Source organism: Scomber japonicus, chromosome 6 (assembly GCF_027409825.1).
Source record: "Scomber japonicus isolate fScoJap1 chromosome 6, fScoJap1.pri, whole genome shotgun sequence".
Classification (NCBI taxonomy): domain Eukaryota; kingdom Metazoa; phylum Chordata; class Actinopteri; order Scombriformes; family Scombridae; genus Scomber; species Scomber japonicus.
In genome coordinates this window covers 23,145,124-23,208,171 of record NC_070583.1, presented here as the reverse complement: position 1 = coordinate 23,208,171, position 63,048 = coordinate 23,145,124, and the positions used below count along the sequence as shown (strand labels likewise).

The 63,048-nt window shown below is 39.3% G+C and overlaps 5 protein-coding genes across 7 annotated transcripts; all 5 read left to right on the top strand.

Moving 5' to 3' along the window:
* Positions 1 to 2,362: 2,362 nt before the first annotated feature.
* LOC128360499 (bridge-like lipid transfer protein family member 2) lies at positions 2,363 to 18,537 on the top strand. The gene is made up of 39 exons (XM_053320939.1): positions 2,363 to 2,459; positions 2,645 to 2,771; positions 2,943 to 2,992; positions 3,088 to 3,229; positions 3,314 to 3,432; positions 3,546 to 3,606; positions 3,686 to 3,884; positions 4,735 to 4,858; positions 4,973 to 5,097; positions 5,194 to 5,261; positions 5,358 to 5,494; positions 5,695 to 5,813; positions 6,270 to 6,466; positions 6,751 to 7,045; positions 7,161 to 7,366; positions 7,485 to 8,535; positions 8,670 to 8,861; positions 9,061 to 9,263; positions 9,386 to 9,504; positions 9,603 to 9,826; positions 9,946 to 10,136; positions 10,319 to 10,418; positions 10,537 to 10,736; positions 10,831 to 11,128; positions 11,218 to 11,375; positions 11,550 to 11,756; positions 11,894 to 11,993; positions 12,256 to 12,438; positions 12,591 to 12,712; positions 12,835 to 12,990; positions 13,328 to 13,449; positions 13,538 to 13,718; positions 14,063 to 14,149; positions 14,711 to 14,821; positions 14,913 to 15,048; positions 15,879 to 16,003; positions 16,099 to 16,200; positions 16,464 to 16,598; positions 16,801 to 18,537. Exons 1-39 carry the CDS (start codon positions 2,389 to 2,391, stop codon positions 16,984 to 16,986), a joined length of 6,729 nt encoding a protein of 2,242 aa, XP_053176914.1. The 5' UTR covers positions 2,363 to 2,388; the 3' UTR covers positions 16,987 to 18,537.
* A 1,741-nt stretch (positions 18,538 to 20,278) lies between these two features.
* Positions 20,279 to 23,958, top strand: rskra (ribosomal protein S6 kinase related a). Its single transcript, XM_053320208.1, has 11 exons — positions 20,279 to 20,488; positions 20,588 to 20,671; positions 20,755 to 20,823; positions 21,367 to 21,436; positions 21,958 to 22,065; positions 22,189 to 22,229; positions 22,327 to 22,354; positions 22,878 to 22,967; positions 23,320 to 23,408; positions 23,479 to 23,589; positions 23,686 to 23,958. Exons 1-11 carry the CDS (start codon positions 20,279 to 20,281, stop codon positions 23,956 to 23,958), a joined length of 1,173 nt encoding a protein of 390 aa, XP_053176183.1.
* A 5,319-nt stretch (positions 23,959 to 29,277) lies between these two features.
* aldoca (aldolase C, fructose-bisphosphate, a) lies at positions 29,278 to 31,160 on the top strand. The gene is made up of 8 exons (XM_053320569.1): positions 29,278 to 29,389; positions 29,563 to 29,774; positions 29,865 to 29,919; positions 30,015 to 30,175; positions 30,261 to 30,344; positions 30,492 to 30,666; positions 30,759 to 30,958; positions 31,074 to 31,160. The coding sequence occupies exons 1-8, from the start codon at positions 29,278 to 29,280 to the stop codon at positions 31,158 to 31,160; spliced, it is 1,086 nt and encodes a 361-aa protein (XP_053176544.1).
* A 2,537-nt stretch (positions 31,161 to 33,697) lies between these two features.
* On the top strand, positions 33,698 to 38,064 carry srsf1a (serine and arginine rich splicing factor 1a). Of its 2 annotated transcripts, XR_008321511.1 has the most exons (5): positions 33,698 to 34,094; positions 34,788 to 34,966; positions 36,146 to 36,318; positions 36,488 to 37,282; positions 37,755 to 38,064. XR_008321511.1 is itself a non-coding variant. In XM_053321164.1 (4 exons), exons 1-4 carry the CDS (start codon positions 33,907 to 33,909, stop codon positions 36,683 to 36,685), a joined length of 738 nt encoding a protein of 245 aa, XP_053177139.1. In that variant the 5' UTR covers positions 33,698 to 33,906; the 3' UTR covers positions 36,686 to 38,064. The 2 variants fall into 2 exon arrangements, 1 of the variants encoding a protein (XP_053177139.1); XM_053321164.1 differs by having other exon boundaries at positions 36,488 to 38,064.
* Positions 38,065 to 38,828: 764 nt separating this feature from the next.
* Positions 38,829 to 42,728, top strand: dynll2a (dynein, light chain, LC8-type 2a). 2 transcript variants are annotated; one of them, XM_053320758.1, is made up of 3 exons: positions 38,829 to 38,950; positions 39,524 to 39,675; positions 40,807 to 42,728. In XM_053320758.1, the coding sequence occupies exons 2-3, from the start codon at positions 39,544 to 39,546 to the stop codon at positions 40,942 to 40,944; spliced, it is 270 nt and encodes an 89-aa protein (XP_053176733.1). In that variant the 5' UTR covers positions 38,829 to 38,950; positions 39,524 to 39,543; the 3' UTR covers positions 40,945 to 42,728. The 2 variants fall into 2 exon arrangements, with proteins under 2 accessions (XP_053176733.1, XP_053176732.1); XM_053320757.1 differs by having other exon boundaries at positions 39,521 to 39,675.
* Positions 42,729 to 63,048: the final 20,320 nt, after the last annotated feature.

Genomic DNA, 63,048 nt, shown 5'->3' with positions numbered 1-63,048 from the left:
CAGGATTATCGGACACTGTATGGGTAAATATGTCCTGTATGCAGTATATGGTGCTGGAGATGACATATTGGAAATTAAGTATACATTTGACGATGCTACTGCATGTTGCCTGACCATGGATATACATTTTCATGGATACTGAACATTGCATGAAGGTTGTAAATATCACTTCCTGCATCTACTATTTGGTGCTAGAAAACACACATTAAATGTACTGATGTAATGTTGATGTGAAGTTGCTGCATATCATAGGTAGACCACACCCTCCAAATGTCATGTTTCAAAGGAAATTTGCAAGTCTTGCTTCCTGTTGCCAGTAGGTGGCACTGTGACTAAAAGCTTTGCAGTTTAGCATCTTGAAGGTCTTTACATTTACTTACCAAGTATGGGGTGCCACTTGCTAGTAGGAGTTTGTAAAAGTACTGTGAATGACCAAAAAGGTGAGAAGGGTCTATCTGCAGTCTTGCAATATTAAACGACACACCCACTTCACCCCCAACCCTAACCATCTCACTGTTCATGCATAACCCTGGGTGTGTTGTGTTGATAATGCAAGTCTGTAACACAAACAGGTTTTTTTTAGCTATTTAAAAAAGACCCTAGAAAAGGCTTAGCCCCACTATCCATAAATCTCTAGTGATGCCTCTCTAGTGATGCCTCTGTCTGGTATAATCTTGCAATAATATCTACAGGACACACCCACTTTACTACAAAACAGACCCACTTAGATGGTTTAGGCATAAGCAGTGAGATGACTCAGATTTGGGATCATATCTACTAGGCACTAAAAATGGACACAGTACTCAAAATGGCCATCTTCCTGTTGGGGATAAATTATGGCTCTTGCCCACATCTCTGAACTTCTAACCCCTTACAGAACAAACAGATCCTTCAGATCCTCCCACCTTGGCATGCTGGCAGTGCCCCACTGATGGAAAAAAAAAGGCTGGGGACAGGGCCTTTTCTGTAGTGGCCCCTCAGCTGTGGAACAGCCTGCCAGAGGACATTAGACAGACTGAGTCTATTACTTGATACTTTTAAGCTGTATCTAAAGGCTCACTTTTATTTTAACTGTGTTTATGTTGTATTTATCTGATTTCTTTGGGTTTTAAATGTGTGCTTGAATTGTGTGTTGTTTATTTTGAATCCTATTATGCTTCTATGTGTGTATGTAGGCCTGCGTCTGCCTTTAAGAAGCACTTTGGTCTGTTTGCTTTTTAAAGTGCTATATAAATAAAATAAACTTGAAACTTAGGCCTATGTTTCCAACGGGCTTTTAAAACAAATCTGGAGGTGTGACAGGTGCCTGCCAAAATTTCGTTCATCTACCAAATTTAATCAAATTTAAAGGTGGGGGGCTTCCACTTTGAAAGTTCATAGTTCCAATTTGCCACACCCAAGGCCAACACCTACTATCAGGTACGTTCACCACTTCTGATACATGTACAAAGTTTCATGAGTTTTCAAGCATTCAAATCACCTCAAAATTGCGTTTGAGTTGTTTAACATAAAAATTGTAAATAATAATATTAATTTATGAAATACACGAACAGGGCCTTCGTGCCACTTAGTGCTCCGGTCCCAATTATATGAGCTTGAGCAGTATATTTGGCGGAGCTCCAGCTGTTCTCCTCACAGCTGGGTGAAATGAGCTGCCAGCTGAGCAGAGGAGCACTGTTTACTGGGAGCAGAGTTAGCCGTCAGGTGAAACTCCTGTCTGCAGCAGTATACCATGAAACTAACACCCAGTGTTGTGGGTATGACAGGGTAAGTGCGTTCCTATAAGTATTTGGAGCTAACACAGCTTAAAGACTCTTACAGTAGTTACTTTAATCGCGCGGAGTTGTAGTGTAGCAGCGATGCTAACAGAGCTAGCCATGGCCAGAGCCTCTCTATGGCTCTGGCCGTGGCGTTAGCATGCTACAACGCTAGCACAGATTTGCTCCTGATTTTCTGGGTGACGCGGCGGCAAGTTTAACTATTTCATGTGTGGTTAGTTTCGGGCTGACATCGACTGGATGTTTTGCCAGCTATGGCTACTCAATAAGGAGTAACTTGAGGTAAAAGGTTTGAGACATTGCAATGTGATAGTTTAGCTTCACGCTGTTTCATGTTGCATTTGTAACTACACTGTAGTTAAGTAGCAATGTTAGCAATGACGCTAGCTGGTACTGTTAGCTGAAAAAACACTACTAATGTTTATGAATCAGCATACTTAATGTTGCCTCAGCTAGTTACAGTGATATATGAAGTATTGGTTGTTGTTTCCTAGCAGGCAGACAGTAGCACCTGCAAGTAAGGTGTATCATCTCTTCCTCTTTGACAGCTGCTGATAGAGGAGCAGCCAGCTCCATGTCCACGATTTGGGTGTGAACAACTTGGGACACAATGTCTCTCTTGCTGATATCCTTCCTTCTGATTCTTCTGCTTGGGATTGTGTTGCTATGTATCATTTTCAGGTAAGAAATGTGTGGGTGTAGGACATGATAACAAAGTATAATTCTGTCTTGATTTAGTTTAACCTTAAACTGTGCATGCACTGCTCAATTCAGCCCAAATGTTTGTTAATCTTGATTTTTTTTTATTTTAGGAACAACTCTAGTGTAGGATCTAAGATGTCTGTGTTTTTCTTTTTCTTTTTTAGGTGGCTTATTTGCTCCCTGGCTGTGCGCGTCTTCCAGAGCGCACTGGGTGCCGAGCTAAAGATCAGATCAGTCGGGCTGTTTTCTGTCCAAGGAGTCAGTATCCAATTTCATCCCCAGCACACTCTGGTAAGACACACTGTGTTTACGTGACATTTATGCAGTGAGTTCAAGCAATACAGCATGGCAGGGGTACATCTTTGGCTCAGTAGTGGCCAAAACATGATTTATGTTGTTTGTCTGACGTATCAAAGATACTTTTCTTTGACTTAATTGTCCATTACGTTGTCTTTATTACAGGAAATTGACAGAATATGGATTTCAAGCAAACTTCTAAACCAGGATTTGCCGTAAGTTATTATATATTTTGGGATTTTGGTTGTTTTTAATCTCTCAGATGTGCTAAACCATAACGTATTAAAATAATTGCGTATGTGTGTTTTAGGCGATACCTGGCACTCTGTGTTGGGGAAACCAGAGTTAGGTTTGATTTACAAGCACCACTGAAACCTCTGGTGAAACAGAGCCATGGGAAGAAGTCAGGGAAGATTTCAGTCAGCCCCACAGCACTTCGCTTTCTGTCACAAGTATGCAGCCTCACAGTACATCATATCTAAATTCATTTAAGGTCATTCGTAGGCAGTATCTCACTTTCTATCTTGTTTCCTCAGCTACTGTCGTTCCACATCAGCTCGATCAATGTGATGGTACTGAACCTATCACTGTCAGAGTCTCTGTGGCACATGACTATCAAAGGCATCACCTTGTTACTTGACCACCAGAGTAAAAGGTAACTCTGTCTTTCTGTCCGCCACAGGTCTGACTGAACCATTAATTTAATTTGGATACATTGAAAAGAATTGTCATTCTGCACAGTTATTATTTTTATGAACTGTTTTGCAGGTTGGCATGGGACTTCTCAGTCGGACAGTTAAGCAGTAAAGTGCTAAAAAGCAGCCAGTTGGTGAGTTTTTGTTTGTTTGTTTTCACGAAAATGGAGGCTTGTGATTGAATATGTTTACCTGACGTGCTCTCCATTGTAGGACATATGTTTGGCTGAAGTGGCCTTGAGCCTGTTGCTGTCTGGGGATGTGAGCCTGCCAGAGATGAAGCCAGGTAGTCTGTCCCTGTGTGTGAGGACGCTTATAGCAGAGCTGCACGAGGGTCTGTTCCTCAGCCAAATCCTGGTGCCTGCATCCCCCAAAAGGAGAATACAAGATGCCTCTGGTGATCAAACACAAGGTATCATGTCTAAAATGTCAAAATTGTTATTAATAATTTAACAAACCAGGGATAACCACTCTCAGTCAGTGTCAGGGTGGTTACCAAGTACTGTTTGGCTATGGCTACTGATACAAGTTTATTCTAAAACACCTGGACGTCTGCAATTTTCTGTGATATTTTTAGTTGTCCTGCTGATCAGCAACAAAATGAGGACAAGGTTATATAATAGAGCTTTGTTGACCTCTCTAGGTGCTGAAAATGTCATTGTGCTTAATGACATTGTTTAATCTTTAATCTGAAAGGTCGAGAAAGTGTATTAAAGTTTTCTAAATTCTTGAATAAGAACCTAAATGTTAGTAAATCAGGTCATTTATTAAAAATATGTGCTGTTTATCTGTAGGTGTTTTGAGTCATTATAAGGTGAATGGAAGCAAATAAATGTGTTTGCAGTGGAGCACCAGCAGCATGTATGTGGTTTAGGTTTGCAGTTTTTCTAGTGTAAAAACACCCTAAGAACCGTGAGGGATATGGGGAAGTGACACAGTATTAACTTGCACACTCACATATTGTCATTCAAACAGTATTTTTAGATTATCAGAAACCTGAGCATGAAAGTAGTGTTTGCTACTCATTTTAACTTTTTTTGAAAAAAAACCTGCCTCATTTCTCATTCCCTCTTGATACACACTGATGAAAAGTTAGGTGGATTGATATGTTAAATCAAATCTTCATTTTAAGTTATTGTATAAACATAAATATTTTTTCTTAAAGACTCTTTAGCTGGTATTTCGGCAACTTTACATTTTATTAATACTATATATATTTTTATTGAAGTTAATTGAATAATGTCATTTACGTTTCCTTTCAGAGAGTGAAAACACTGAATTCATCCAGACTGAAGCTGTGGAACGGTTTCATCAACTAATTCCTCACAAGGTCAATGTGGAATTTGATAACACAAATGTAACCTTATCCATGCATAGCCAGAAGAGGTGAGTCAGCCTTTCACAGTCAGCTAAATACATTTTACATTCAGCTGCTTTGTTCTTTAGTGTTTGAATGATTGTTGCCAAAAACATTTTTTTATGTGTTTCCCAACTACACAGACACCTGAACTGGACTCTGAAGTCTTTAAAGCTCTGCTATGGACGTGGCAATGAGCAGCTTCACCTTAAAAGCTTCACTCCTGAGCTGAGCTTTCCCCAGAGTAGCCTGGAGCTCCTTTTAGAGGGTTAGTGGACAGCTGGGCAACAGGCGCAATGCAGAGAGAGAGCTGGATGGAGGAAAAAGCTTTAAATAACATGTTCTTGTTTTTTTTTATTGGCAGATGGACTTCTTCTCTCTCAAAGCAGGCAAAGAATGCTTTGTGTGAATACCCTGAAGACAGCTCTGCAGGTTAAGAAGCTGCTTGATATTCACAATGTCTGAACAAAGCTTCTTGAATCCATGACTAATATTTTACAGTGTTTTGACTTTTTCTCAAAACTTTAGGTCACATCAATGGACATCTCTGGGTCATTCACAGTGAACACTTGCATCATCCACTACCGTCACCAGGAGTTCTCCCATTGGCTAAATTTATTTCCATGGGAACAATTGATCCATAGGAAAGCAGCACACAGAAAAAGGCAAGTTGGGTTAGGGTTAATATACTTTAACACTTCAGTTGTGGGGAGTGTAACCTACTACTAATCTAACACCTTCTACTATTTTCTCTCTCTTACCCACATGTTTGTGTTTGTGTTTTTGCATCACTCATTCTGCATTCTGTTTGTGTTATTGTGTTGTGTAGTCCATTAGATTATTTGCCCATCCTCCTTTTCCTTAGACGCCTCCCTCACCTGGATGCCCCTGTGATGATTACCTCCTCTGTGTCCAACGTAAATGTGTCTGTTCAGCTGGGAGACACAACGCCTTTCGCTCTGGGCTTCCTCTCCGCCAGCGCAGGTACTACAGGCCTTTGACATGCTGCACACAAGCATATGTAATTGGAAGAAAGGCAGGCGGATGTCATGTGGTGTTATTGCTACGTTGCAAAATGAGGACTTTGTTGAGTTAAAGTGTAACTCCACCACTCCGTGTTGCAACAGCACTCAATGTAATTACTTGACATCATGTGCAAGTCTTTTATTATAGTTACAACAAAGTCTCTTTCAATAAATGGTAATAGGTTTTTATTCTGTAGTCAACTATAGAGTCAACCTTTTTCAAACATACCAGTCAAGATTAGATAACACATTTCCTTTGAGTGCCTTTTTAAAGCTTACACATTAACTTGTACTCCTTTTATCTATGTCAGCTTTTTATGGAAAACAACGTAAGTCCACTTTACTGCTGCAAATTTCAATGTGTGTCCTCAAAATAATTATTGTTTTCTTGACATTTACTCTTTTACACCTGTAGAACTGCAGCATCTTCTTGACTTTAAAGTTGACATTAAAGAGAGCCCAGAGTCCCAGAATGTGCACCAGCGTGCCTCACTGACCCTGGACAACTTCTGGTGGAGAGTGGGTCAGGGGTCTCACATCCAACAAGCACCCCACCCTCCTGGTAAACACGTGTGGGGAGAAGCATTAATTCTAGACTCCTTGAGTCTTCAGGTGAGAGCTCAAATTATTAGGGAACATTTAGAAACTCACTTTTTTAAGTAAAAGGACACTTTTGATTCATTTTTAATTTTTATTTAAAAAACATAATGGAGGATGGCCTTGTGCACACCCACATATAGTATAAATACACAACTAGTGTTTTTCCAACACTTATTTATAATCCTTAAACAGAGCTCGAACACAGTTTTCCTAACCACAAATTAGATCACACATTAACTAACGACAAGTTAAAAGAGTTTAATTGCATACTGGATTGATCACTCTCATTCCTGCAGGGGAGTTTGAACCGGTCCCACATGGAACTGAGTAACCAGTGTCCGAGCCTGACCGTGGAGTCCAGCCTGAAGGGACTTCAAGTGGAACTTTCAGAGACCTGTGCGCTGTGTCTGTCTCGCCTGCTGTCCCTCATCTGTGTTCCTCGTGACACAGGGCCACAACTGTCAGACGTAGCCTCACTGTCTCCCCCTAGTGACAATACTGTAGTCCTCCCCTCCTCACAGCTACCCCTGCTTTTTAAACTGGACTGTTGTCTAGAGGATGTTAATGTGTTCACTGTCTCTAATCTGGCAGGTAGGTTTAAAAAAAAAAAAAAAAAAAAAAAAATGTCAAACTTAAAAAAAAAGAGTGCTCCCCTCTTCCGTATGCCATATTTATTATGTAATTTATCTGCTTGTGTTTTCTTTAGGAGCTGTATCTTTGCGGATGGATACAGTCGGAGTCCTGAGCTCTGCAGAGAGCTCAAGAGTGTCTCTAGAGGGTGTTAGCTTGTCGGTGGTTAAGACACTCACAGAGAACATGGAAACATGTTGTCCTGCCTCCCAGACTCCCAACCCTGTCCTCAAACTCACCACAATAGCCTTTTATTACCACATCACCACCCATACCTTGCAGGTAATCAGATCTTGGTAAAGTTTATTTCTCTGGACTGAATGGATTAATGTGTCAGTACTGTAGCTGCATCACTATATTTTCAGGGTTTACACTGTACATACTTTGATTTCTCAATCAGGTTCAATGTGAAGAGGAGCTCACTGTTGAATGGACGCCACCAGATCATATGGTCTTATATCAGCATATGACCGAAGCTCAGGCTTGTTGGCTTATGCTTAAGGGAGACCAAGCAGAGGAACGTCCTGTCAAACCTACAGAAGGTGAAATCAGTTCCAGCCAGATTAGAGGGTTGTGTGTGCGTGTCGAGCTCAGTGGCACTCGTTTGACAGCCCATGTTAGCGAGAAGAACTACATTCTCCTGCACACAGAATCCCTATCAGTCTCCAAGCATGCTGGTTCCATGCACGTGCGCTCCCCCTCCTTGATCTTCAACTTTGACGGCAACAACATTGTCTCCTTTAAAAGCCTAGATGTGGAGACACAGGCAGAGCTGACTGAAATGCAGCTGCACAGAGACGACTTCCCCTTCCTCACCACTCCTCACAACCGTGTCTGGGTGCTCACTTGCCCAGTCATGGCTGTAGAGTTCCCCTACCAGTACAATTTCTCAAATACCTTCGACATGGCCATCAGTGTGCAGAAGTGGTTAAAGACGCTGCATCGCTCCCCAAGCCAGGCCACCACTGTCCAGCCTCTGCCTCCTGACTTCGTGTTCAAAATTAGCCAGTTCTCGTTTGTCTTCTTGGATGATGTCTTTGAAATCAAGCTGCGAGACAACTATGAGCTGATGAAGGATGAGAGCAAGGAAAGTGCAAAGCGCCTGCAGCTTCTGGATAAGAAGGTGGCAGATCTGCGCAAGCAGCATGGAGAACTTCTGCCTGCCAGAAAGATAGAAGAGCTGTACAGTTCTCTGGAGAAGAAGCACATTGAGATTTACATCCAACGCTCACGTCGACTCTACGCCAACACACCCATGAGGAAGTCTCTGCTGACCTGGACCGTGTCAGACCTGGAACTTGTAATCCTGGCGGACCAAGCTCTTCATGGGCCAGAAAGGGTGAGAGAGCAGCTGAGGGACATTGACGGGATCAGTCCCTTCCCCAGAGAGGGACTCTCTCTGGTGGTCCAGTGGTGCCGTGCTGTCAAATTTAAACTGGCTGCATTTTTGGGTAAGTTGCAGACAATTTACAGCATTAATCAGAGATTTTAGACAAGTTAAATATGCACTAAACTTTTTTTTTCTTTTTTCTTTTGTACATACATACAATAAATTCACCTCATTCCACTCTTTCTGTTGTGCCAGTGAGGATCCGGGACTACCCTCGCTACCTGTTTGAGATCCGTGACTGGAGACTTTCGGGGCGTCTCATCGGGACAGAGCAGGATGGACAGGCTAGAGCTCATCGCAAAGAGATTGTTCCACTTGGTGCACCATGGGGAGATGTGACAGTCCACAGGAATATGCCACCTCTCAAGTTCTACTATGACTTCAAATGTGAGTTAAATGTGATGACCACACAATCACCCCAGAAAGGTGCTTTATCTATTTGATAGCTGAATATGTCAAGGTTTGTGTTTTATATTTAATTGCCCTGAAAATAACACATCTGTAAATGATAGTTATACCTTCACAACTGTTACTGTTGTGAAGTTTACTCTTTCAATCACTGACCATTAATATTCTCTTTATGCAGCCAACATCTCTCTCTACACCATCGTGTGGGGACCATGTTGGGACCCTGCCTGGACTTTAATTGGTCAGTCAGTTGATCTGCTCACCAAACCCACAGTTGATCCCTCACCTCTCCTGGCCTGGTGGGACAAAAGTCGTCTCCTAATGCATGGACGCTGGGTTATGGATATTGATCAGGCCAATCTTCATCAGCTAGCTACCGAGGTAAAACACTGTCCAAATAATAAGGAAGTATAAATCAGTTTTATGGCACCCGCATATTTTTGTTATTTATGTTTTAGTTTCTTGTGGTATCTGATATAAAGATGAATCTTGCATTCTTACAGGACCCGTACAACACTACAGAAAACATGCACTGGGAGTGGAATAAGCTGAACTTTGACTGGAACCCTGGGCAGTTTGTTTTTAAAGGAGATTTGGACGTTAACGTCAGGACAGCATCAAAGTGAGTGAAGGCATTGAACTTCAAATTGGTGTCTCATTTTTCAACTGTATCTGTAGAGAATCACTTAGTTACACGGGTTCCTTTTTTTCCCATACTAGGTACGATGATATCTGTTTTTTACACCTGCCCAACCTGTGTATGACCCTTGACCTCCAATGGCTTTGCCATGGCAACCCCTATGACCACCATGCTGTAATGCTCTGCTGTGCGGAGAACGTTGCAGACGTGACCTCAGGACAACCTCATGACTCCTACAGAGCTTTTCGCTCTGAGAACCTCAACCTCTCCATCACCATGGACCTTAACCAGCACTGTGGCACAGGTGTGTTCAACTTATCTTTGCGTTTATGCTCAAAATTATTAGTTAATCGCACTATACTTTGACGCCAGCATTATATTCGTATTTTGCTGTAGAAAATAATTTTTTCTTCTCTTTTTCAGACCCTTCCGAGCCCAGAATCCTGCTGTACAGCAGCACCCTGCGCTGGATGCAGAACTTTTGGGCCACCTGGACAAGCATATCTAGACCAATCTGCAGAGGCAAGCTCTTCCACAGCCTCAGGCCAGTCCGCAAGAAGCTGGGTCAGCATTACAAACAGATGTCCTACACAGCTGCCTTCCCACAACTACAAGTACGTTTTTATTAGGCTGCCTTCTAGCAACAGTCCCCTTCCAATTAAAATCTGTTTTACATTTTGACCATGAAATCCACATTTGCAGTTACTTGATGCAGTAGGTGCCTTGCTTTCTGAGAAATAATTGAATAGTTTTCCTAACCTGATAAATTGTATATTTTTTATTGTGTCTCCTTTAGGTGCATTACTGGGCCTCCTTTGCCCAGCAGAGAGGTATCCAAGTGGAGTGCAACAAAGGCCATGTCTTCACTCGAGGGGCACAAAGACTTATTCCACAGGGTACAGGCTTTAGCATGATACTGCTAAAACAAATCATTGATTCATCTCCCAACATAACATAAAGTAGTTAGTACTTATTGAAATGTGGATGCATGTATGTGTTTGTGTGCTCTTTCAGCTGGCACTGTGATGAGGAGGCTCATCTCTGAATGGAATGTAACTCAGATGGTTAGTGAGCTCTCGCAGGTGACCGTTCATCTGATGGCCTCCACCTGGGACGAGACGGCTGACCACCAGATCAATGCTCAGGTGAAGAAGACTCACCTGCTCAGTCTGTCCTCTCTCAGCTACCAGCGACAGAGCAACCGAATGGAAGAGGTAAAAGCCCAGATCTGCTAGAGTATAAGCCTGTTTTTCTGCTGTGGTTTCATGTATAAAGTTCTTTTTTTTTTTTTTTTACTGTTTTTGAAAGGAGGTGCACACAAAGGATGAGACCAATGCCTCTTACACTCACAAACTGCACCTGGTGGACCTGCGTGCTTCCTGGACCACCACCAACAGGAACATAGCCTTTGGGTTGTATGACGGTTATAAAAAGGCTTCAGTATTGAAGAGAAACCTCTCCACTGAAGCTCTAAAGGGTCTGAAGATTGACACACAGCTGCAGACCAAGAAACTCAAACGCTCCCCTTCCAACTATTCTCCTTCCACAGCCCCCACAACACCGGTTATGCCCACCGTCAATCGAGCAGAGAAAAATCAACATGAAGGTGAGGAACATGCTTTACTAAAGGACCCTGTAGGAAAAGGAAAAAGTCCTTTTAAGTCCATCTAACATCTTCTCCTCTTCTTTCTGTAGGAACGTCAATGCTCCAGAAACTGATTGAAGAAACGGATAAGTTTGTGGTGTTCTCAGAGGAGGACTCAGGTGTCAGCGATCAGCTCTGTGGCATTGCAGCTTGTCAGACTGATGATGTCTACAACCGCAACTGGTTTATCGAGTTGGTTAACTGCCAGGTAACTGCCTTGATAATAGCATTTTATTTAAAAGATTTGTTCAGTTTTTCTGTATTCTTTGGTCTTAAATGTTTTTGAGAGGTTTTTTTTCTCCCAAATCTGGTTTAATGAATTGAGGTTCTTCATCTGGCTGGCCCACAAGTTTGAATCCTTATATTCTTTTGCTTTAAACAGATGATGTTGCGCGGCACGGAGACAGCAGGCTGTGTGCTGGTGTCTGCAGCTAAGGCCCAGCTGCTCCAGTGTGAGCACCACCCTGCCTGGTATAATGACACCCTGAAGCAGAAAACCACCTGGACCTGTCTGCTGGATGGCATGCAGTACTTTGCCACCATGGAGCCCAACCCATCAGAGCAAGAGGACAGGCAGCTGTGGCTGGAGGTCAGGCTGAGGATTACTTTTCTTTTAATAAGTACAGATTAACGCACTTATGTTAGTGTTTTTAAATTTCTGGCTTTTCGGTTAGGAATACAAAATCAAAAATCAAGCTCAAGACTTTTTCATTGTGTTGTGTTTAGGTCAAAAACATAGAGGAGCATAGGCAGCGTAACCTAGACTCAGTGCTGGAGCTGATGGAGAGTGGCCAGGCTGTTGGAGGAATGGTTAGCACCACTACAGGTACGGCACTGCTCACACACAGATTGTTTTCCCTAACCACGTGATAAACACTCGACTGCAATCACACTGCTCTACAACTGTAAAAAAACACCTGCCTGAATACTTATAATTGATGTTTGTACTGAAAGAGAGTTTGTTTCATCAAATGTCTTTCACTGCCCAACTTTTGTCTTTATACATGTATTTTTCTTAACATAAAATTTGTTTCAATTTGCCATACTATTTTAATAACACTGCAGTTTCCTTTTCTGTGTGTATACAGATTGGAACCAGCCAGCCCAGGTTAACGAGATGCAGCAGGTTCAGCGTATCATCTCACGGTGTAGCTGCCGGATGCACTACATCAGCTACAGTCACGACATCAACCCAGAGTTGGCCACACAGATTAAACCACCAGAGCTGAGGAATCACCATGAGAAGGAGGACCTGCTGAAAAAACAGGCTGGTATGTCTGTGTGTCACCTACAAATATTACTGTATCTTAAACCTATGCTTACAACAAAGAATCAGGCTACAAAAAATGTGTAAAGTGGATGTTTTTTTTCCATCAGTTGCCATCAGTGAACCCTAAAAAGTGTCATTACGTTAACTTCTCAGGGGCCGTGGACACTTTTACCCTCATCCACCATGACCTTGAGATATCCACTAACCCTGTGCAGTATGCTATGATCCTGGACATCGTCAACAACCTGCTGTTACATGTGGAACCCAGACGCAAGGTAGGCTGCAGTATCAGCTGGCTGATGGTCCCATCTTCCAGTGCACACAACGGAAGATTTCCATTTCCTTTTGTAATGCTTCATCTTTGCTTATTCTGTGTTTTCATCCTCCACGTGTCCAGGAGCACAGTGAGAAAAAGCAGCGTGTGCGTTTCCAGCTGGAGATTTCTAGTAACCCTGAGGAGCAGCGCAGCAGCATCTTACATCTCCAGGAGGCAGTCAGGCAACACCTTGCTCTGATTAGACGTCTTGAAAAACAGATTTACTCTAACATTCGGGTGAGTCTCACAGTGCTTTATCACACCAGCCACACCACGCAGTATTTCAGTGATCGCAAACTTTCCAATGCATGGATTTATGAGTAAAGACCCTATTTGTACTACTGTAGAAGTTTGATAACAATCCAGGCATTATTAGTGGGGTAATTTACAAGATACACTGGTGGTCCTGTTAGCGCCTGTACTAAGCCATTCGGCTCATAGCTCTAACACCACTAATTTGCGACCAAATGAAAAAAAAGGGCTGAGGCGGTGTTTACATAGACGTAATGGTGCATATGAGGCTAGGTCGAAATTATGCTGAACCAAGTCATGTACTTCCCTACTCATCTTGAAGGCACAACCTGATGAGCTGAGCAGCGACGAACTCACTGAGATCAACACAAGGCTGCAGAACCAGCTAAACCAAGAGAAAAATGATATGCAGATGAAGAGTGAAGAGCTCAACATTCTCATCAGGTTTCAGATATGCAGTGATTCACATTCACATCAGTACTTCAAAGGTATGGCACTCAAAAGTTAAAACAAAAATGTGCTCTTCGTTCAGGTGTTTTAAGGATTTCCAGCTGCAACGGGCAAACAAGCTGGAGCTGCGTAAGCCTCCGGAGGATGTGAGTGTGGCGAGGAGAACAGAGATCTACTTTGCCCAGGCCCGCTGGTGTTTGACCGAAGAGGACGGCCAGCTCGGCATTGCTGAGCTGGAGCTGCAGAGATTTATGTACAGCAAGGTGAGCACAGCACAGCAAGCAACCACAGCTACGAATTTCAAAACAGCTGATTGATGGTCAATCCAGTTGTCAAAAAACATTTTTTCTTTCTCTTTTTATAGCTACAGCTCTACAGCTCTAGCTCTTTTCCAACATTTTCTTTCTCAAAAACTATCCCACGATAACAGGAATATGTACAGTATAATTCTGTTGAATTTGTAAAAATCTGAAGTAAACCAGACAACTTGCACTTCAGTCAGTATGATAGGATTTCTTATTCCAATATCAGGCTCCTATAGTATTAAACTTAATCTGTACTGGATGGTAAATGTTAAGCACACTGTGAACACATCTTCTCCCCACAGCTGAACAAGTCTGATGACACTGCAGAGCATCTTTTGGAGTTAGGGTGGTTCACAATGAACAACCTTCTGCCCAATGCAGCATACAAGGTAAATAAGATCCTGAAATTACTCAGATTTGTTTTCTTTTGTCTTTTAGTCGCTTAAATGACAAAACACACATTCATTTGATTTGATTCTAGTTGTTTGATGTTAATTGTACAACAATTACAGCAATGACATACTTAAAACTGTGCTGAAGGGACTTATCCATACAAACAGTTTATTAAAGCCCACAGTGTCATTTTCTCCAATATTCATGAGTCTCTACTTGGTTTCCTCTGTGCAGCGAGTGAGGGTATGTACACTGCTGTTACAGTGACAATACTGTGAAGTCTGTGTTGACTCCATCTTGTTTATCCAGATGGGATCACTCAGTGGCTCTTGAGTTTCATATTAAGTGTTGCATGCACACCCATGGTTCAGAGATGCATGTGCGACTGAGGACTCATTACAATTGCATTTGAATTGTTTCATACTGTGTTCATATTGTGTATCGTGTGTGTTGTTTAATATTAAAGTATAATTCAAAATGACATCAAAAGCAGACTCACACTTGAGCTTTATTTTGTGATGCAGCTGAAGATTAAAACTTTTTTTTTTTTTATATAGGTGGTGCTTCGTCCTCAGAGTAACTGCCAGTCCGGTAGACAGTTTGCATTGCGTATCTTCAGTAAAGTGCGCCCCCCTGTGGGAGGAATCTCTGTCAAGGAGCACTTTGAGGTGAAGAACATCACTTGCAGCTGTTTTTATTGAAACATCTGGTTTGTGTTTTATTGACGATTTTTAAAATAACGAATGTTTCCATCATCAGGTGAATGTGGTGCCTCTCACCATCCAGCTGATGTACCAGTTCTTCAAGAGAATGATGGGATTTTTCTTCCCAGGAAGAAACGTTGAAGAGGAAGAGGTTACTGATGAGGAGGACAAATTCAGATTGGTTACTACTGGTATGTTTTTTTTGTCAACAGCAGTAGAGCTGTAATGATTAGAGATGAAGGACAGAAAATGAATCAACAAATATTTTGATTTAAATCATAAATAATAGGTGGATCCCCATCACAGGCAAGTCACTGCCAAAGTGACAACATTGGTTAGGTAACTTAACCATGGCGTAACCCCAGATTCACAGATTATAGCTGTAGATATTTCAGTTTGATTTCAATTCATGAAAGTTAAGTATAACATTTTGGTCATCATAGCATTGTCCGGTGCACTAAAAAAAACTCCACCCTATCGTACAAGTCAATTCTGGCTCCAGAAATCCAAGATGGCAATGGTCAAAACGCAGACCCAAGGCTTCAAAATAGGAGTTCACAAACCAATGAGTGACATTCATTGTTTTTTAGTCTGTGGTCCTTTATGTTAGTAAACTGAATATCTTCTGAAGATGTTACCTTTTGACTCTGGAACACTATAACTAGCATAACTAACTATTTTGATTTAATTGTTAGTTGCAGCACTCCTGTCTCTTTGTGCGTACCACTCATCTCTTACATCTACCCGGTCAATAACAGGTTCCATTTCCTCTGCCAGACGTGTGTGTGTGTGTGTGTGTGTGTGTGTGTGGTATTAAATAGCCCATTACTGTGTTATGTCATCCCTCTGAACTATTTAAAGGCTCTGTCGCTTTGGATGTGACCTTGAGATATACATATATCTATATGTGTGTGTGAGAGAGAGAGAGAGAGAGAGAAGAGAGTCTCAGTGGGAGTATGAGGTGTAGGGTGCAGGGTTACGCAGAGGCCACAGTGCTCATGCTACTTGCTCCGTGTCACAGGTATCCCTGTTAAGCCTCGGCAGCCGTCAGAGGACACCATGGGTGCTATGGGCCCCAGCAAAGGTGTCACCCAGGGACTGAATCGCACCGCTGGGGTCAGGAGGTCGTTCAGGAAAACTCCAGAGGTAAAGGCTGTTGATTCATTTGATTGTTTTTATCTCATATGTTCAGAGGCACAGCAGAAATACATTGAATGGCCTTGTATGATTTCTGCCACCAGCATCCTGTTGATGACATTGATAAGATGAAGGAGAGAGCTGCGATGAACAACTCCTTCATCTACATCAAGATTCCCCAAGTGCCGCTCTGTGTCAGCTATAAGGTGGGCTCCTGTGCAGTATTGACTATTGATCGATTTTTGGTGAAATTTCTTGTTTATTATGATGAATAATGAGTAATAGTCGACCTTTTTTGAACCTCTTACCTTACAATAAGCTTGATTGAAAAGGGACCGTAGGAATAGTAATACACTTTAAGAATGAAAAAGATGATTCTCACACCAGCTCAGGTCATTCACAGAGAGCTATCCCATAATGATGATGTGATGTTTTTAGAAGCTGGACTAATGTTTTACACTTTCCTCAGGGAGAAAAGAGTAGTGTGGACTGGAAGGATCTGAACCTGGTTCTTCCCTGTTTGGAGTACCATAACAACACCTGGACGTGGCTCGACTTCGCCATGGCTGTGAAAAGGGACAGTCGGAAAGCACTTGTTGCACAGGTACACAACATTTAGGACTTTGAATCCTTTCCTACTCAAACCTTCACTACTTTAACCCCACATAAACTATATAATAAAACTCTATAATACCACCATGTGCTCTGTGATACTGTTAAAATCTGACTTTTTCTGCTTCATTACCAAGAATTAAAAGTTTTCTGTACATGAACTTGTCCCTTTTCCCCTCTTTGGTGCTGCTCAGATGATAAAGGAGAAGCTGCGTCTTAAGCCTGCGTCAGCCTCAGACCTGCGGGGGAAGGCGTCCGAAGGGAAGTCGGACAACAGTATGCAGCAGCAAGAGGAAGACGAAAAGGCACGGCTCCTCATCGGCCTCAGCACGGCAGACAAGAGCTCCAGCAAGAAGAGCATCTTCAGTCGACGCAAGTGAAACACAAAAACACACATTCACACCAAGAGATGACTTGACTGACTGACTATTGTTGTTTTTTTGTTGTTGTTGTTTTTTAACGATGCACTACAGCAGCTGCCACTCTCCCTCAGTGAAGGGCATCAGGGAAAAAGCAGACTGCCTGTTAGGGGTCAAAATATCAGCCTGGCATCAAGAATCACAATGAAAAAGGGAGGTTTTTTGTTTTTTTTTAGGGTTACTTTAATATATCATATCAACCTGCTGAACTTAATAGAAATAGTCTGGAGTTGTTGTTTTTGAAAGGCAACTCCTGTCTCAGAATTGAAATATGGCCAAAATCCCTGGTTAAAAATTGTTTAAAAAATAGCCTGCAGGGAACTCAAACAGCTCCAGGATTACCAGAGGGCCATTTTGACCAAATACATATTATTTTTTGTTTATTTGTGTGCCATTAAAAAATCTCACTCTGCAACTTTCAAAAAAATAATGACCACTTAGGTTGCATTGAATGTAGCGAGGAACATTTATGTAGCGAGCACTTCACTGTTACTGTTTCCTCCGCTTCTACAAATGCAATACTGAGAGCACCTTTTCCTGCTGGCTCGGGAACACTGTATGTCAGAACCTGTCAAAGCGTGCTAGACTAAACAGAGCTCAACTGAAAGCACCTTGAGAACCTCTTTGATGCTGTTGGCTGTAAAAAATTAGATTTTGAAACGCCATAAATAAATAAATGAATAAATATATCAGTATATGTTTTATCAATAAAGCTTATAGAAATAGTACACGGCTGTATGACTGTCGCTCTGACAGGAAGGCCTTTGCCCACAAATGACCACAAATGATGCTATTTTATATTTTAGTTACAAATGACGGACTTGTAGGGCTGGGCGATATGGATAGAATCAAATATCACCATATTTTTGACCAAATACCTCTATCGATATCAATGGATGAAGGCAGATGATAGAACAGCTTGAGTAGTCTAAATGAATAAAGTGACATCATTTTACTGTAATGCACCCTTTAAAAGCAGAAAAAGACACGTAAGCCATATCACAATATTACGATATCCAAAATCTAGGTTGATATCTAGTCTGATATCATCATATCCATATAATATTGATTTATTACCCAGCCCTAACAGTCTGCATCCCTCAGCTAGCTGTTTGACTGTACCTCACCCCAGTGCAATATACAAGAACGGAGCAGCAAAAACATTTCAGTGTGTTGTATAATGTGGTCTGGTTTGATGGTATTGTGGCAACAAAACAAAAAAAAAAGATATGTTACAGCTAATTGCTGAGTGTATGTTTTGTAATTTTAACACAAAAGCACTTTTTATGCAAAGTATTTTGATATTTTTGTAACCACGGTTTGTTTTATTTTCTGTTGATTATTTCTTGTTATAACTGGGCTGCTAAGCCTGTTAAGAATACAAGACAAAACATTTCAATTAAACTGATTCTATCTGACTGATTTTCACTGTTTTTGACAAAGCAGATTTCTTCTTATTTCTGTTGGCTCTGTGGCATATTGTTTTTGTCTGTCAATAAAAGTGTTATAGTCTCACAATGTGTGTGTGTGTATGGGATTTTTTTTTTTTGGATGATTGTGCAGAATAGAGAAAGAGGGAGCAGGTCTGTGAGTCAGTGTAAATTGGGGGAACAGAGGGATGATTGATCATTAATCTGACAGCTTTAACTGGAGCGGAATCGAGCCCTTCCCGCGCTGGATGACTCTCTGCAAACAGCTGCAAACATTTCTCTCTCTCAATCATCGCTGTAATGGCTCAGACACGACTGAGGGAAAAAGGACGCGAGAAGATGAGCTAGATCAGATATTTTATTTTAACTTATTTTAGTGTGAAATACTTTGGTTTATTTCCCGTGTGAAGATGTGATGGGCAGCGACTTCAGTAAAAGCAGAAAGGTGAGTAAATCTCAAATCAGCTGCAGATTGTTTACATGTTGATCATCAGCGCTGTTCACACGTGAGATATACGATGTTTAAAAAAAAATCCAAATATACAAGATTACAACAGTGTCTATATGATTAGGTGTGTTTTGGATGTGTTGCGATTTTCTAAAGAATTCATAGTAAAATTGCATTTGCGTAACTTTTTGAAAGATGTATAAAATCAGACCTTTACGTGCGTTATTGTGGCTTGTTGTAAATACCCTGACCTTATTTGAAGCCTGTGTCGTCGTTTTTTGAAGATGCTCGGACTGGTCTTCTGCTCCAGAGTCAGTCCTCTTAAGGAGCCACACTGTAAATCACACACTACACTGAGGTCTTGTCAAAAATAGACTTATCGATTAGTTGCTGGTTAAGTGTGCAGTGACCTTCTCCCCAGCAGCACGAGGGTCATCACATCTTTGAGTTTGTGCTGCATTCATGGACATTAATTAGCTGATCGAGTCTGTGTTTAATCAGCAATTGACTTTTACTATATTCAAAAATAGTAAGTTATAAATAAGTCTTTCATTTGCAAGGCTCATATTTCTAGATATGTATAGATCTAAAGTCTAAAACAAGAGAATATATGTCAATTCTTATTTCAAAATTAGATTACATTCAGACTAAAATTCGTAGCAAATCTTTGTGGGAAAGAATTGCAGACAAGAAATTGTAATTACTGTGTAATTAGTGATAAATTATAATTACTGAGGCAACAATGGTGCCTCTTGTGAAATCATCTAGGCTATATAAGCACTGGTGGAAGAAGTGTTCACATTATTTAGGTAAAAATGCCGCAAAGTAAATGTGCTCAATTATAAATACAATATCTGTATTTAAAATCTGTCAAATACAAGTTTTCAAAATAAAAATATATCATTATGAAACACAATAACCTACCAGCTTTATATTGTTTTTAATTATGTCATTATTCACTGATGCTCTAACATGTAAACAGTATTTTAATATTGCAGCTGATTGAGAGGGAGCTAATTCTAACAGCTTTATACACTGTTAATTAGTTTAATATATAAGAATGCATCATAGTTTTAAAATCAGTGCAGGATTTGTATTTCATTTTTACGAAGTATCCAATAACTACAACTATCAAATAGATGTAGTGAAGTAAAATCATATAGATCCGTCTGAAATGTAGTTGAGTAGAAATACTGTATTAAAAATATGAGTAAAGGTCCCCAAAATGGTACCTAAAGTTCATTACTTGTGTACATGTATGTTGTTACAGTCCACCATTGATGTTAAGCCATTTTAATCCTCTTTATACATCCACTAAATGCAGAGAGAGGGTCCAGATGCTCAGCGTCGATTCAGTCATGGACTCCTCTCAAACATGGGGGTCCACATCGCTCACAGGCTCAGACACTCGGCTGTATTTTCTCGGCCCGAGGGACCGGATAGCAGACTTCCCGTCCCCAAGGTCCTGCTGTCCTCAGAGGACAGCGCTGAGCCATCAGACACAGAGAGGACCACTCCTGCACTCATTTCTGCCTTTTTGCCTGAATTCCCACACAGCACATTTCCTGGACAAGACCATTTCCAGGTACTCTTCACCACAAAGTAAACAATTGTTCAATAGAAATTGATTCTTGAAGCAGATGTTGCAGAAAAGCATCAGAAATAACTGTACTCCTGCTTACAGATCCTGGGTTTCATAGCCAAGGGGTCATTTGGACCAATCGTGAAGGTCAAGGATGTTCTTAAAGAGAAGACTTACGCTGTTAAGGTTAGTGCAGCTTAAAAAACAGCTTTATATATGATCATACAATAGTTCATAGTTTTGTGTAATCATTTTTCTTTGTGGTTTAGGTTTTACCAAAATCAGAGATCTTGAAGCATGGAGTGCAGAAGCAGTCAAAAGAGGAAGTTATCATTCAGGTATATCTCAGTGTTCAGTGTTGTCAATGGGTGGAAGTGCTGATACTGTTCTTACACTTACACTACCTATACTTATCAAAAAATCTATGCAAAAAAAACCCCACTCTGAGTACATGTCAGAATGAGTATCAATATTAAAAACAACATTTTCTTTACAATTATAAGAAGACAAAGGTAAATTATTTGTTTGATATTGGAGGAAAAAAAGTGTCCTCTTCTTCAATGGCTGATATTTCACTACAGATTTTGTGCTGACCCCCGCTGTAAATGTGACTTCAAACATAGTAAAACATACAAATGGCTAAATTACTGACTGGATGCAGGATTTTTAAGGACTACAATCCAATTTCCAACAAGCACTAATAGTGAAATACCTCTCTCCTCAGTCTTTGTATATTATTTGAAATATAGGAAACATCTCTATCCATCTCTCACTGCTATATTCACTGTCACTCTATGTGTGTGTGTGTGTGTGTGTGTGTGTGTGTGTGTGTGTGTGTGTGTGTGTATGTATGTGTGTGTGTGTCAACTGTTGCATTGCAGCGGCAGCTCAAACATCCATTTATCCACAATCTGCAGGAGTGCTGGCAGACACAGCACCATCTCTTCATTAGTGAGTTAATAAACGGTGGCACAGTTTGAACCTCTCTCCACTTCAGCTACCTTTTTCTGTTTTCTGTTTGACTAGTTTTCTCCCTTTCTGTCCCACATATTTATGATACACTGTCGATTAGTTTGATTACAAATCTCAGTTCTGGATATCGAAGAGGTACACTGCCATCTAATGAGAGTGTAGGGTAAAACCATAAACTCACATCTTCACCTCTGAATGAGTTTACATTCTTTTATCAACCACCGATCACCATTGTATCCATTTATTAAACAAAGATTATTGAAGTACACAGTGCAAAGAGATTTCCTAAAATCAGACTCAACCTTTTTTCTTACTTTTTGCAACACTGTGATGAGCAAATCTTTTATATGCTGTTCCCTCGTTGTGGTTTCCTCATTTCTAATACGTTACTTGCCTACTACGTGCTGCCTTGCATTAACTTTTCCACGTACTTCTACATACTGTCTGCAGCCAGTTTCAAAGACATGAAAGTATGCATGTGTGTGTGTCATCCTCTGCAGTGTGTGACTACTGTGACACTGGAGACCTGTACACTTACTGGTTACTGAAAGGCCAGTTCAGTGAAGATGAGGTTCGGCTCTTTGCTGCGGTGCTGGGCAGCGCGTTGGGTCAGTGTTAAGTTCATCATATGAACTCTCATTGCTCTATGCATTGACTTACATTGATACAAAAATGATGGGAGGGATTTTAAACATTGTCTTGCTTCCTATCTTATTGTTTGTTATTTCTAGGATATCTACATGACTTAGGGATCATGCATAGAGATATAAAGGTAACATTTTTATATGTCACGCAATTAGACTAATATAACATATTAATCTCTTTGTATCTCTAACTTTTTTATGATACTAATCTTACTGATTTTTCAGATGGAGAACATCCTTTTGAGTGACCAAGGTAATGCTTTTTTTCTACTACTTATGTCAAGTAAAAATTGTCAAATAATTTCTCATACTAAAATACTACAAATAGATGGACGGCCCTACACCTGCAATGTGGTTACGGGAAATGTGGGGCACCTTTATGCAATTCCTGGAAAGTGATCAGACTGGAATTAATGAATAATAAGTATTATAAACTATATGAATGAAATGTGATTGACAACATCTATGGAAACTAACATGCCTTTTATCAATATGTATGACCATTAATGATTTGATTTGATGTAGGTTTCATTTTTTTTATTATTATTTATATATACATTTTTTATTTTATTTTATTTTTATTTTTGTGTGTGTGTGTAATTTTTTCCTTTTCCCATAATGTATATGTTGCTGAGGGTGGGGGAAGGGTTCTTAAATATTCTTGTACTCATTAATGTACATTTTCTATGCCAAAAACAATAAATATATTGTTAAAAAAAATACTACAAATAGAACTGTATGTACATGTACATCACCTGTGTTTGGTCATGATTCAGGTCACCCTCGTTTGTCTGATTTTGGACTGTCACGTCGTCTGTCACGTGGAGAAAAAGCATTTACAATATGTGGGACAATCCAATACATGGGTGAGATGTTTATGTTTTTTCTCATAAAATGTGTATTATAATAATTTATTGTCAACTCACTGTCTGTGTTTTGAAGCTCCCTCTTCTACATTTGAGCCCTTCCTGTGTTTTGCTCCCATTAGATTCAGTTGACCCAGTTATGAACTCAGTGCACCTGCGATATTCTTTGCATGCTACCGCTTTGGCTTCTTTGACAAAGGCTTTACCCCCAAAAACATTTATATTTTTGGGCTCCTTTGTGCTGCAATTTTTGATGCATGCCTTTGTGATTTTTCCTTTATAGTTCTGTTGATGAATCTAACACCATGTACATTGTGTTTTTATCCTTTATTTCCTGTTTGTTTCTGAGTAGCTCCTGAAGTTCTAAGTGGGGGTCCATACAACCATGCTGCTGACTGGTGGTCTCTTGGTATTATGTTGTTCTCACTGGTGACAGGAGAGGTGAGTACCTGCATATTTAGCAGCGCTACACTTGTTGGTCGACTGTCTGAACATTTCTTTGTGAATTTAGTTTCCAGTAGCTGCGGAGCCAGACCACATTACTATGCTGAGCAAAGTCAGAGAGTTTTCCTATGTGCTACCCGAGACCTTCAGCTCTGCTCTGATATTACTGCTCACCGAGGTCAGTAAATGTAATATTATTTTCTCTTATTAAGAAGCCGGGATCCCTCTGAAATAAAAAATTCTGATCTGTTTCAATCTGTCTTGAATGACACAGCTGTTGTGCAAGAATCCAGTGAACCGCCTTCGTAACCTGGATTGTTACAAAATGCAAGCCTTCCTCCGCGGCAGTTCGTTTGACTCTCACATCCTCCAAAAGACACCTGTTGAATTCATCCTCGAGCTCAGGGCTCATCCCGATTGGTCAGCCAAAGCGACGAGAGGCCTTTCACTAGATTACTTTAATGACTTTGACTGTGATAAAATCCTTCACTCTCCCACAACTCCCTCTGAAATGTCTCTACCTGTGACTAACATGGACCTAAACTAAGCTGCAAGCAAGCATGTAAAGCATATACAGCACTGAATACAGAAACTCTACAGAAGTTGTCTCTTATACATGTTACCTCTTGGACATTGTGTTTTTATTTTTGGAATGTGTGAAAATTCCCCTTTCCTTTGTAAATATCCTATAGACAACTTTCACACACACACACTTTTCCTGTTCTATTGCTGTCAGTATATAATAAAGCAACTTTATTGGATTCTTATTTGTGGTTTTATACAATATATATCAATCATTTCTATTATTAGAATTTCACTCAAAACAGCCTCATAGAGCAGCTATTGTGGATGTAAACTCTTCTTATGCAGCATATTTGAACCGATTTCAACTCTCTGTACATTCCAGTGGCAAACAAATGGATCTGTGAGTACGGACAAGAGTTCAAACATCGCTGCAGCCTGAATCCTGAAGAGTGAGAGGGGTGGAGCATTAGTTGGGAGTACAAGAGCCAGCCTTTACAATTGCGAGGCACACTTGCAGGCGGAGAGTACTGTAGGAAGCAGCCAGAAAGTGAGCACACAGGCAGGGAAGGTGAGAGCTGTTGAGGGGCAGCCTTCATCTGTGATTGGAGCCCCAGGCCCCAGGGAGCCAGGAGCATACAGCGGACACTGCTGCAGTGGACATGGATAGCACAAGGCTGAGCTGCATTTTGGAAAGTAGGGTGGAGGAGGAGTGGGGCAGCTGGCAATCAGCCCCAGGAGGCCAAATGCTCTCTTACTTTTACTGGCCAGTTCCTGTGGATGGAGAGAGGCCTCAGCCTTTACACACTGTGCTGGTTTCAGTTAACTGTGCAGGGCTGTTTGCCTCCTGCCCTCAGTTTGCTTACAAACTAGCATCTTATGCAGCACTTTTTCTACACAGGCCCTCTCTAGAGTCTGTCAATACAAATGTTCAACACAGCTGAACTTTGTTTGGACTCTCAGAACTTTATTTAAAATGTGTAGATGGCAACGTTTACATATATCTAATGTGCCTGGCTGAGCCACAGTGAAATGTGTGTAAAATGATGCACAGAATAAAAATAAATGCTGCTTTTTTGTTTGGTTGGTTACCAACCTTTAGGTACCAACTTTAGGTAATCTGCAGCATACCAACCGTTGGTATGCTGCAGATTACCTAAAGAGATTTTTGGTGAAAGTTCCTCTCTAAGCCATCTCAGACCTCAGCAGTGCAGTTTAGACTGGTGCTATGAGTCAAAAGGAACGAGTCATTGTGAGCTTGCCTGTTTATTCCCAGCTGACTGAGCAATGTGGTCATCACTGCCTGTGGTAGACTGTTACAATTTGGTTCATTGTAACCGACTGACTAAATGGAACAGATGAAGCAGATCTGGCAGTTGTTGAACTTCAGAGGCTGGTTGTCATTAATCATGTTCTGCACGCCAAGTGATATAGCACCCGTCTTCTTTGTCTACTTCATGTCTGAATTCACATAACAAACTATGTCTGTAAACCACTCAGATACCTGTGTCATAGCTCATCTTAAAACTGAGTGAGGTGGAACATGCACAGTATTAAAATTATCTGTTTTTTTGGGAAACCCTGCTGCTTGATTGGCAGGGATTGGTGAGACTGAAAAATAGGGGTGGAGACACACTGATAATACCTCAGTTTGCCAAGAGTGATACTGTACACTGTAGATTTTCCCTTCCAGCTCATCAAAGTGTACACACACAGACACACCCTCCACTCTCTTATTCAAAGAAATTGTAACTGGCCATCTACTAACGCTCACATTCCTGGCTTTACAATCCTGTACACAGCAGGATTTGATTATTTTACCTCAGAGTTGACATTCATCAACTCTCGTCATCCCTATTTATATTAAAGGAGAATAAGAGAACTATGGCAGAGTCTAAAGCAAAAAAAAAGTGAAATCTGTAGTAAATTGTTCAGCCTTTGCTCTCAAAAAGCTTTACGCAAAGCTTCTCCACAGGGACTCCCAGAGCTCTTTGCCTCGCCTCATAGGTCAGCAAGCATCTCCTTACAGGCCTGCAGGATGCTTAGTTGTGCATCTAAGTATGGATGTCATTATGCAAATAAACTACATACATATTGTATATTGAACATGTATTTATGTACTGATAAGTTACTGGCTGCACTTTCAGAGAGTAAATAAACTAGAAGTTTATTGGAAATCTTTGCTTTTATATAATGTAGGTTTTTGATTAAATCTTTACTGGACTCAGTATCTTCCTACAAGTAAAAACATGTTTATGTTATGTTCTTGGATAGACAAGACAGTATATATTAACATAAAATATTTCAAAGAATGTAAATAACAATATGAGAGATAAAGAGAAGAGGTTCATCAGTGACAATTGCTGACAGGAGTATCTCAGTACTTGTTGCTCCATATATGAGGCAGAGAGCACTGAGGAGACCTGAGCCTGCATCTTCTCCAGGCTGTCTGTCATAGCTTTCAGTCACTTTGACAGCTGCTCGATCTTCTAACCTGCATTATGCTGCACCTTCTGAATGTTCTCAGTGAATGTCTTTTAAAGCTGTGACACGGATGCACATACAAAAAAACATGCAAATACACTCACATATACCTACGAGCATGCACAGCATTTGGCTGACATCCAAGTCGAACATGAATCAAGCTAACATTTGAGCAACCTGACACCTTGCAACTTAGTCTCCAGATGACTTCTATTTGGTAATACATATTTACTGGGCTGCAATTACCAAGGTGGTGCAGTTGGTCTTCTAGCTCATTCCCCCATCACATATAGTTCTCTCCCCACCTGCTAAATTCACATTATACATATTCTCTGGGTGAATCTCAAAGTCAGTTAAAAGTTAGATGTACAAGTTGGTTTACACTGAAATGTATTGAAAATGTACAATAAAGAGTAGTTTGCGTGACTACTTCTCGCTCTCTGCAAATATATTTTCTGAGAAAGGTGCTATGGCATTTCTTACTTAACGATAAGAGTAAGCGCACACATTAAGGCCTTCTTTGTCTTTAAATTGAGGGGATTATTTTGCTCAAAATGGGTTTCATCAACCATCAAGACAGTGGCAACTGAACATACACAGGTCATGAACCTTGAAAGTTTAAATGTATCACACTCTAATGTCAGCGGTCTATTTTAAATGTCTCTTTAGGATCAGTGACAATGGAGTTGAGGAACTGAATCCGCTGCTATATCGTAGCACACAGAGCCTCGTACCTGGATACAACTTTCTGCCTTGGCTTGACCTAATTAGAAGAGCCCACAAACCCATTGAGGACAACCTTAATAGGACAGAAAATTGAGGACCAGATAAAGTATCATCATTAAATGTTTTTAATTAGGTAACAGAAGGAGGAAAAAAACGACTGTCCCGGTGGAAGCAGCGACATATAATTGCTGTTCTTCTTGAAATCGTGTGTCTATTTAAAATGTGTCTCCTGAATGGGAGTTCACCGGCTCCTCCTCCCGCCGCCTCCTGACATTGGATTTCCTCTCAGGCCCTTGTCTTAGACAGGTCCACCATGTCTGTGTTGTGGCTGTATAGTGGCAGGCAGTCCAGTGACCCATATCTCATTTCGGAGGCACACTGACCCACAATAGTGAAGAAAGTAGTCCCCTGAAATGCTAGGGAGCTGTCCTATTTAGTCTAAACTAAATAGTGAGATTACATAATGAGAAAACATGCAACTTCCTCCTGAACATCACTCACATTGCAGTGGCCACCTTCATATAATACTCTCAGCTAAAGCCATAAGCATCCTTTCCTTCCTTTACTATACAAAAATCTATTTTCTAATACACTATATGAGATTATCAGCTGCTATATTTGTATTATTTCAACCAGAATCCAGTGTAATGTGTGCATGAAACATGAAAAGTGGAAAAAACAAGCCTTTTTCAAAATGGAAATGATTTAGCCGACCTCATTTTTGGTCTAATTTCGGTCAAATTAGTATGTTCATTTACATTAACTGGAACCTGGAAGTGATTTCTATTTCTGAAACTTTCCATCGTGTTCTTTATGGTGTAAAGCTTGCAAAAGAAGCCACTGAGTGCATGAATTGCTCAGGGACTAAAACACCCCTGTGAATTGAAGTGTGAAGACCAAATTATCAGGAGAATTAAAAACTTTCCTCGAGGGAGATTTTAACTAATTAAAATAAAAATAGCACGCCATGGGGTAAGGTTAAATGCTTAAATTAGGTTGTTATAGGAGTAGAATGTTCTGACCAGATACATCATTTATTATTTCATAATCATCTCAAATATGGACATGGGCCCAAAAAACATAACTTTGCATAAACAAAATACACTAAATATAGTTAAAAGTTGCCAATTAGACTCATCTAACCAACACTGCATATTTAAAAACATTGATTTATTCTTGAGTCAGTTATTGCAAAGTGGTGGAAGATATGTGAAAGTGGCCACATCAGCATTAAAATCAAGCAGCTACATGACAGAAATATATATGTGTATTTAAATAGAGGAGTGATTCATCAAAAATCTTCAAATTTTTATGGGGCAGGATGGGTGTACAAGCCCCGCCTAGAGGTGTTGGCTCATGAGGTGTGACACACTTGTGCTGGATACAAACTAGGACTGACAGAGAGTCTGCGTCAGTGTTCATCACATCAGAAGAGACGACACATTTGATTTCACTTTCTGTCAGGTAAGAACTTTTATCATTTTTATTATTTTGTTTTTCGGGTTATAAATCCAACTTAAATAGATAAACCTGTACACTTTTCTAAAGGCCATTAACTGTTAATTTGCAGTTTATGGGACATTGATGTTAACAGAACTGCAATTATTAATAATTAGGAGTGTTCATGAATATTGCAATTATTATGAATTGTTTAAAGTGATATTATGGGCTTCATATTTTATCCAAAGTTAAGGTTATTTATTTATATATTTTTATTTTTAAGGTTATCTCCAACTATACATGCTCACTTTATACAAACCATAAATTTTTTTTTTGCTACTTTAAGTTTCCAGGTTAGGGTTTTTATATTTTTGTGTCACTGTTTTTATGATAAATATTTTTTATTATTTCTTTTAATTATGATTTTAGTTTACTGCCTAATTATCTAAAATGATATGTAAATTAAATCAATGAGGCAACTTTCTGGCTGCCTTGCATATCAAAACACTTCACTGGAGATCCATGTTTTGGGAATTGCATCTGTAGACTTATGGCCACTCAACGTTATGCTTTTGACACTTTAACTCTATATTTCCTCAATCACTGTTAAGCCGTTAAAAAAAGTGTTGATAACTTAACAAACTTTAATGATCACATCTCCTATTAAAGGCTGTAAGACAGTCAGTCTTTCAGGATGACGCACCAGTTCCCTACACTCTCTGAGGCGCAGAAGAAGGAACTTAGTGAGATTGCCCTACGCATAGTTTCTCCAGGGAAGGGCATCCTGGCAGCAGATGAGTCTGTGGGTCTGTAAAGAGCACTCTTTATTTCGTTTTTATACTATAAAAGCATGCATAGCATAACAATCATAGTCAATCTGCATATAAAAAATTGCTTTCTAACAGTGAAAATATGAAAATGTGCAAGGTTCAAAGTATGGATATTAATATGCACATCATATACAATATGTTATTTGCAGGCAGCATGGCAAAGCGGCTGGCCCAGGTTGGTGTGGAGAACACAGAGGAGAACCGAAGACAGTACCGGCAGATCCTCTTCAGTGCAGACGATCGCATCAACACCTGCATTGGAGGGGTCATCTTCTTCCATGAGACACTGTACCAGCACTCTGATAACGGCGTACTCTTTGTCAAAATGATCAGAGACAGGGGCATCCTCGTCGGTGTCAAGGTGTGGCAAGGATCAAATAATATAAATGTGGAATTTGTTAACTGATTAATAGCTCTATCTATTGTCACCTCTCTGTCCTGTATTTCTCAGGTTGATAAGGGAGTTGTCCCCCTGGCAGGAACTTCTGGAGAAACCACCACACAGGGTTAAGTTTACTGCTGGTATCACTCATTAGTCACCCGTACAGACACAAATTGCATAACATATTATTGATCATTTTCTTTTGAACTTCCTCCATAGGTCTGGATGGCTTGTCGGAGCGCTGTGCACAGTATAAAAAGGATGGAGCAGTCTTTGCAAAGTGGCGCTGTGTGATGAAGATCAGTGACACCAATCCATCTAAACTGGCTATCACAGAAAATGCAAATGTTCTTGCACGTTACTGCAGTATCTGTCAGCAGGTAAGGACTCGATATTATATAGGGTAATAGCTGTGTGATGTAATGTATCAGTGCCAATCTGTTGACTTCCCCTGTCTCCATACAGCATGGCATTGTGCCCGTCATAGAGCCGGAGATTTTGCCTGATGGAGATCATGATCTGAAACGCTGCCAGTACATCACTGAGAAGGTGGGTTGCTTACTTCTTACGTGTGTGTGTGCGTGCGTGTGTGTGTGTGTTCATGTGACAACACCACGTATCATTTGAGTGAGACAGAGAAGAAAATAAACCAAATTCACCAGTTGTACCTTTGGTAAAACAACATGGGGATTTCAGGTCCTAGCTGGAGTGTACAAGGCCATGTCAGACCACCATGTATACCTGGAAGGCACCCTGCTCAAACCTAACATGGTCACTCCTGGGCACAGCTGCCCCACCAAGTACAGCCCTGAGGAGGTCGCTATGGCAACTGTCACCGCCTTGCGCCGCACTGTGCCTCCCGCGGTCACAGGTGAGCCAAAGTCTGTTATGTCTGGAGAAGATTTGACACAGAAATCTGTAGAAACAACATGGAGGTAAAATTATATTTTCTGCTCCCTACAGGAGTGGCTTTTCTCTCAGGTGGTCAGAGCGAAGAAGAGGCTTCTGTCAACCTCAATGCCATCAACAATTGTCCTCTGGCCAAACCCTGGATCCTAACATTCTCCTTTGGCCGAGCCCTGCAGGCCTCTGCACTCAGAGCCTGGAGAGGACATAAAGAGAATGAGAAAGTCGCCACTGAGCAGTTCATCAAGAGAGCGGAGGTATGTCCAACTCTTCTTTTCTTTCTGCAAAGGAATCATGTGATGTGAAATTGTTCTTAAATACTAACCAGTGTTTGTTTCTTATGTTGTGTTTGTTTGTTGTTTCTGCTCACAGGTCAACAGTCTGGCATGTCAGGGGAAGTACACAGGTGGTGAGAACTACCGTGAGGCCGGCAGCTATGGTTCCTGTCATGCATACTGAAGAGTAGCAGAAGCCATGTTTCAATTAGCGCTGTCTAAGCCATTACCATAACAAGGCATATTACAGAGGAAATAGAGTAGATCTTTAGGTTATCTCAGAATACTGACATTCATGATGATTGTACATGGAAACGAGCGGCGGTGTATTTTCTTGCCTTGACAAATGAGGACAATCAGAACATGGCCTTGGGTATTTCTAATGCAATTATTGAGTGACAGATGTTTGCTTGTGCCATAAAGCTTTTAAAATCACATATTTAATATTTAGCCCCACAAACTCTACCTTGCCATGTGCTGAAAAGGAAATTAAGCTTTGACTGCTTGTTTCACGGCAAAGTTAATTAAATAAATAGTGGAAATAGGTGAATATCAGCTGTAAGTGGTAAAATTCCCAATCTGTTATGGGGGAAGTATCTTCAAGTTGTGCCAGGCTTCTCTGTGTGAATGAGTGTGTGGATTTGTGTGCTGTAGTTTAGTTTTATTATTAATTTAGCAGTGATGACACTTAGAAATATTGTGCAAGAATTAGATTAAAACTTATTTGCATCTGCAGTCCCCGGGCAGAAAATACAATCAGCACAACATAATGTGTTTTTACATGTTTTCATTCCTAATAGTCTGATAAACATAGTTCAAATGTGAGTATTCAAGCAATAAAAGTGTTGCGGTAAAGTATTGTGTGGACATTTTATTTTATGTTATAATGGTTTATATCACTGTAACAGCTCTATGCAAACCAGAGCTAAATCACATCTTGTATACAAATAAACATACAATTTAACATAACTTAATACATTTCCTTCACACCTCTTTATTGAAAACTTGTTGAATTAAGACATTTATTCACAATGAAAGGCATAAACAATGTTTATTTCATGATCCTTGTCAAAAATATGTATTTCAATATTGCATCAAAGCTTCATATTTAGAAGTATATTGTCTATATAGGTCCACATTTTACTTGGAATAAAAGTAAATACTAGCTTGATAGAGCTAGGTGCTTAATTAAACATTCCCTATTCCCTATTGTACATTTGCCCACTGTTTTACTCTGTGACATAAAGACATTCTTCATGTAATATGGAAAACTGAAATTATGCATTTTCTTTAATTGGGTGAGTCAATGTAAAATCTGTGCTGGGACTAGAGATGATAAGTGGCCTCTTGGAACACTTACAGAAATGGTTGTTTGTCTTAAAAAAAAAGTCAGGTATACCCAATGATTATTAAAACAGGTTTTTTCTTGCTGTAATTATTTGAAGTTAATATGAAGCTTTGAGTCGTCTAAGTTTTAGTCATTTTAGTGCCAAAGTCCCTCTTTTTGTTACCACAGCTCAACAGGGAAACACAAAGAGGGAATCTGATGCTATAAAGACAGTAAATGTGACAGATATCTACTTAATAAGACTAATGCAGCCTACTGAAGCCTGATACAAGCTTTTTTATAATGCATTTTGTACAAAATGTCTGTGTGGACACACTGTGGGCTTGTGTAGGACTGTATTATAAGACACCTATCCTTTAATACAATACAGATGTATGTTTCTATAACATAACAGAAACAGAGATGCACCTTTTTGTACAGTTTTTGTTTTCATTGCTATCAGTTTATTACACTGGCAGTAGCCAAAACAATAGTAAATCTATGACAACAGCTTTGCAAGAAATCCTGCACTTGTGAAAGTTTTAATGTTCAGTTTTTGTTGAAATTGAGGTAACTTCAGTTTGGAAGCTGGGCATTTTTCTTATGGTTATATTGTGCTGCTTTCTACTGAAATCTTACTGTTTTAAGACAGACATGAAAGATCATAAACATATCCTTTACTTTAAAAACAAAAGTCAAAAGTTTGGCACAAGCTTAATTGGTACTGTACCATTTAAGCCCATGTGTGCTCTAAACAAGCCCAAGTCATGATTGATTTACAGAATATTAAAAAATATTGATTTCAAAGAATTAAAAACACCAATATATGTATTTGTATTTGTGGGATATACTGTATGTATTCAGTAACATCAAGGTCTGACTTCAGATGTAACCCCCTTTGTAATCATCAACATGTTCATAAGTAGCTGTGACGGATTACAGTTACATTCATGTTGTACTCACCGACACTGAAAATGAATTCTAAATGGACATTGGATCAAAATTACATGTTTTTTTTAGCCTATCTGAATATAATTTTACATGAAATTAGTCATTTATTTCTGGTCTTGTTTCTATCTCAGTGGGGTTTTTTTGCCCACCTCAATGGAAAACTAATTTAATTGATATATGTTACTATTTTTATAACTGCCTGTTTTTTCTTTAGTTTATTTTCATTGTATTGTATTATCATTGTTGCTGTCTCGTTTTATTATGTGGCTGTTCATATTTGAAAAAAGCCAATAAAAATATGATGAAAAAATTGTACACTTTTCAACCTGTAAATAGAAAAAGATATTAACTGATAACCTTTACACCTTGTTAATGAATTGGTGGACTATTTTGTTAAGCGGATGCGTCAAATAATATCCACCGTGTTTCCGGTAATCGGTGAAGGAGCGCGGGTCCTGAAGAAGAAGAAAAAAAGAAAAAAAAGCAGGAGTAGTGTGATCGAGCACCGTGCCAAGAGGATTGTCCCTCATAGTGAAGACAACAATAACCTGCAGGTTGTGGCTTTAAAACGTGCATTTCACTTTTAGTCGACGCTGTCGGTGTCTGTCGTTTGAAGGAAACCTAGCGAGCAACGAGCCGTCAGTGAGTAGAGATGTCGGGTGTCGTGCGGGGGCCTGCGGGGAACAACGACTGTCGGATTTACGTCGGAAACCTTCCTCCAGATATCCGCACAAAAGACGTGGAGGACGTCTTCTACAAATACGGCACGATCCGAGACATCGACCTGAAGAACAGGAGAGGGGGGCCGCCTTTCGCCTTCATTGAGTTCGAGGACCCCAGGTGAGGTTTGGCTAGTAGGCCGCACCAGCCCCATTGTGTGTGTGTGTGTGTGAGAGAGGGAGAGAGAGGAGAGTGTGTGTGTGTTGTAGAGCTACAGACGGGCTATGACTATTTCCTGGAGCCTGCACACCTCTTAACGAAACGTGTTGTGTGTGTGTGTGTGTGTGTGTGTGTGTGTGTGTGTGTGTGTGTGTGTGTGTGTTCGTGCGCTCTCTGCATGCTTCCTATATATGGTCCTTACAGTAACATGAGAATTGTGCATATTTAGTTTGCTTTGCTCTGTTTTTGTTGGTGCATTTAATACACATACACATACACATACACACACAACAGACACACGGTTGCTTTTGTTTCTGGCTCGGAAGACAACACCAGGCAATACACTCATACTTGCACTCGATTGTGCATTATTATCTGGTATCAGTATCTTTTGTGCACTGACTGGAAAAGCAGCCGCCGTGCATACTTTGTTGTTATTTTTTATCAGCTCTTGCAAAGCATATTAAAATCGAAACTAAATGTTGTAGCGTGACGTACAGCAGGCAGATTAGCAACATAAAGCAGACACCGCTAGCTGCTAACATGGCTGACTGACTGCTGCATCCTTCACCTCTTGCATGTAAATGATGTCTGGCTGCGTGTGTTTTCATTCATGTTCAAACTGTGATGTTGGTGGGGTTTGTTTTTTTGCAGGGACGCCGATGATGCAGTGTATGGACGTGATGGATATGACTACGACGGCTACAGACTGCGTGTGGAGTTTCCTCGGAGCGGCAGAGGCTCCAGAGGAGGTTTCGGCGGGATCGGCGGTGCTCCTAGAGGGAGATATGGGCCTCCATCCAGACGCTCCGAGTACAGGGTGATTGTGTCAGGTAAGCAGGGCAACAGAGCAAGTGGTGAATATCAGAGGTTGTCTCTAGTTTTGTGTATATCTTATGATGAACATCTGTCTCCACTGCAATGTTTATGTATTTAAGATGTATTTGGTAGGGATAGTACATACATCAATTAACATTTTAGTTCACACAGTAATGTAAATGTGTCAGAGTGCACCAAGAGGTTAGTGTTCATCTGTAGTCGCTGGGCTGGTCAACACAACAAAAGAGAAAACAGAGAAATAAATAAAATGAAAATAAACATCACATCATGAACTACACATAACCCATCAGTAATACAAGCAATGAGTAAAAGCTTTGTCCACAATGGTGATGCACACAAACTGTAGTTTTATTTATGAATGCAGCTTTGAACCAGTGTTTTTAGACTTTAAGTGTTAATTCAGTTTTGTTTACATACACAACTCAATGTGAGAAACAAAGCCCAGATTGTTTGATGTGCTCTCTACTGCTCAGTTATCAGTAAAAGTGAGTCAGAGTTCATCTAAAATGACTAATCTTCATTTGCTGTTCCTGGCCAAGTAACATTTTAATCATTAAGTGTAAAAGCTGTGTCTACAACATAACACCTACTTTATAACACTAGTGTAGTACACAACCACTAATAAATAATGCCACACAATAACACACAGTAACTGCCTATCTATACAAAGTCATTCAATAAAAGAGAAACGCACAAGATCAGCATTGCAGGTTTTTTTTAAACATAATTGCATTTCAGTCAAACTTTATTTGTATTGCACTTTTTATACAGGGTAATGTGACACAAAGTGATTTACATATTTAAAAAGAAAACAAAACAGGAACTGTATCATTACTCTTGAATCTGCAGTGAGGAAACATCAGAGGTAGGACAAAAAATGTAAAAAAAAAAAAAAAAAAAAAAATCAAATTTATTTATAAAGCACATTTAAAACAATACCAGTTGACTTAAGTGCTTAACAATCAACATACAACAAAAGCAACACAGCAAAAATACAAAAAAGATGTGTAAAAGACAACCAAGAATGAATTTATTAAGAATACCCAAATAAATTGAAATGCTTCTGTATCACCAAATCTTGCAGCTACTGTCTGGGGAATACAAATTGGTCTTGCACTTGGAGCAAACATTGAAGGAAAGCTAACATGGTTTTTTCTTCTCCTGTGTTTCAGGGCTCCCTCAGAGCGGCAGCTGGCAGGACCTGAAGGACCACATGCGTGAAGCAGGCGACGTGTGCTACGCTGACGTTTTCAGAGATGGAACTGGCGTTGTAGAGTTTGTGCGCAAAGAAGACATGACCTATGCCGTTCGAAAACTGGACAACACCAAATTCCGCTCACATGAGGTATGTGTACTGATTTGGTTCATTGTCATGGATAGGGTTTCTGTGCTGTGCCGAGGTGAGTACTTTGCTACATGCTTGAAGCACACCTGGCCCTCATTTCCATCTGTGGTTTTTCCGCCATAGGAAGAAATGTTGTCTTTTCAATGTCAAGTTCTCTTGTGTCTGCCAGGGAGAGACTGCTTACATTCGTGTGAAATTAGACGGTCCCCGCAGCCCAAGTTACGGAAGATCACGCTCTCGCAGCCGTGGCAGCCGGAGCAGGAGCCGGAGTCGCAGCGCCAGCCGCAGCCGGAGCAATTCCCGTGGCCGTGGCAGAGGATCACCCCGCTACTCACCTCGTCACAGCCGCTCTCGCTCCCGTTCTTAAACCTTTCTACCACTGATGTTTTGCCCTTTTGATGTATACCCTACTGTTTTTACCTCCTTATGAGTTTCTCCAAGATGTCAGCTGTTGATTTTTAATTTTTTGCATTTCATGTCCCGATGTCCTTGTGGATGATCTTGGTATGTAGGTGTACTCTCCCGCCCTCCTTTTTCACCCTCTTCCCCTTCTCCTCCTCCCCTCTCTCCAGCTGCTTTTGTCCTTGTGTTTTCTCCCTTTCTTCCCTTCTTTTTCTGTCTTCTCAATTTTTGGCAACATTAGAAATTGTGCTTTGTTGAACTTCAAAAACGTTGAGTTGTAAAAGCTGCACTCAATGTTTTTGGAAGTATTGAAAATTGAGTTTTGTTTTCCTTTTTTTCTTTTTCTTTTTTTTTAAAGAAATAGCCTGTCTCATTGGATATTTTGGGGTGGGCTGTTTTGGACGGGGAGCCCAATGCTTAACTGTATTTTACCCTTGTGTCTTCCTTTAGACATCTGAAGAGAAGGATTAAAGTGATTTGGAATAAAACCATTGTGGAGCACATTTCATTTGTATGGTCAGGATAGGACATCTAAATGAGGAGCAATCAGGTCGAGGCAATGGTACGCTTCATATTCCATAAATTGAACATTTTGATAGGTTGCTATATCATGCATGTCATACTTTAACAAAGCCATATGTGCTGTACTTTGTTTTATATATATATATACATCTATCTATATATATACATATAAATACATTACATTTTTAACATGCTACTCTGGCCTGTGACAGAAAAAGCAGTCCTAGATCAAGTGTTGTGATGTAAGTGTAACATCTTTTGCTGTCAAATGTAAATCTGAATCGCTACTTTGTTGCAAATGCGCCCCATTTTTAACTTAATGTCCTCTTTTTTTGGTTAAAATGTTTTATAAATTCAGGGAGCGATTTAAGATTTTGTGCTCAGTGGCATTTTTGTTTTGTTTTGTTTTTTTTCTTAATCTGACATGAGTGCTCAAAAATGGAAAATTAGGCCCAAAATTTTGACATTTTATTCTAACGGTCTGCCTCTGATTTTCTTCCTGGTATTTCAAGGTTTTGATTGGAGGAGTGGCTCAGTGGATCCCAATCCTTTGGAGCTGGATGAGTGGATCGATTAGGGAAGGGATAGGCAAGGATGGATGCTCGGAACGGGATCAGATTTCCAGGATTCAAATGAATTGAAATCAGAACTAATTAACGGGAGTCCCAGAGCAACTTTTTTTTTTATTAGCTCCCCCCCACCCTGCCTATCTTTTAAAGTTTTTCAGTGATAATGGCTTTATTTTACAAGAAAAAGGAAACAGAGGACCAGGAAGTTGGATCAAAGGATGGAATCGTAGATGCCTGGTATGAAGGAATTGTAATTTGGGGAGGGAGGGAGGGGGGTTTATTTGGGAGTAGTTTGTATCTTTTATTTTGCTTAATCTTCTTTTTCTCTCTCAGCATTTTCAATAAAACACTTTCAAACAAGAAAACTTTGGTTTGTTTTTTTATTTGAACGAGAACCAAATGATACATGAGTTGATGAATATGACATATATATTTATGTAAAGTTCTTTAACTTAATATATTAGTAACTGTATCCCAGCACTGTGGTTATGTATGTAATTATAGTGTAAGTGGATTTGTGTGTAAATATGAGTAAAATGACAAAATATAGCCTATACATACATATATACAACGGTTACGCTGAAACTGATAGAGCAATGGAGGAGGAAGTCAGCCTTTTGTCTATAAAAGCTTTACTGTAGTTGTATAAATGATTACAAAAAAAGAACAAAAGCCACAAAAAAAACCCCAGCCCCTATTCAGACTCCTATTGTCTCTCAACTGTGACGGTGACCGATGAAAAGCCACACAGCCAAATGATACCTGCCTGCGAGATCAAGCTCTCATTTCCCCCTTAAGCCCTCAGTCAGTGGTGTACACAGTGAATGATGCATTGTGGGATGAAATAAGATGCCGGCAGACAGGAGCTGGAGAAAAACGCTCTCGACACATCGGGGAGGCTGCAGCTCAGCCAATGGTAGCGTGCAGCATGCAGCAGAGGGGCGGGGAGCTGCTGGAGCACACACACACACACACACACACATAGAGACAACCTACCTACATGCTTATTGTGTAAATCTTTAAAAAGCAATTAGCCGCAGCATCATCAAAAACCCTCCACCACACTGCATTGGGACAAATTCATCTTTATTTCTTTATTTTTTGGGGAAAGAAGTGTTTCCAGGAGGCTAAAGAAGAGGGTGAGTTGCAGATTTCCTCCTCCAGCAGATAGGTTGACTTGCATGTTTTGCCAATCTTACTTGTGATTTTTGTGCTTTTTACTGTATGTGTCTAAAGTCATGTAGATCGTGGGCTGCGTGTACAACAGCAGGCTTATTTAACCCGGGTAGATAATAATATTCATCAGATACATTTAGATACTTTTTGTTGGTGTACTGATGCATATGCTTCTATGATCAGAAAGTGATTTAGCCAAGTAATTTAACTCCACCTGTATCAAGTTTCGCAGCCAATCTATGCAACGCTCAAGTCATCGTCGTCTAGTGGAGGAAGATTATATATATAACATTAATACACTGTTATTATAAATCAGTACAGATGCTCTATTAAACCTGCTAGTGCCATTTATCTGCGTATGAATTATGTTAGCAATGATACAGCTGGCCTAAACCATCCCCATCACCACGTGTGGTGTTAATTTTCAGTGCAGTACGTCTGAGTGAGCGCCCCCCCCCCCCCACCCCCCTTCCTCCTCTTCTCTCCTCTCCTCTCCTCTTCTCCTATCCCCTCTTTTTCTCTCTCTTCCTTAGCAGGTATCATCATCATCCTCACCATGACTGACAGGAAAGCAGTGATCAAAAACGCGGACATGTCTGAGGACATGCAGCAAGACGCAGTGGACTGTGCCACCCAGGCCATGGAGAAGTACAACATAGAGAAAGACATAGCAGCCTACATCAAGAAGGTGAGACAGGATGGATCCAAGTGGAGCTGTGTGAAGCTTACATCAGTGGCACATGATCTGCAAATTCAAAGCCTTTTTTATTCTCATCTATTTTTGGTCCTGTGTGGAGAGAAGAGGCTGCATATGGGTATATGAAGAGGGCCAAAAACAGGTTTTTAGAAATACATGAGGTCATGAGTCCAATCACCCCCACCCCAACGCACGATGTTTCCAAACATTTTAATCTGACACCAACATTTATTTCATTATCAGGATTCTTTATTTCATCTTTTAATGCTTTCTGTGATAGTTTCAATCAGTCAATCAATCCAACAAACTACAGATTGGTCCAAGGGTCCAAGTCTATATAATATAAACAGTGACAGACTTAGGCACAATAAATGATAAAAATTAAATAATAGAAGTATCAAAGTAGACAAAAGAAAAACATAAAATAGAAAAAGCAACAATATGATTTGAAATAAGTTAAATCACTGCCATGAAACATCCAGGCCAAAGGATTTAGGCAGATTTATGTTTATGGTGTAATGCTGTTTCAAAGCCGTATCCACACCATAGACTGTATATGATCCACACTGACTGCCATCATTTATATTGAATACTTCATTTATCTGTTTTCATTTGCTTAATGCATTTCCTGAGCATTAATACAGTTTTATATTGTGTATTTATTTACCTGAAAGTAGTTAAATATAACATATTCTGAGTAATGAGCCAATGCAATAACAACTGTGTTAAGCTTTTAACTGTATAATGTAAACTCTTCTATAAAAAACACTGAGCTGAAACAATACGTTTCTCCAGTGTACTAGTGTGATGCTTTTCTTACTCATATAGTAAACTGAATAAGTTTGGAGTTTGGAGTTTTGGTGAGATAATACACACAATTTCATGATTTATCCTCAGGCTCTGGGAAATTATTACATCACTGTTTTCTGATATTTTATAGCTACAACAGCTGCCTGATTAATTGAGAAAATAATGAGCAGGTTAATCAATAATGTGATTCATTGTTAGTTGCAGTCCTGACCTCAGTCATCAGTGATTGATCATGATTTGTAATGCAGGGTATTAAAGACTGCTGTCAGTAAGTTTTGTTGTGTAATCTAATTTGAACCTTTTTTCCCCCAGGAGTTCGACAAGAAGTACAACCCCACCTGGCACTGCATCGTCGGGAGGAACTTCGGCAGTTACGTCACTCACGAGACAAAGCATTTCATTTATTTCTACTTGGGCCAAGTGGCCATCTTGCTCTTCAAGTCTGGCTGAGACGTTTCTGAAAGGTGTTGAGGAGTTTTTCTCCCTGAACCTTAAATCAGAAATGCAGCGGTGGCTGAATTCTCCCCATACACTAATAATGACATACCATAATGATGCAAAACTGGCCGTGCGCAGTTGCATGGACTATACACTATTTAATATGTATGTTACAGTAAGTTTACTTTTCGATAGTTGCCATTTGAATGCAACTGAAGTAGTTTTTGTTAATGCTGTTAAATTCTAGGTTGTAAAAGATTTCAGTGTGGCCCTTGATTGTACAATAAAAGGAAAGCTGTAGAATGTAGTGGTGCATCTACTTTCCGTCACAAATGGCATCGCCAGACCCAGATATGAGACTCCATCTGTCGGTTTAGATGGTAAAATCATACTGCGTGCACCAGTTGTAACAATTCATCATTAAAAAAACGTCAAACGTTGGTCGGTTAAAGGGACAAAATAGTCGAGCTGATGTCTTTTTAAACTTTGCAGCATCCGTTGGTTTCCAGGGGAACACCAGCTGCAAAATAAGACACACTGTGTCAACACATACTCTAACCTGACTGCATGAGTTCATTTTATAGTTGCTATCTTTATTGATTTAACACAATTATGTTGTCTGAAGATGCATTTACAAACCCTTTAATGCTTTCAATTTGAATTTCAGAAATGTACTGCAGCCACTTTTGGAGAAGATGTCAAAACCTCAAACACTCTTGACATTTACAAACCAACCAGTGCAACCAGGTAGAAAGGTAGTTTTTCAGCTCTTAAATTTTCACTGTGAAAGACGATGGAGCAAATAAAGCTCACACACTCAGACCTTATCCTGCAATGTCTGAGTAATAACACTCAAGACCGGTTACCAAAATCTACCGACTCACTTCTAGATTTCAGTCTTATAATCCTGTTGTTTCTGCATGTTTGGAGGGTAATACCACATTTTATTTAACTGTCATCAGACACACTATACAAAACAATGCTCACCTTTCACCTTTTAAGTTTGTAGATATTGGACTGAGCCGATGTGTCTTGTCCTAGTTATTGCTATTAAACAGCATTCAGAAGGCGATTTAGATAAAACATCTGCAGTCTACTCTACCCAGGCTACCGGCCTCCTTTCAGATGGTTGTGTCGTCTTTATGTGGCTTGTGATACTTTAAAGATGTGTTATCCCATCAAGCATTTATTTTAGCATTGCCAGTGTTACTGCCAGACATGCAGTAAAGACAAAGCATTTTGAGTTGGGACTTATTTAAGCAACCATGAACAGGCGTATCTCTTGTCTAGCACACTGATTTTTTGGTTTTCATTTCTGTCGTGTCAATATTAATATAATTAGTTTTAAAATGGAAGTGTACAATGTCTGGATGCTGGTGAGTGAAATGTGTTCTTTTTGGGAGGGAAGATCAAAGGGAATTAGTCCATGGAGTTAGATAACGCCACACATCTCTTGCTGTGCGTAAAGACTGAATGTTTCCTCAGTTGTTCACTCCTGTACTCCAGCTGTGGGTGAAATGTGTATCTCTCAAGTGTTAGCTTGGATTGACATTGTTTCTTGAGGGAAGTCTTCCTAACTATTGTCGATGTAAACTAATTTATTCTTGTTTTTCCTCTGGCATGTATTTTTGCTGTGTATATGTAGGAGACGTTCCAATGCTGTTAAATTTGCACAAAACGTGTGCCTGTCATTGCTCTCAACTGTAACTGGCTTGAGTACAATTGCACTTCATTAGAGTTATTCAGTAGGTTGCTACAGAACCAAAATCGTATAAACTGGATAAAATAAAAATTAATTGTTGACTTATTACACTGTGGCCTCTTGTTTTGTCATCATACCTTTTTTTTTTTAGAGAGACTTTTAGTCAATTAGGGGATAACATTCTCAGGCACCATCCCTGATTTCTGCCATAGAGCAGTTTTAAATTCATATTATACTTTATTTACTACATTATACGCATTTCCTCAACTTTTCAGGCTCATCTTTGTTCAATTATTTGATTTGTTGGTGAACAGAAAATAAATCAGCAACACGAGAATTAATTATTCACTTAGAGAAATATTTTCACATTTGTCTATTTTCTTACTTCCTGAGAGTTAAATAAGAGGTTTGATACAACGAAGACAATTTTGAAACCACTGCCAGCAGCTGATCAGTTTAGCTTAGCATAAAGATGGGATACAGCTACCTTGGGTTAGCCTGAAGGTGTATAATGCATTATAGACATGCTGACAATATCTTTACATTAAGGAACATTTCAAATGTACCTCATATCTGCTTACAACTACATTACAGTGTGTTATAAACCATGTATTAAATGTTTATATACAGCTTATTAATTAGAGGACTTTTGCTAAAGTTGCATTATGTGAGAAACCTGTACAAAGTGAGCCAGTTCTTCAATAAATAGACTTAACAGACAAAAGAATGGGATGATAGAAGTCCATACTTGCAAGCTGGGGAGGAAGATTGATAATAGAGAGAAGAACATAGGCTGTAGTATTGATGTGTTTAAGCTGCATTGCACACAGTATAGCTGTGGTGCTGGGTTCATTGTGTGTTTAGTCTGAATGACAGAGACTCAAGTGGTGTGATGTACAAAGCGATCCATAGCAACCACTGTGGGACCTTCACTCAAAGATGAGAAGCACAAACCACGCAAATGTGACGTCAGTGGTTGTAGTGTTGTGCTTATAACCCATATTGTATGACTTGTTGAAGTACACAGCTGTCCACTAGTCTGTGTGACAAACTGATATGTAAGATTCCCACAATCCCTACAATTCATCTACAAATCTACAAAATTGATTCATCTATCCTTTTAAAGTCAATTTACTGCTCTGTGAAGTACTACTTAGTTTGTGAATACACTTGTATTATGTCTGCTGTGGCTCTGGGAGCTTTGTCAAGTATAAAGAAATCTCAACTGGTGCCTGGAGACAACACATTTTTCACGGAAAGCCTGCAATAGAAACGGGGGATGTGGAGTTTAATAGATGTGGACGTTTACCAGGCAGGGAGGGTTTAACAAAGACACGCTGTCAAGTTGAATTATGGGAAATCTAGGATCCAGCTATCTAACAGATTGATACATAGTAGATAAAAAGTCAGGATATCTAGCATCTTTTCCTGCCTCGTTTTTGACAATTCTTCCAAAATATGTCTCTTAACCGTCCCCAAAATGTATTAAAGTGTAATAGTGGCGTTCCGCTTCAAGTCAGAATCATCCATTACACTCAGCTACTAAGTAATGATTCTGCCCCCAAGTTGCACTATAAAAATCCTTATAGAGTAGTTTTTCTATGCTTTATTTCCATGTGAGTACAGCACAAATTGTTGATGTCCAATGACGTGACATTTAGAGCCATGTGTAAATATTAAATCAGCTTATTTCACTGATTAGTATATCTTCAGTCAGATTTGAATGAAAACTGGCTGGTCTTGTGGCTGTAGGTGACAAAGAAAAGCAGTTGGACCTCAGCTTCATGTATCAAGACCAGGACTAATGTGTAATGTTATTAATGTTCTACAACATACAACGTAACCAACACTTCAGATATTTTGTACTCATGCCATAGAGGCAGCTGTTTAATTAACACTGACTAAAGAAGCGTGACTAGAGCGTCACTTGTGCCTCTGTGCTCAGTTACGCAGTTACGTGATGTCTGAAAGTGGACATCTGCAGAAACAAGAGCGCACAGAGCCACTACAGCGGACAGAGCAGACAAATTAAAGGACAAGGGACTAATGAATAATTTCTAGAGACAGACTGATGTCAAACTGGGTTGATAGAAGATACTCTTGTGGAGTTCACTGGAACACTTAAATACTAGAAAAACAACATCAAAGTTTTGAAAGAAATTCGCAAGTTCCTTTTAACCAGTCACTGTCATGGGATTCACTTTAAAACTTGCTTTAGTGAGTCTGAAAGCCTGAATAAATTACATGAATAAGGAATCAAAGCTTTTATGCTCACTTGCCTGTTTCACAAAAATACTAAATAATGTAAGAAAACAAGATGTATCATAACGGTTTCACGTATATGTTCACTCACACTTGTAATAGAAATGCGTCAGAGGTGCGTCTGTTTCCTTAACAAAACCTCTGCTACTACACACTCTTGTTTTTCCCCCTCAGCATCTCCTCCCCCCTCACATACACTACCTGCCTGCTTCCTGTCCATCGCCTCTGCCTGCCTTCAACCATCTTCCCACACAGAGCTGTAATTCATAGTCAGAGCTACATGTAGACCACACAGATAATTGACCAGGCTGAATCTAACCCCTGCTGCTTAACTCTAAATATGTATCACATACACAGTATACCCTGAGGCAGTTTGAAGCATTACGTTTCATCATTCAAGACATGAAAATTCAGCTCCTGTGTCTTAATTGTGGCCTTAAAGTCACAACTGACAAATGAATGGACGACAGATAGTAGATCTCTTTTTTTCCTGAAGTTTAACTGGAAATAATCCTTTTTCTAACTGATAAGAGATACATTTCTGATGTTGTTAAAGCAATTATGCAATTATGTATCTGAGAAGGTTTACTAAATGCAGGATAAGTTTCAAAATCCACACTGCTTATTTTATATTAAACTGAGACATCAAGAATCTTAAAAACATAATTTTATAGCATAATAGTTATATTCATATATGCTCTCAAATTGCACTTTTTAGCTCCTTACAAGATCCAGTCTGAAAATCACTTTCTGTTTTGTTCAGAGCATAGTGTTCAATGATGTAGTGAATGTTATGGCTCTGCAGATGCCTCATAGACTGTGATGACCAGTGGGTGGATTTAACACTAGCATAACAAGGAGGCAAATGACTCAGACTCAAACATCAGGGATGTCGATAAAGAGGAAAGGTGCATTAATATGTTAATAGCAGCAACTGGACACATGGACAGAATTGCATGGTGTGTAGGCTGAGGTACGTGGTGTTATTGTTGGGGGAATCAACTTTGAATGCAGGAAAATCCTTGAAAATTAGAACATGCACCTCTGCACTCAGGACTGCTGAGTGCTTAGTGGTTGAAAACATTTAAAAGGATGTCAGAAACTACGTATGATTCCTTTTCCATGACTGTAACTGAGGATTTATTACAGTAAACCAATGGAGCAATACAGACTCAGAGTATGTTGAGGGGGTGAACATGACCTCTCTCTGTGTGCCTGTATACTGTTTAATGTTTATTTCCATTGCTGCTGTGAATGCTGCCCAGCTGTAGAAATACACAACACACTAACTACAAACCAGACCTACGTGTCATTTTGCCTCCACATGCACAAACCTGTGAACATTTTCCAGATTCATATGGTTTGGATTTTTAGACATGGCCACATAAATACAATCCCCCTTTTATTGACTGAGCTCATACTTGGTTAAAAAGAAGAAGAATCATACTGTATATACTGTACATCTACAGTACATGGCTGATACCATAAGTAAAAATGACCTTAAAGAGACAATTTCTGTCTGTAATTTACAAGTGTGAACCTCCTACACTGTATGATAAAAAGAGCTCATCATATAAAGATTTTTGTCAGTTTATAAAGGCCCAGTGATAAAAAAAAAAAATACAGAGGAAGCTTGTCAGATTACCTCTATGCACAATCTGTGAAAACATTAAATCTGTGGCCATTACATTATGTATATGACTGCACTGAAATAGTGTGTTATATAACTGTTCCATATACGGTGACACAGTGTAGGTCTGTGTCGCTTTAAGTCTAAAATCTACATATGTAAAGCTTTATGCCTCTATAGTGCAACCTTGGAAATTTGCCCTGTCCATGTTTTATTCTTTATGCTTATTTCTGTTCTTGTAAATAATCTAAAATAGAAGTACACTTACTGTATTTTTTCCCCATTAAGCTTTATTTATTCTGTAAAATCTCATTGAAATCAAGATCTCTTTTGCAAGAGGGAAATGAGTAGAGGGTATATATATATTACACATAATGACAATCACACAACAACCATCATACACATTCACTGACAAACTACTTAAAACAGTCTGAAGAATAACTAATAAGAATAAGTCAAAGTTCAAAGTCTCTCAGTGGAACTAGTGTCTCTAACTTGAAGCTGTGTCTCGAGCAGTGAGGTGCATACTGCCTGAAACCAGTCTTCCCCAGCTCAGAGACTGTATGAGGAATTTTAAAAGCCAACCTGCTCTATGATCTGGTGTCATGGCTATTAGCTCTGAGTGCAACTAAGGATATTCAATAACTCAACAACTTAAATAGCAAGGCCTCTAGATGTCAGGGAGGACCTCTGACCTTTCCATATAACTCACAGTGCTAAGTGTGATAGCTGACCGCTGTAATGAATTATATGACACTGTTGTAGTTTGATAGATTAAAGGGTGGAGGCAGCAGCATGAGCATACAGGATATCTCCATAAACCAATGTGGATAGTATGGTAGATTGTATAATGTGTTTACTGGTTTGAAAAGAGAAACAAACTCTGTTCCATTAATATAATCCAATTTAAGTTTTAGTTTTTGAGAAATATCTTCAACAGAAGTTTGTAGGAATTAATTAATTTTGTAATTAATTTAAGCTTTTCTTTTTACAGTTCAGGCAAATTAAATTGTGTCATTTGTCCCAGAGACAGAGCATCAAAGGGATTTATCAGGAAAAAAAGTGTAAAATAATTATTAACAATAATTTACCGCATGTTAAAATAGTTTTTAACATGATGTATTCTGAAGATGATTAGACTTAATTCATCTGACTGATCAGAAATGTGCATGAAGTCTAGTCTCTGTTGGGTTTGCATTTATGCACTTCAATATTTTGACCACAAGAGGGAGACCTCCCCCTGTTTGACAGATCTCTTCTTTATTCCTGTCTGTCTTTATTATCTTTGAAATGAATGTAGGGAGCAGCTGGATCAGTGGGAGCAGAAAGTTATAAAAATTACAATAATTACAACATTTTGGAGCAAAATACAATTATGTGCTTTATTTATTACTGAGAGCTGAAACTGAACAATTAATAAACATTTATAAAATATTTAATTGAGCTTTTGATATTTATCAGACTATTATTCTGTGCATTGGCATCTTTCATCTGATCTTTTAGGGTATCAGCAAACATCTTTTTCGGTGATAATACTGTTTAATAATAATAATAATGTTTACATATCATCATAACATTTTTATTTCTCTAGAGCCACAAACCTCAGAATCAACAGTAGTCATCAACCCTACCAATGAAAGTTTACCTTTCCCCATTTATGGACATAAAGGATTGTTTTATAATCTGATTAACAGATTAAAAAACATTGATGAAGCATCATTTAGATTAATGTAATGTTTAGTTTATTTGGTCACTATATTGTCATGCACATAAAGCTTACTTCAGAGAGAAAATTAGAGAATTATTTACAAAAAATTCTAATTATGAAATCTCTCCAGGAAGCTTAGTAGAAAAACTGGAAATTACAACGACTGAAGGGAAGTAAGAGTTTTCCTGCTACATCCTTATAATAGTTACTCATTATATTGAGCATTAGACAAAAACACATGAATACAAAATCAGACGTAAGTACAGTTTCCCCATATCTGCAGGACCTGAGTACTGCTCTGTGAAGGGTGTGAGAGTTTGCATGCAGACAGTCTGTGTTTTGTCCTTGTGTAGGGCACCTAGAGGGGATTTGGTTCATAAATGATCATGCCCGGTCTGCTTTGCTGCACCTAAAAGCAGTTTGTTCTAATGGTTTCCCATGAATGGATTGCAGCCATGAAGCTTTGCATGGCAATGTGCGAAGTTGCTGAAGCAGTCACCCCATGCAGTTTCACTCAGGGGTGGTATCGCTCATATGCCATTAGGCTCATTAATAGACCCATTCGGAAGATTAGAAGGGTGGACCTCACCGGGGAGGCATTTCATTATGACTGTTGGCATAACAATGTGGAAGATACAGACATAAAGTTCATCAGACCCTTTTTCATAAGATTCTCTTGTACAGATGTCTCAACTCATGTCTCAACAGTCGTTCCATACTTGATGATTTTTTTTTTTTTGACATAATGCAAACTTATGCAATCAAGTACATAACGCTCAGTTTTAAAGTCATTTCAGATCTTTGCAAACATCCTGAATGACTAAGTAAGGAACAGGTTAAAGGTCGAAATGGCTGCCTTTCATGGACCGCTATATTTTTATGACCTTATCTGCAAAGGCACTACTGAAAACAAAAGTTTGCACTGTGGGGAAAACTGAGGGTCATAATTGAACACCAATATTGGAAATGTGACCACATAAGAAAGTGTTTTGCAGTATTATGAGGCTAAGTCAGTCTGAGTGCTAGTAAGAAAACCAGGTTTCTATTGACCTAAAGTCACCAGTTCTGAGTCTCACTCCCACAAACCATCTTATCTGAGCCAAACCCTTTATGGACCATCACCTCGTAATCCTGCACCTTTACGACCCTCGCTGTGCGCTGCTGTCAAGGATAAGGTAATCAGCTTATCATAAAGACATGATTTATAAAACTTGTGAGCAATAAGGGCATCTTAGTGATTCAGACCTGCTTTGATATCCTCCAAACTGACAGTCTCAGTTTTTCTCCTTAAAACCACTCCTCACCTTATATGAAGATATGAGACAAGATTATGCAAGGCTCCCATTCAGGAGACGTTTTATTTAGCGTCTTTCAGACACAGTTTGAAAACTAAGCTTCCATATAGTCCTCATCTTGCTCATTTACCCGAACAAGCACCGTAAGGAAGGAGGAGAGTGAGTCTTGTTTCGGTACTTTCTTGCCTTATCTCAGATCATATCCCGGCACTGAAGGCATGTGATGTTGGGCAATAGGGCCATAAAGCAGGGCAACTCTTTATGAGAGCAACTGTGAAACTCCAGCTCCAGTGACTGGCTCTTTGGCTACAGCCGTGATCCTGCACTGCAAAAAAAATGAATATGAAACATTTTGTCCTTATATTCAGTCTTCAAAATTTCACATGAGAAAGATTACTCCACTTTTATCCCACTGCAGCTTTCCTATTTTACTTATATTACTGGAAAAAAATCTAAATCTCTGTAACCTGATGCAACAATCATGAAAATGACTTCACTTTATTGGAGCTTTTCCCACTTTTAAGAAAGTCACTAATACTCAGATGCATGTGAGAGTAATTTGGTCTGTATCAGCATCTATTGAGGTGTCTATATATTGCATTATCAGTGTCATAAGTAGCTTATAGATAAGTACTGTGAAGAACACAAAGAAAAAAACTTCTGCCTTCTGTCCTTGGATAGTATGTTTGTACCTTATCGTTCCTCCTTCAGTAGCCATATTTTAATAGACATGGCAGTTATATTTGTTTTACTTGTTCTGTGAAATTATGGTCTTTTTTATTATAAAGATTAAGATTTTTTTTATGTTATATTTATATTGTTGTTTTTTAGGTTGTTATACTGATCATATGACCAGTAATGCTACCTAATTTAGTTTAAATATAGCTTAGCTTAGTTTAGTTTAATTTAGTTTACTTTAGCTTAACTTACCTTAACTTACTCAACTAAACCTCATTTAGTTGAGTTGAATTAACCTTAGCTTTAGCTTATTTTTCTTTAGATTAGTTTAGTTTAACATATCTTAGCTTACCTTGTTTAGTTTAGCAAGTTCAGTTTAGTTGTTTAGGACATGGTCATCAATTAACAATTAATGAAATATTATTATTAACATTAACAATGTGTTTACAGTAACATCAGTGTTAGTTTTATTAGTACAGTATTATCAGTAGTTTCACTGTTCCTATAATCATTCTACATGAAATGCTTGTATCAGGACTGAATTAATGTGTTTGAGTATTTCTCTTATTCCAGCATTTCCTATAGGAAGCGTTTCACAGCTGTGACCTCACTGCAGGTACAACCAGAGGTAAGATGCTAATCCTGGCTCCTAACAAAGCAGTGCAGGTGCTGTCAAAAAGGTAAATAATGGGGTATAGATAGTCCTGACAGCATTTTAAAGCTGCTATAAAAGTGACTTTTTATTTGATTGCTGTTCAGCCTTGATGGCCCTGACTCTATTCAAGGTCTGTTTAAAGACAAAGCAAAAAGCAAAGGATGTGGGGAGGTATGTGGTGTGTGTGGGGGGTGTCAGGACTGAGGGGGTCATACAGGGGGTTTGGTGGGGGAGGTCAGAGTGGGAGGGGGGAGTCACACAGGTAGGGGACACTGATACAAGTGGTGGGACTGTGCAGTCACCATATCTCAATCTACAAACTAACCCTGCATGACTGGTCTTGGGCAACAGCTAATGGCCCCCAATTACAGTTTCTCTGTCCTCCAGAAAGCAGCCAGTGTGGCGTGACCCTCTGAAATGAGTCTTCCTCACAAATGCATGGCAACAAATGACATGTTTCTAGAGTGAGAAGGCTTAATTTGATGTTCACTCTCATATAATTCTTAATTTAACTCTTTCTTCTTCCCTTATAATACCTGTAGTCGTTGTTGAGATCAGTGGCCAGTATGAGCATGCTGTGTTGAAATCTAGGTGGAGCAAGAGTAAACCAATGTGAGGGTGGGAAAAGAGCAGCGAGAGGGGTCTGAGGTGGAAAGGTCAACCTGATGTTTCACCGTGAAGCCAGACAGGGACATTTTTTCCGACAGGATGCCTCCTGTGGTCAGGGTTAATGTGGTGTTGGAGGGACAGAGATGTGCGGATGAATTAATTTTAGGGATGAGCAGAGGAGCGTGGAGACAGAGGGCCAGAGTCCACTGGTGGAGCGGTGGGGGGGCGGCTTTGGAAAATCGTTTTTCGTGTGTCAGTTCTTGGCAGATCCATTGGCACCATCTTGCTTCACCGTCAGTGTCTGAACTCTGAACACACAACGATCACCCCCAAGTCAAATGTCTTGCAAGGTTGAGAGAGTTGCCAAAAAAAAGGAAGAGCGAGAAAGAGATACCTGGACAATAAATAACTAAGAAGAGATGACAGACGTAGGTACTTCAGGCTTGAGTGTTTTTACATGAAGAGGGCCTATATGGTTCCCAACCAATTTGGCTTTTGGAGCCTTAAAATTAAGCAATAATGTCTTTGTGACCCCACAAGAGTCAAATCAGTTCAACCAGAGATGTTTTTTTCCCTCTGGAATTGTTTTAATTTTAGAGGCCCAAAAATATGAGAGTAAGAAAAGCTAAAATTTAGAGAAAAGGCGTAAAATTTAACAAATGATTTATTTTCTTCCTTTAATTGACCAGTACTTGCAGTTAATGGGATTGTACTTTAACAAAAGTTTGGAGAGTGGTGTCTTCTAGAGCAAAAGTGTAAGGAATATATTAAACAGTTTGTATCTGCTTCAAAGTTGCAATTGTTTTTTATGTGAGGCTAACTAGCCTACTTTCAAGGCCAAGAAGCACATTTAACTATTAGTTTTTGAGTTACAGGTTACGTCATAAAAAGTCCTGTTCACCATTACTACAGCTCTGTATTTCCCCACTCAGTATAGGGTAACTTTACGTTACGTTTACACATTGTTCAGTCCTCATCCCAAAATCACATTGTCTGAAAATACAAACATGCAGCCTAACCTTTGTAACCAAACATGGAAAAGGAAAAGTAACAGCCCTATCTTACATTTTTCCTTTTTACACTTAACGCTAGAACCAATTAGCTTTACACTGCAATTCAAGAAAAATGCTTTGTCTTTATTTACATGACTTTTTGCTTGGGGCATTTAGCTTTAGCCTCAGTTGACATATTGTGCATGTAGCTAACAAATGCCTAAATCTCTCTTTTACAAGAAGTCCACTGGAAACACACCAACCAACTCAGCTTACGTTAGCTTAGTTTAAATTAAGTAGCTAGTAATTTACAGCTGATACAAATCTGCCAACTATGCCTTAACCAACAAAATGAATGGTCACCAATTACAAGAAGCCTGGTTTGGTCCAACTCTGCCTGAAAATATTAATTTTGAGTGATAATTGGACATTGTTATCATTGTAAACTGCATTATGTACCATTTTTGAGACTGGAAAGCTTCACAGGTGAATAACGCAGCAGGGTTTGGGGAATTATCTTATAATTTTTTCTTTCAGTTTAGGGAACCACTGAAACAAATGGTGTACCTTGCAGAATAGTTTAAAAAAAATAGATGAAAAATGACCAAGATCAAATTTAATAGTGTTTTTACAAGATGTAAAGCAGCTTCTCAGGGGTTTACCGGAATTGAGAGTCATGTAGTCTGATGACTACAGAGAAGGTAATTGTAGGTGCTTTAAGCAATCACTGGGGGACATGACAAACGCCATGGTTGACTGAGTGTGAAGCTTTTTCTCTTTACTCATGAAATAATAGATAACTTTGAGTTCCACATTAGGTGGCACAGGGCCAGAATCTTAATTGTTCAAAAACTGATCTTAAATAAGCAAAGAGGATTCAGAGGAGCTCCTGTGAGACCCTTCCTATCAAAGTTCATGTTTACAGTAAAAACAGGTTGTACACTAATGGAAAGATTGGAGTTTATCATGACAAGTTGTCAGTTGTGAGATGTTTTTGCCAGCAGTGTTCACAGTTTGTTTTCACCTTTTTCATAAAGACACAGCTTTTTGTAGTTACTTTTTCCCTCTTTTGTTCACTCTTAAACTGGTTGAATGCATCTCGTTTGCTGTATTTGTCTCGTATCAAACGTCCACACACGATGAGTTGTGCTACTGTCGCTCTCTTGACAATGATCCCATTTAGCTTCTCTCGCAGCGAAGCCACACCAGCATTGATCGGCGTATGAGGTAAAAGGAAATGTGCTGATTCCTTGCACACTCGGTTACACATTAACTGTTAACAAAAAAAGAAATAAAAAGAGCTTATAGACTTGGGTAGATAACCTGCTACTGCATCTGTCACACCAGGTAAATAAATTGCTGACAGAAAAAATAATCTTGACACTAAAGGTCATTGCAGCTACTGTCACATTTTCATGTTATTGGAGTGTTTATGGCCAAAATATCTAGTCGTAGTAGAAGAGAGAGCAGATGTCACCCATAAATTTAAGTGTCATGAACATATCTTTTTGAGGAAAAAAAATACATGTAAGATAGCTTCATAACATCCATATTTGGGTTTGAAGGTATGATTATTGGTAGTTTAGAGGTTAAATATTCATAGTTACTACACACAGTGCTGGAAGTGCTGATCTGGTGATAAACTACAAGTGGCACAGTGTAAAAATACTACATTACAAGTAAAAGTCCTGCATCGAAGAATCTACTGAAGTAAAACTGCAGAAGTTTAAACAACAAATTAATGATATTTAAAGTGTAGTAGTTGTAGAGCACATTGAGTTGCCATTGTGTATGAAATGCGCTATATAAATAAAACTGCCTTGCCTTGCCTTGCCTAGAGAAATGGCTCTTTATAAACAAAGATAAACTCAGCTAATGGCCTATGAGTCATCTACACAGTACTCATAGACATTTTTAAATATATTTATAAATCCATGAATTACAATTTTTAAATATGTACTCATAAAGTATATTGTAAGCATGTTGTAAATTGATAGCCAGCAATTTAATTTTGTAGCTTTACTACAGCTGTAGTGGATTAAAAAAGTGCAACCTGAAATGTAGTGCAGTAAAAGAATACAGGAAATACTCATGTACAGTTCAAGTACCTCACAATTGTACTGGTTGACACTGACTTTACTTCCTTATTGTTCAGAGTCCCACACCGTTGCTGTGCAAAATAAGAACAATGATTGAAAAGTCAACCATTTTCTTCCTCAAATTGTTTCTTTTATTCTGACTGTATTAAAAGTGTAGAACATATTGAAGTGGCAGCTACCTTTCACGAAGGTGACATACAGGACCATAAAGCATTGTTATCACAACAAATAAGGAAATATTTCATGTTTTATATGAGGTACACATACAACTACATTTGACTCTTATTTGTTCAGTAAAAAGTAAAAACAATTCACAGACAGAGATACGGGCAGCATGTTTTCCTACATGGTGACATCACTTTGGGGTCAGTTAGACCACAGAGAGGTCTGACTTCCTCTTATACCTCTTACTGTATGAGCAAACTGTTGTTAACTCTAAAAACAGTCCAAACAAACTTATTTGGGATTTGAAGGAGGTAGAGGTTTAACAGTACCGGTACTCTTAATATTAATTACAGATATACAGTAACCTACATAAAAATCCTTTATATTTAACTATATTTTACAGATGTGGTCTCTGAGCCTCCCAAACACAACCAAGGCATCGGCCTCTGTAGTGGACCTCAAAATGTTTACTTACAATTCTTAATTAGAAAGACTTATAAAATACCACACTTATAAAACTAGGGTAATTATATTTTTGAGTTGTTAAACAGGGCTTATGGTTTACAGGATCCTAAACAGTACATGAGTAACTACTTTCCAGTACCTTTTCAGAGTACAAGAGGCAACAGGAATATAATTAAAAGCCGGTGTGTGTATTAATTTTTTTCACTTTTGTGTCTATGTTCATGTTGTGTAATTCGGTGTTATGCAGGCTTCAGCAGCAGTGTTTGTTCTGCAGGGTTTCAGTCAGAACATTCCACCTCTCATGGCCGCTAACGGCAGGTGTGCATGCCTCTGCATTAATCAGGGTGCTGTGAACCTGCCGTTTAATCGCAGAGGAAGCCGAGCAGGTAATTACTTTTGAATCTCTAATTGCACAGACAAGGAGAAAGAAAAACACTGGGCAGGCAAGCAGGCAGGCAGGCAGCCATGGAGGGAGATCAAAATCACATGTTTGTCCTCCTGTGTCCCACTGAGTATTGGGACACTCTGATCACTGCTTTATCAATACATGTGTGACATCTTTGAGACACAATATATTTGAGGTGGTGCTTGATGTTAATGAAAATAATTAGTTTTAATTTCAGTTGGAAAATAAATGTATAAATCAATGTGTTTAAATCAGACCTCCATAATATAAAGGCTCACAAGATAATTACAAGGTTAGAAAACAAGAAAAAACAAAAAATCTTCCCCAAAAAAATATGTTTCTTTATATAGTTTTCTCTAATCTTTGCTTTCTTTTTCTTTCCTGTGACACACTTCCGCCCTCTGAAAAGATTTGCATAATAAAATACGAGAAAGAAAAATGACTTAGTTGACAACCTGTGATGAAGTATTGTGGGGACACATTTTCTTTGTATGAAGGGCTTAATAGTCAAAGAGGTTATTTCAGTTTCTGTTTTTGCATAAACGACTCATGAAACTTGTACAGGTTTCCTTTGTTTCTTGCGAGGCACAACAAAGAGTTCCCACAGCATATGGATGTTAACAAGGACAAAGTAAATATCTGATAACTGCATTCCAATCTCATTTCCAAATGTGCTTCCAAATAAAGAGATCTCTTATCACGCCATAGTTTGTCACAAACCCTTCCTTGTAGGTGTGTGTTTGACCGCCCGCTGAGTTCAGCAGCTCGGATCCCATTCACTCGTGTTCTTTTTCTCAGGAGATTTATTGCACCGTGACACACCTTACAGAGACCTGGCACAGTTTGTCTGATCAAAATAGGGTCAGGGGTCGTACTGGGCATTGGTGTGTGTGTGTGTGTGTGTGTGTGTGTGTGTGTGTGTGTGTGTGTGTGTGTGTGTGTGTTTCAACTTTATTGTTATATGTTGTGCACAAAGTGTAGTCAGTACAATAAAACTCTCACATAAGAATAAAAGCTGATTGAACTTGAGCTGTTTGTGCCATCGTTCACTAGGTGACAGCAGTGAGTTCAACATACGAGCTTCAGAGCAAAGTCACAGCTTCACATCCTGTTGCTAAGCTTTAACTCTTTATCCCTAAACAAAATGAGTCCTATGTTTGGATGCCTTGACAGCACAACTATGCAAAATGAACCACTGGTATGGAACTGTTGGGAACTTGTTAGGATCATGCAAATCTACACAGAGGTGGCCATTTTAACAGTCACTAATAGATTACTAGGGAATAAATGTGGTCTTTCTCTGTGCAGGTTGATTGAACATCTTCATACTTAGCACACTGTTTCAGGAATGACTGTCAGATGCTAGAAGTTCTCTCTCAAATAATTTCATCTCCAAATTCACAGAAATAAAAAAATGTTATCTCAGAAAAGTGAACAACAGCAACCCCTTGTCTGCTGAGTCTCCAGCAGGTTTGCTCCAGACAGTTTAAGTAGGAGCTAGCTCTGTCAAATGTGTAAAGTCAACTAATATTATTTACATTACATTCTATTAATCTATTCACTAAAAACAGACAACAGCTCCAGTTTAACCAAAAAGAAACAAAGGCTGCCTCTTGTTTGACTGGAGTTTTCTTTTCATGCCTCAGTGTACCTGTGTGTGCTTTTTGGCTCATTTACTTTCACGGTTTCAATCTGTTTGACTGTGACACTGCTGTTCACATCTTTGCGCACGTTTGTGGTCAAGAAAAGTATGTCTCAAAGGTTTTTGAGTGTTTCAAAATGTGTCAAATAATTAAAAAATCTACAATAATGGGAAAGAATGAAAAAAAAATACAAAAGTGGGCAAGCACTGATATGTGTTATATCCCAGTATTATATTTACTAAGCTATTTATATTGGTCATTACATCATACCATTTATATCTCCAACATGATCTTCGATGGTGTAATTTTTAAGTCAAAATAGCCTCACAGTATTCAAACATTGTTGTCATTACGCATCATTTGCAAATCTAGTGCAGAGTTAGTATTGTTCTCTTAAATGTGATGAGCAGCCTTTTTATTTTTTCACCTGATGCCATAGAGATAGCAGCTCTGCCCTCTGGTATACCCTGACAAAGTGGCTGTTGCTTCGATCCCTGAGTCAATATTGACTACCAGCCAGCAGAAGAGAGAAAGCAACAGCAGCAGCAGCAGCTGGGGAGAGGACAGCCGGGGACCACCAATCAGAGATAAACATACACAAACAGGCATAAACACAAAATGTAGACTTCTTAATACGTCAGCACACTGTCAATACCATGTGGTTGTCAACTATTTATCCTCACTTGTTGTGGGACTTAGGTGAGTGTCATATATCAGCACAGCACAAGTTAACTACTCAGTGTGTTTTGTGTTTGTATGATAGTCCTAGAAGATTTTTTAAAACTTTCTGCAAAATGTGAAAGCCCTATTTTATGCTTTATCCATGAATTTGTACATTTGGTCTATGAAAGCTTAAACATTTTGAGAGATTTTTGTTTTCGTAATAGCTGCATGTAATTTTTGTTGAACCCAGGAGCTCAACCACCTGATCCGGCTGATCGGGACTGATGTAGACTTTTAGGCCTGTCATTTAGTGAGCCAGAATAAGCTGTTACTGACTGAGCAAAAAATGTCTTGCTCAGAAATAAATTGAAATGGTCTTTAGAATTAAAGGAGGTTGTGACAGTTGGACAAGCTGAAGGACAGGTGATTTAAGACTCCTAAAATCCAGGCTATGACCACTGGTGGCTCCACAGGTAATGCTGGCATCATTGACAGCCCAACTGTTTTCATAAGTTAACTGCAGAGGGTTCAGCATGACCTTAGCTATCAAATAGCTCCCTAATATGTAACTTCAAACAAGACTCCTTTAAATAAAATGCAAACACATGCTGATGAGAGTCGTAAGGGCTTAAAATTAGTATTTTGAAATTCACAAAATGAATGAAATAGTCTCACTCTGACAGGATACACTGACAGCTTGGCTCAGCTACAGTAAAAGTGTTGGGAGTGTCTGACAGTTGGGGAGAAGGTGCAAAGGGTCACACTGCCCTGATGAACAAAATGGTTAACTTTTGTGACTTTGCTTGGTGCACAATCTTCACAGGCTGGAAAATCCCAAATCTGTTGTGTCTGTTCTGGTGTTTTGTATCAGCTGCTTTGTTACTGCATGAAAAAAAAATAAACACAAAAAAAACAACTCAAGAGAAAAACTTAAGACGTAATCAAACAAGACGGAGACAGAGACTAGTTTGCCGTGCCGTGACTAACAGCTTTACCTCAAAGCTGCTCTGATCTGACATGATTTAACAAAAGAATAGAGGAGGAAAAGCTCAATCCCTCACTACACACACACCTTGTGCAGTCACAAGAGCAAACACAGCCAAGAGACTTTCAAGTCTTGGGCCTGATTCAAAACCCGCAGAAATTCTCTCACGTGCACACACATACACATATACACACACACACACACACACACACACCCTGCTGCAGTGCATGTTGACAGAGCCAACATCGTCCCTGTGACACACACACACCAGCAGTCGCAGGCCTCCCCGACTCTCCTAGCGCAGGATCATCCACAGGTCATGTTTATGAATTGGGAGGAGAGGTTGGATGCAAGCGTTCTCCATCACTTTCCCCTTCCTTATCCTCATAGGTTTCAGTGAGCAGCAAACAAAAATGCTCTATGTGCTGCAATTCAGCCATCTGCCTGTGATTCATGGGCAGGGTGATGAAATCTAATTGCTCTGATGATAGAGATCAAAGCTGCTGCTCCAACCAATGAAGCCCGCTCTGATGCAATCAAAGCACTTGTGGAAAAGTCTGACCGCTGATGAATTTATGACAGATAACTGTATGTGAAAACAACTTGTGATTATCATAAACTAGGATGAGGAGGATTTGCATGATTAATGACGTTTAAACGATGACTCTTATCTTCCTTTTTTAAAGTAATAGATCCTCCTTGGGGAGGGGGGTTGTTTTTTTCCTTGCTGATACTTCCTGGTTGAGTCATTGAGAATTTTTTCCCTTAGTCTAAAACTAACAAAGCATACTGAGTCAATCTGTTCCTCACTTTAGGTTGGCTTTCAAAGTTTTTTTTTTAATTCATTCTTTGGTTTATCCTATGTCAACCTCTTCAAACTTCAAGCATTAGGTGGTTTCAATATTCTCACCTGATCCTCAGCCAAGAAGCTAAAGAGTTGATTTCCAAAATTCTTGAATTACTCCTATGAGTCAAAACTTTACAATTATGGAGGAAATTCAGGAAGAACTTTTATAAGCCAGTTTATTCAATTATATGTTTAGATAAATGCAGCGTTTGTCAACAAATGGTCGTCTCTGAGGAGGGGGGATGAGCGGTCGGAGAGTTCAGTTTGAGGGTAAGGTCCAGCTCAGTCTGTGGAACGGTACATGGCCACTTGTTCCTGAATCTCACGCACACACTATGTAGCCCTTGCCCTTTTTATTTCAGCCACTTTCCAAATGTTCCGGTCGGTGCACCGGCCAGGCAGTGAGCTGATGAGCAAAAGGTCAGGAGAGGTCAGTAAGACACCAAAACCTGCCAAGCACACCGTGAGCCCACATCGGTACTCACAGTGTGTCTCTGGAGCTCCAATCAAAATGTTAAAAAAACATGGAAAACAGGCGTGTGCTGGCTGCATCCAGCTTTAGAGAGCAATCATGTGTAAGATGATATAATAAACCTTTCACATGACATTGAGCGATTCACTCTCATAACTTTCCAGGTAGTCAAATATACTCTCAAACTTATCAAATAGTACTGCATCTCATACCTGTCATTTGCATTTAAATGGTTAGATACACGATGTAATCTTTGTATCAGTCTGATATATGCATAACTATGCATAACTGTTGGCTTTGACCTAAAAACACAACAACAGCTGGACAGTTGCAGGATATTTGCATAAATGTTGATATTTATAATTGTATTAATCTAAACTGTGGTTCAGTAATCTGACCGTTCCGTTTCCTTTTGACACTCTTAGTACAGCAGGTGTGACAAACTTTAGAGAAACAAAAATGAAAGTTATTTGAACTTAAACAGTTGGTAGTTCTTTTTCTTTCTTTTTGTAACTTTAGAAAGGATCAGTTTGAATTTATAAGCAAACATGGATGTAAAGTCCTTCTAGTTTTCAGAAAAATGAAAAAGTCATTTGATGCAATTGGAAGCTCCAAAAACAGGTAAATTAAGATCAATTCAATTATTATTTTGCCAACTAAACCAAACATGTACTGTGTAGTGTGATTCTCATGGAAAAGTGAAAAATATGAAGTAGTAATAAGAACAACAACATAACAACAACATATCACAAACTGGTTATTAAAGCTTCAAAATACCTTCAGTGATTTTGTTTTATCATCCTGAAAACCACGTTTGTTGTACATTTAGGAACTGGAACTCCATTCAGACCAAAAATACTCACTTGTCATCACCACAGGACATATATGTCTATGTTAGTTAAGTTATGAGTGTTTTTAGTTTTCAGAGTTTAGAAGATGTAAAAGTCTTTAATATAGTAGAAAAAGCTTTGATAGAACAAAAGTCAGAAAAATAGACTTCTTTGTCTTAACTTTCTTGTAATCATCCTGCAACCATGTTTATTTTGGGGTGGCTAGAAACCTCTGACTTTAATCCTACACCTGTGCCAGAGTTACACACTTGTCTGTGTGTGTTTTTGAAACCTCTCTGTTAAAGGATAATGATGGTGTTATGCTAGATTTTTCTTATGATCAACAAATGCACGAAAACACAAAAAACAATAATGTATTAATCACCCTTAAGCACTCAAACCCATCAGCTCCTACTGAAGATGTCAATCTTTAAAGGCAAGGCACACTTATATATTTGAAAAAAAGGCAAAATAATGCCCTAAAACAGCTGGGCACTGTGGCTGTTAACAAACTGTATTCAAATAGGAGTAAAGAGAGCATTCTGTTGGGCAGCAGATACACATTTGGTCTAGTGAAGATTAACAACTGTGGTTTTTAACTTTTTTGGACGGTGGAGTACTATGGCACGGAGGAATAGGCTTACCATCAGTTACATATAATATACTAGTTAGTGGGATTACCTCATTGTTGATTGTTGTTGGTTCTATGGACAGTAAGAAAAATACACACTATCACCAGTCTTATCCTTTATTTTGGCAGTATACATCATATATGATCTCAGTGCTGGTCTGTGCCTGAGGGGCCTGCTGATGGATGACCAGGTGGAGAATCAGGGACAGCTCAGGATGGTCCCTGTCCCTTGTTGCTCAACATGTGTGTCACCAGCCTGTGAAAAGGCGTAATGAGCAGTCCGTGTTCCACGCCGCGCTCCAGTGCACAGGCCGCTTACACAACAGGCGTGATGGTAGTGTACTGGATAAACTGTTTTTGCTGCTTGTTATTATTTGTTGTTAATGGTTGACAGATTTTAAATGGAGACATGTGAAAGTGCCAGAATATGAATGCCAGTGTGTTGTCATCCACAGGTGGCAAGATCTCAGTTTGTGTGTGTATGCGTGCACAAATGCGTGTGCATGTGTGTGTGTGTGTGTGTGTGTGTGTGTGTGTGTGTGTGTGTGTGTGTGTGTGTGTGTGTGTGTGTGTGTATGCCTGTTAAAAGCAATGTTACTAGTTTGTTCCTTCCTTCAAACATGCTCACATGTATTTTTAGTCTTTTTTAGTTGAAAAATCAGTTACTTTGTTCCAATTGTTGTCATTTATCAACTCTGCTATGGGGCCAAATTCATTAAATGTGACTAATTTGTTGGTATTGAATTCTTATCTTCAGTTTCAAACTCTTACATGAACTCTGCGATTGTGCGAAAAGGTTTGGTGGCAGACAACAAATGGCCCATTTATTCAGGTATTAAGAAAATCAATCAGTTTCTTTGGGGCCTAAAAACTAACAATTGAGTCATTAATGTGTCGCCGGAGATGACAGAGCTGCAGACAGACTGTAATTTGTCTGTTTCCACTGAGCTATTAACTTTACCCACATAACACAGCGTCTGGCACTTTACACTAGAGCGAAGGGCAGCTAAGGTGTGCATCTCACCTTAACTTTATACAACAATAGTAGCAGCAGATAAGAGAGTATGTGTAATCTGTGTAATGACACTCCAAGCAGAAGATTTTTAGATGACAGACCACAAACCGAAAGAGAAAAAAAGGTCTTCGCCTCAATAGAGCACAAAGTACCATTAATTAAACATTATGCAGAACTCAAGTGTGTCTCTAGGGCTTAGCTGTGGATTTGCACTTTAAAGTTATTTTGTTGCCACCTGTTTATCTCCACAAAATTGTAACTGGGACATCTCAGTTGTTAAATTTGTGTAATATTCTTCAAAAAGTCACATTTGGATTATCACAACAAAACAAATTATTCACAACAAAGTCTCAGTCTGGTGTTA

Excerpts from the sequence above, each read along its gene's own strand:
- rskra (XM_053320208.1), top strand. The coding sequence starts at position 20,279 with ATGGGGGTCCACATCGCTCACAGGCTCAGACACTCGGCTGTATTTTCT. Across the intron at positions 20,672-20,754 it reads AGAAGACTTACGCTGTTAAG|GTTTTACCAAAATCAGAGAT; the intron begins GTTAGTGCAGCT and ends TTTGTGGTTTAG. Across the intron at positions 22,230-22,326 it reads TCATGCATAGAGATATAAAG|ATGGAGAACATCCTTTTGAG; the intron begins GTAACATTTTTA and ends CTGATTTTTCAG.
- srsf1a (XM_053321164.1), top strand. The coding sequence starts at position 33,907 with ATGTCGGGTGTCGTGCGGGGGCCTGCGGGGAACAACGACTGTCGGATT. Across the intron at positions 34,095-34,787 it reads ATTGAGTTCGAGGACCCCAG|GGACGCCGATGATGCAGTGT; the intron begins GTGAGGTTTGGC and ends GTTTTTTTGCAG. Across the intron at positions 36,319-36,487 it reads CCAAATTCCGCTCACATGAG|GGAGAGACTGCTTACATTCG; the intron begins GTATGTGTACTG and ends TGTGTCTGCCAG.
- LOC128360499 (XM_053320939.1), top strand. The coding sequence starts at position 2,389 with ATGTCTCTCTTGCTGATATCCTTCCTTCTGATTCTTCTGCTTGGGATT. Across the intron at positions 5,098-5,193 it reads CCTGGAGCTCCTTTTAGAGG|ATGGACTTCTTCTCTCTCAA; the intron begins GTTAGTGGACAG and ends TTTTATTGGCAG. Across the intron at positions 12,713-12,834 it reads ATGTGGAACCCAGACGCAAG|GAGCACAGTGAGAAAAAGCA; the intron begins GTAGGCTGCAGT and ends CCACGTGTCCAG.
- dynll2a (XM_053320758.1), top strand. The coding sequence starts at position 39,544 with ATGACTGACAGGAAAGCAGTGATCAAAAACGCGGACATGTCTGAGGAC. Across the intron at positions 39,676-40,806 it reads TAGCAGCCTACATCAAGAAG|GAGTTCGACAAGAAGTACAA; the intron begins GTGAGACAGGAT and ends TTTTTCCCCCAG.
- aldoca (XM_053320569.1), top strand. The coding sequence starts at position 29,278 with ATGACGCACCAGTTCCCTACACTCTCTGAGGCGCAGAAGAAGGAACTT. Across the intron at positions 30,667-30,758 it reads TGTGCCTCCCGCGGTCACAG|GAGTGGCTTTTCTCTCAGGT; the intron begins GTGAGCCAAAGT and ends TGCTCCCTACAG. Across the intron at positions 30,959-31,073 it reads AGTTCATCAAGAGAGCGGAG|GTCAACAGTCTGGCATGTCA; the intron begins GTATGTCCAACT and ends TTCTGCTCACAG.